Below are 61,518 nucleotides of genomic sequence, written 5' to 3' on the forward strand. Positions count from 1 at the left end.
TAATTTACTCTAGAGGGAGATGAAAATGGCCATCAGAGTTCCTGTCTAATTTATTTCAGAGTGGCAACTTAGTGACTTCTATTGCTCCTTTTTGTCTGTGCTTTTATTTATTTATTTATCCAGAAATGTCCTTGCTTTGGAAATTTCACATTGGAACATTGGGTGGAGAAGTCAGACTTCAGCTGTTCCAATCATTGGCTGCATATAGACTCCAAGCTTGGCAATCTCCTGGTTCCATCTCCAGTCTGCTTCATAATTTTCCTTGTGGTCATGGGTTGATCGTGTCATTCTTCTGGTTCCATTGCTTTCTTATTCAACTACAGAACTCAGTATCCCATTTAAACAGACCAGTCAGGCGACACAGATGGAGGTCATGAGAGAGCTAAGGTTTTGTTGTGGCACTGTTCAGGTTCACCAGGGAGGACTGGAAGTTTTAGGGGTTTGGTTTGGTTGTTGTGAAGTGTTTAAAGCACACAGAGAAGTTTATATGAAAGCAAAAAAGAAAACATTGAATAAGACTTCTTCAGCAGGGGACAGGTGGCTCACACCTGTAATCTTAGCTACACAGGAGGCTGAGATCTGAAGATCGTGGCTCAAAGCCAGCCCAGGCATGGATGTCTGTTAAACTTTTATCTCTAAGGGACTACCAAAAAGCTGGGAGTGGAGGTGTGGTTCATATGGTAGAGCACTAGTCTTGAACAATCAAAAGACTAAGGGACAGCCAAAGGACACGGACACAAATTTGGGAGGAAAAGGTTAGTATTCATCCTAATAAACTGTCCCCATAGCTTTTTGCTATTTTTTTTAAGAATGGTGCTTAACTATCAAATACATTTTTCCACATCAACTATAGTTCTACCTCATTTTAAAATACACCATGCACAACATGGCAAGCCAAAAAAAAAAATTGGTTGTTCCCACAAGGCGTTTCAAAACACTGAATTCATACTATTTAATTTACTTATTATCTTAATGGTTTGATCTCCTCATACACAAGTCAATGTATTTTCAGATGAGTGAATTAAATCTAGAATAAGGCTCATTTTGCTTCTTCATAGTATTGGGCAGTGGTATATTGTCTATAAGTGAATCTTGGGCATTTTTAGACAAACAAAAATACTGTAATGTTTTCAATCTCTTTTTCTTTAAATAGCTTGTGTTCCAGTGTGAAAAAAATAGCCAGGTTCCATTGGTTCATACCTATAATCCTAGCTACTCAGGAGGCTAAGATCTGAGGAGCATGGTTTAAAGCCTGCCCAGGCAGATAAATCTTATCTCCAATGAACCAGCAAAAAAGCCACAAGCAGATCTATGTTTCAAGTTGTACAGCCTTGAGGGGAAAAAAAAAAGTAGTCTAGTACTGAGTGCCAGCTTCAGTACCAGTACCACAAACAAAATTAAAAATTAAATATAGGGGCCAGGAGTTTAGCCTAGTGGTAGACTGCCTGCCTATGATGCATGAAGGTTCGATTCCTCGGTACCACATACATAGAAAAAGCTGGAAGTGGTGCTGTGGCTCAAGTGGCACAGCTCTAAGCTTGAGGAAAACCCAAGGACAGAGCTCAGGCCCCGAGTTCACGCCCCAGGACTGGCAAAAATAAATAAATAAATGAATAAATAAATAAATATATAGCAGCAGCCTCAGGAGGCTTCCAAATTTGGAAAATAATTTTAATAAAAAAACTAGACAAAAATGTTTGTCTCCAGTTGGCCATGCATTTAGGCTTACAAAATAACCAAGATTAAAAAGCCCTTAATACTTTATAAGCCCTCTTGGTACAAATCACAAATTCTATTGAAGTGATTTAAAATATTATAGAAGAAATACTCAAAGTAAGCCACTGAGGTCAAGGATTGTTTTATTTGCATCTTCTTCTTTTTTAATCTCAGACATGGTAACATTTCAGTTCTTATTCTGACTGGGGATGCATTCACTCACATAGGAAAAGTTTGGAAACTGTCCAAATATGTAATACCTTCTCTTACCTTGCCAAAGCAAATTATTTCACACTGGAAGTCACTTCCAACCTCCATTTCACCTGTCTAGGTACTTGCCCAAATTACCCTTTGTCTTTATAAAAATTATTATTATTATTATTATTATTATTATTATTATTTTGGCCAGGTGCTGGTGGCTGGTGGCTCATGCCTATAATCCTAGTTTCTCAGGAGACTGAGATCTGAGGATTGTGTTTCCAAGCCAGCCCATGAGACTCTTTTCTCCAATTAACCACGAGAAAAGTGGGTCTGGAGCTGTGGCTCAAAGCAATAAAGCATTAGTCTTGAGTACCAAAGCTCAGGGCCTGAGTTCAAGTAGAAGTTCAAAAGAAGTTCTCTGGTTTACAATTTAAGCAGAAGACCAAATCTTAAGTGATTTTTTTCCCTCCAAGTAATGCTTACATTCTGTTAATTTCCCCCCAGAAAATTATCTGCCCAGATTATCATGATAGAAAATTCTCTCCCTTTTTCTTTCTTTTTAAAAAAAAGAAAAAAACAAAACTATGAAAAGCTAGATATTTCCTAAAAGCAAACTACTAGGTTCATCAGCACACAATTCAGTTTTCTAACTCCCCCAAAACAGTGGGCCCTGAATAATTCCTCAACACTTAAAGATATATATAATTTTAGGGGCCTGGGAGCTTGGCCTAGTGGTAAAGTGCTTGCATAGCATTCACAAAGACCTGGGTTCGATTCCTCAGTACCACATACATAGAAAAAAGCCAGAAGTGGTGCTGTGACTCAAGTGGTAGAACTCTAGCCTTGGGAAAGCCCAAGGACAGTGCTCAGTCTCCAAGTTCAATCACCAGGACTGGCAAAATAAAATAAATATATATATATGTAATTTTGAGTCTACGTTACTGCTACAAGGAGCTATAACAGATATGCTTAGCTTGACCCAGTTAAGTTTAAAGTTATAAAAACATCCATAATAAAAGAGGCTCAAGACTGAAACAACTCGAGAAATATCCCAAATTAAGGCTGGAAGCATGGCTCCATTGGTAGAGCACCTAATTAATGAGTGAAAGTATCAGGTACCAAGTGTAAGTACAGGTCTTGAACCGAGAGAAAGAGAGAGAGAGAGAGAGAGAGAGAGAGAGAGAGAGAGAGAGAGAGAGAGAGAGAGAGAGAGAGAGAGAGAGAGAGGGAGAGAGAGAGAGAGAGAGAAGCACCAAAAGTTGATTTCAGAGTAGTAATCTGGCAAATCATCTTTATGGGCCCGAAAAAATTGGGTTGAACTGTTCACACACATACACAAAAAGCTCCTCATCTTTTCCCACACACACAAAAAATGTGACAGTATGTCTTTTTATATGGAGATTTCTATGTATATATGTATAAACTTGGTTATGGCCTTAATGCTGCAGACTTAAGAATTTGTCTGGCTAATCACCTTAAGTAGCGTGTTAAGCGATCGCTTCTTTAATGCAATCTTTTTACTTCTTACCAGACAACGAAAACAGGCAATTCCCTCCAGACCCGCCCTCATCCCCCCCCCTTCCCTTTTGTGCATGAAGTCATAAAACTTATGGCATTTATTTTTTTGGCTTGTAAAAAAAATCTATTTCTGCAGTTAAAAAGATGGAATGTACAAATTTCTGTGATACCTGTATATAAGAATATATTTATGAACCATCCATAAACACATCCATGCTGATTAAACAAAAATTAAAAGTTTTCTGAAATTTTCTGTGGTGAACTCGTGTCATTGTTACAACTGAGACAATGTGTTGGGTATGACAAAACTTTCGGAATTCTTGCCAAGATCCACAGAAGAGAAAAGTACATGTATAAGCCCTGGGATATGATGTTTCACATAAGGCTTTGATGTTGAGAAATGAGAATTCAGGTGGCGCTGTGGTTCAATGTGGTAAAGCACTAGGCTTGAGCAAAAGAGGGCAGGGACAGCACTCAGACCCTGGGTTCAAGCCCCACTGCTGCCAAAAATAAAAAAAATAAAAATAATCTTAGGGACCCGGAGGCATGGCTCAGTTGACAGAGCACCAACCAATGTGAAAAGTAGAGGCAGGTACTGAGTTCTGAGTTCAAGGCCCTGTCAGACCAAAGGGGGGTCAGATTAAAAAAAAAGAAATGAGAATTCATTTGTTCAATCAAGAAATATTTATTGGTAGATGCTGGGGGGAGGAGGGCGTTAACAGAGGACTCTGATATAGACCCTGCACCAAAGGAGCTTACAGTCTAATAGGAAAAAGAATTACATACATGGGGGTACACGTCAGAGCTATAGCAGCTGAGTCTAATATTGTGTCTAAAATAAGCCTAGAGTAAGAAGAGGAAAATGTGAAGCTTCAAGGCTAAATTATGGCGATATAGAGAAAAAGCGGATAAGACTGAGGTAGAACAAGAGGACTTGGCCAGAAATTGGATATGGAGTCACAAAGCAGAGAAACAGCTCTCCCATGTCTAGCTAGCAGGGATCTCATTGGAGTTCAAGGAAGGAGTACATGTAAAGAAAATTATTCTGCCAGGCACTGGTGGCTCATGTCCATAATACTTAGCTACTCAGGTTGAGATCTGAGGATCACGGTTCAAAGTTAGCCCACGGAGGAAACTGTGTGAGCCTGTACCTCAAAAAAAAAAAAAAAAAGCCAGAAGTGTGGCTCAAGTATGGTACAGGGGTAGACTTGAGCACAAAAGCTCAGGGATAGCACCTTGGCCTTGAGTTCAAACCCCAGGGTCTGCACATAAAGAGGGAATGGGGAGATGGAATTAACTGAGAAAATTCCCCACTTTAAAAGTCAACAGCTCAGTCTCCAGAGAAGACACCCCACTCCTGGTACAGAAAGTTTCTACAGGAAAGGACAGCTGTGAACTGGAAGTTGAAAATGGCAAGTTGGATGGCAGAGATGGGACTGGAGTGTATCTTTTGGGGAAGAGAAGGCACTTAAAACTATGGAACTGGCAGCGTAGGCTTTCAAGGGGGACTACAGTTCCCTTAATTATTCTCCATACACAATTCTCCATGAAAAATGAGATACAGGCTGTGATGACTTCATACATTCAAGGCCCTGCCAGACACATGCAAATTTACAGGCCTAAGAGCCAACTGCGGTCCCTTAAGAGCTTAAGGTCAATAGAAGGTGGGAGAGGGCAACCAGAAGTACAGAATACAAACTGTCCCAGGACTGAGGAATAAATTACATCCAAGGCTCAGCTATTAAACACTTTAGGATAGGTGGCTGCTGGTGGCTCATGCCTGCCATTCTAGCTACTCAAGAGGCTGAGATCTGAGGAGAATGGTTCAAAGCCAGCACAGGCAGAAAAGGATGTGATATTCTTTTTCCAGTGAACCACTTGGAAACCAGAAGTGGAGCTATAGCTCAAAGCAGTTGAGAGCTAGCATAGAGCACAAAGAGCTGAGGGACAATGCCCAGGCTCAAACCCCAGTAAATGTGCGCACGCGCACGCGCGCACACACACACACACACACACACACACGTACACACAGAATTGGACAACCTAAGTATCTTGGTGTCTACCTTTCCTCTCCCCATCCTTTAGCAGCTCTGGCAGAAAACTTACATACTGCCTCTGAAAGGTCTTTATTCCACAGGCACACTGTGACCCACTCATATATCCTCTGAGCCATGTGTATTTTTGTAAAATTAAATAGTTACAGAAAAACCTTAATCCTTTCCAGCATAAACAAAAATCTAGGTTTCTTTCCTGTTGGTGCCATCACAAATGGGAAGAAAAACCTTTAATAATAGATTCTTCTCACTTAAAAATATTTTGGTGGCTCATGCCTGTAAGACTAGCTACTCGAGAGAGGCTGAGATCTGAGGGTCAGTTTCTTGAGACTCTTTATCTCCAATTAAAAACCAGAAAACTGGAAGTGGAGTCGTGGCCCAAGTCTTAGCATGTGCTAGCTTTGAGTAAAAAAAGCTCAGGGAAAGCACCCAGGATCTGAGTTCAAGTCCCAGGATAAGCACCAAAATTTATCCCACCCCCCTCCACTGGAGTCACAATGCCTCTCTCATCTACTAAATTCTACTTCATTCCATCTTTCAAATCCTAACCTCTACCTATTACATCCTGCTACAAATTAAATGTGTCACTACCAAATGTTGGGGGGTAGAGTGGGGGGGGAATCACGTGTTTCACTAGCTTACAGTAAGAACTCCTTATGTCTTCAGGGGAAAGGACTGAATCAATGGATATAGAATCTTCATTCACAAAATCTTTAAATCTAACATCCGACGGCAAACAGGTTAATTTAACACTAAAGCTTGGAGAACTCAGTAACAAAAGTGATTTGAATTACAGCAAGAGTTAAGAACAGGCCGTGTTAACTGTCCCCTGTAATTTCAGCCCAAAATAACGGCAAGCAGTCCCTAAACAGAGTACCTGGATATATAAACTCTTGTGAAAGGATTAACAGAGAACTTTTGGGGGTAGATATTTTTAATTTGCTTTGTTATAAACAAAATCCTAAGACACACTATACACATAACTTTTGTTATCAGCAGGGAAACACGGCGTATTTCACAGCAGTAAACAGGAATTTGCTCCATGCTGTAATTAACCAGGTCATGTGACATGTAGGAAGAACCATGAAACTATTTCCCAATACACTTTACTAAATTCAAATCAGAAACAGGGGAGGGCCCAGAAGTCTGTGCAAAGTTCTCGAGTCTAGCCTAAACATAATTGAACCATCTTGATTCTAAGGGGAATCAGTCGGAAGCTGGTTAAGGGTTTCTGTTTGTCTTTAAACCCATTCAGGCCATCCATACTTTGAAGGCAGTCTACTTCCAACTTGAACAAATCACTACGAAGATTGTGTAAATGGGAAATGTTTTCTCACAGGCTACCATGTTTCCTTGAGGCAAGTGTTCATAAGCAAGCATGCCTGTGGGGCTCAGATTCTTCACCACAAAGGGATTCTTCCCCCTCACCCCCTCCACCCGTGCCCCAGTTGGTGCCATTGCTAGAGCTTGAATTCAAGGCCTAAGACCATGGCTTAACTTTTAAGGCTGCTGTTCTACCACTTGAGCCACAGCTCCACTTTTTTTGGGGGGGAGGAGGGGCTGGCTAATGGGAGAGGAGTCTCAACAACTTTTCTGTCTATCCTCAGATGTTTCCTCAACAGGGCAGAAGCCATCCATCACCAGCAGTGCTTATCTACAATCATAATATAGGTGCCACAGGGATTCATGGGACCAACTCCCACAATGCACTGCCTTTCTGAAGCATTGTGAAAGGTTCTCATCCTAACTATACACTGACTACTTTTACTTTATTGGACAGGTTTGCTAAAATCCTATGCTCAAACAAATGCTAAGTAAGGTTCCTTCTTTTACAAGGTCAAATACTGTTCAAGTTAAAAGCCAACCAGTTTTTATCTTGTCTGAAAAGTAGTTCTCAAGGTTCTTTCAACACAAACCAGTCTACACACCTCAGCTTCCTAGAAGAGATTTCCATACAGATTCAAAGTGCAACGTTTTCAACTAAATGACTAAACCCTTATAAAGGTTTTCCTATTGGAAAAGTGAACAAAGCATAAAACAGAATTTTCTAAACCCACCTGAACCATGCTATCATAAACTTACTGTCCACTTCAACTTCAAGAATATACTGAGTACCTACCAAACTAAACAAGAAACAATTCAAAAACAAAGTACTATTGTGAGATCACATTTGCAAATATCAAAAGGAAACCCACACAATCCATTTTTTGAGGGGGGGGTAGGGTCAGTCCGGAGCTTGAACTCAGGGCCTGGGCACTGTCCCTGAGTTCTTAGCTCAAGGTTGCTGCCACAGCTCCACTTCCAGTTTTCCAGTGGTTAATTGAAAGACAAAATTCTCAGCCTTTCCAATCCAGGCTGGCTTCCCACTGTGATCTTCAGATCCCAGCCTCTTGAGTGGCTAGGATTACAGGTGTAAGCCACTAGTACCTGGCTCAAGTTCAACTATCTCAATTGTTTTAAGGATGAAAGACGCTAATTCTCCCACCAATCTCCCAGATTTAATTTTGTAACAGGAATAATCTAATGAGGACATATGTCAAACGGATGCAGGAGACATACAGAAAAAGCAGCTATTTCTAAGGTTGATCTGTTCCTATAACCAAGGAGATATAATCAAAAGCCAACTCCTTTGGGGATGAGTATTTACACACACACACACACACACACACACACACACACACACCCCTCTAAGTGGATATATATATATGTATATACATATATATATTTCCTGCCCCCCTAATGTGAGCTTCAGCCAAGGGACTTAAATTTACTTGATCATTTGAACCATACCTCCAGCCTAGTATTTTTGCTAGCTACTTTTGAAGATGGAATCTAACTAAATTTTCTACCTATGCCAACTTCAAAATTGTTTGGACCTCGACTTCCTGAGTAGCTAGGGTTACAGATGTGAACCACTGGAACCTGTTTTCTTTCCTATGTAGGCCCTGAACTCCCTATCCTCTTGATTCAGCCTCCTAGAATTAACAAGTTTGGGCCAGGTGAGAATTAAGTGTTCTAACATAAGACAGCAATAGAAAACTTATTCTCCAAAGCCAACTTATTTCTTATCATACTTTCCACTATTCCCTGACTAACAGCTGAATTAGAACACAAGAAAAGAATCTAAGATCTTAAGACACCCATAAAACCAAACTCACCTTAGCAAATGACACGGATCAAGGGACTTAAGCTGGTTAGTAAAGACCACTTGACCATTCGAACACGATAACTGGCTGTAGTTAGAATAGGAAATCTGACTAACATTACTTCCTAGCTCTGGGAATGCATGACCTCTCAACTCTCACATTTATTCTATATGTAGTAATACAAAGGATACTGTGATTTTTAGCACTGTTGACCATAACACACTGATTTTAATTGTGCAGGTTCAATGTTAATCAAACTCAGCAGCCACCCAATTCTGATCACTCATTCATCATCTTTTGTTTTCTGAAATTATACACCATAAATCCCTAGCATCAGCATCAGCTTCTGGTATAACACTACTTCACTTCTGTGTATGTGTCTGTGCTAGTCCTGGGACTTGAACTCAGGGCCTGGAAGGTGTCCCCTAAGTCTTTTTTTGTTGTTCAAGGCTAGTGTTCTACCACTTGAGCCACAGCTGCACTTTCAGCTTTTTTCCTGCATAACTGGAGATACGTCTCATGGCTTTGAACCACAATCTCAGATCTCAGCCTCCTGCGTAGCTAGGATTATAGGCGTGAGCACCAGGGTTTGACTAAACTCTCCACACGCATGTGCACAAGCACACTTAATAATAAGGAAATTCGTTACTGAGAGTGTTACTGTATACAGCTGCTATTTATCTGAGATAGAATTTCAAGAATAAAAGAAACCACACGCCACTATCCCTGTCCCACTCAGCACAGGACAATGACACCAATGGCTGATTTCACTTTTACACCCAGTAAATGTTGGAGACGTGTCACCTTCTGAAGTCTGACATTGCCCGATGCCCTCAAAGACATGACAGACAACAATTTGAAAATCACTACATCTAGTTAGTGACCTTAACTTTCCATTTTCATATGGAGAAAAGTTCATTCCTAGGTTATCCTGTGTGTGTGTGTGTGTGTGTGTGTGTGTCCATACTGGACCTTGTGATTTCAAGGTCTCATAGTTTCACTTGACTTTTTCCCCTGGGGGTGCCCTGCACTTGAGCCACATTTTCACTGTTGGCTAAGAGTCTCTGGGATTCATCTGCCCAGACTGGCTTTGAATCTCGACTCTCAGATCTTAGCCTCCTGAGTAGCTATGATTACGCAAGGGGGTGAGTCTCACCAGATTCTAACGTTATCTACAGCTTACAACCTGAAATTACAACTTTAAAAAAAAGGCAGGAGGGGAGCTGGGAGCATGGCCTATTGGTAGATTGCTTGCCTAGCATGCACAAAGCATGCACATACACAGAAAAGGCTGGGACTGGTGCTGTGGCTCAAGTAGTAGAGTGCCAGCCTTGAGAAAGCCCAAGGACCTGAGTTCAAGCCCCAAAACTGGAAAAAAAGAAGAAAAAGAAAAAAAAATACTTTTTTTAGACAGGCCTCACTCTGTGGCCTGGGCTATCACTTGATCCTTAGGCCTTCCCAGACAAATAGCTGGTATTCAAAGTGTGTTTTCAGAATTCAGGCTATCTTATCTCTCCTCTTCACCACAAGCTTAATATAAGCTACCAAAGCCCAAGTTGAATTCCTTCCAACTATAACTGGCAGACCCAATGACGTTCAATAACCCAAGTGAAAAAGACAATTATTTACACTGAATCCAAAACAGCAGCTAGGAGACTCGGGAGTGCAGAGTTCTTCATGTGGATGTGAACTCTTTCACAGCAAACCTACAGTTAAGCTTCCCATTAACAGCAAAATGAAACCTTGCTATTCCTATGTACAGTACTTGCAAATGACATCCTAAAACACAAGCAGTCAAGCAAAGTTCAATTTGACAAGCTGCTCTGTTCCCTGGCTTAGACAGGAAAAGTGATTGCACACGGGCGGGTTTCACACATGTGCAAACAGAACCTGCAACCCACCTCACACACCGCACGCATCAGAGGGCAAGTCTCTGGAAAAATGAAGATTACATTATTGCTATAGTGCCAGATTTGATTTTTTTTTCTTCCAGAAATACTTTAATAAAAATTGGCCATTTCCAAGAAACACCCACTGCATGCCCAGAGAGAGAACCATAACAAAATAGGAAATTTGCCATATGGCTACGATTTCAAAGGAAAACATTGCAGACACTCTAGAATATTGGGTACGTCCAAGATTAAAGTCACAGTCTTTCTTTGGGGCTATGATTAGGAATCCGATACCAAAATAAAACAATACAAATGCTGGGCTATGTAAGTCAAAGACCTTCCCCCCCTCCGCCCCCCAACAGAAACATCTGTTCTCAAGGCATTCCAGTTTGAGACTCGGTTTGAGAATAAGGCATGACAAAGGTTTAAGTAAGAGAAGACATACAAAGGGGTGTGTTTCTGCCATTCCCCACATCCTCTGAATCCGATAAAAGCAAATCTAGAATTTGTTATTCTTTTTCTTGAAAACAATCGCCCAGATGAAATCGAAGATAAATAGAAGGCACAACAGTTTTTGCTCTGGTTTTCAGATTTGGGGGATTTTGTTTGTTTTCTCTTTTGGTTTTTTTTTTTTTCTTTTTCTTTTTTGTCTTTTTTCGTTTCGTTTTGTTTTTTTTACAAATACAAACTAAACATGAAAAACGCTACCTGAAAAATCTAGTTCAAGAAAAATCTCAGTTGCATTCTAGACATTGAAAACCTATCTCAAATTTTACATTTCAATGGTCAAAACAGTAGGTTTTAGGCTTGTTTGATGATCACATATCCAAAGAAAAAAGTTCTATTAACACCTTTTATTCAACCATATCAGTGAGAATCAAACTTGTCAAATTTTCCAAATGGCAATTTTTCCACATCAGAAGGTAGTCAGGACTCAAGGAACAATTTGGATTTTTTTTCCTGCCTCCAAAATGTTTATCAAATCCTGCATTTGCCACAGGCCTTGGAAATAGGTAGAAAATAAGAAATATTTCAATGAATGAAACATACCAAATGTCAGTAATAAGCAAGACACATTCCTTTGGGGAAATGGCTGTTTAAAAAAAAAAAAATCCAGTCCGCATATGCAAAGTAAGCAAGGAAAACCAGTCTGTTTTTTCTTCTTCCTCTTCTTCTTCCTCTTCTTCTTCGTTAAAAATCCGTCACTCCTAGAATCTCATTCCGCAAAATTGGAAGTGAAGGACTAAAAGGTCAGGAAAGGGAAGGGAAGGGAAGGGGGCAGATACCCTAACACAAAAAAAGAAATAAAATAGTACAAACTTAGCAGTTTATAACAGACTAGGGTCATCAAACTCCAGGATACCAGAGGCTGGCTGAAGAAATTCACCCTTCTGCAGGCGCTGGGGTCGGTGTGCTGTGGGGCCCGGGGAGGAGCCTTCACTGTCTGGGAGCAATGCCCCTGCCCACTCCAAATCCTGGCTTGGGCACCAGGCCTCCGCGGGGCGGACCTCTCATGCCGCCCCCCAGCCCACCTCGAGGGCCTCCAGGCCCCCGCAGGCGGCTGTCCCGGCGGTCGCCTTCTCTGGCCGCCCGTGTCTTCTTCTCCTCCACATTCAGACGGACTTCGCCTCGGAACATGATGGGCTGCAAGAATCAAGGACCGGACTGACTCACTCAGAGGGCTGACAGATTGTATGACTGTTATATAACTGTATACTGTTATTAGACACAATATGCAGACATAGCAGTAACTTAGACATACAGATAAGTATATTTGTAAGTGTGAGTATTTAAATATGTATGTACACATATAAAAATATCTATGTGTGTATATTTACATATTTCAGTAAATATATATTTATAAATCACTCACATATATTTCTATAAATTATACATAGAAATATATAGAATACCTAAAAATTTATCTATATTTACGTATACTAATTAGATTTACTAGACATGTTAAATAGCAGTACTATTTCTATGTATGATATTTAATAAATAATATATAATACATATTGATAGGACAGGTATGCAATGATATTTACATGATATCAATATATACGGCTGAATATATAGATGTGGCTATGAATGAATCCATACATAGATATATATCAAAAAGAACCAGCAATTCTCAAAGCAAATAAGTGCTTACTTTCCAGTTTTTTTGTTTTGAACTCAGAAAGCCTGTCTTCTCATTAATTAATGCATAAAGAAGCAGTTAGGTATTCAGGATGGATCAAGTCATGGGAAGGGCGAAATTGATTGGAATGTAGCAAGAACACATTTATATAACTTGTATAACTGATATAAGCCAACTTTTTTTTAAAAAACCCATTTAATAGTCCCACAATCCAAGTGATTCTCATTGTACTTCATTAAATCCTACGTAAAAGAAATTAACTATGAACTGTCACCTTTCTCTGTGGGTCCGGAGGCTTACTTGGGATAAAAATCTCATATATTCAAAAGAAGGTGCTGGGGCCGGGAGTTTGGCCTACTGATAAGAGTGCTTGCCTAGCATGCACAAAAACCAGGATTCGATTCTTTGGTACCACAAACCTAGAAAAAAGCCAGAAGTGCTGTAGCTCAAGTGGTAGAGCTCTAGCCTTAAGAAAACCCAAGGAGGGCCTGGAGTTTGGCCTAGTGGTTAAAGTGCTTGCCTAGCATGCATGAAGACCCGGGTTTGATTCCGCAGTACCACATACATAGAGAAAAAAAAAAAGCCAGAAGTGGTGCTGAGGCTCAAGTGGTAGAGCTCTAGCCTAAAGAAAGTCCAAGGACAGTGCTCAGGCCCTGAGCCCAAGCCCAAGACTGGCCCAAAAAAAAAAAAAAAAAGAAGGTGCTATATCATTAAAAGTACATATATACCCCAAATATGTTAATGACCAACAAAACCTCTAGAGGATTGCATTGAGGACAGAAGGTAAAGACAGAGGCTCAGAAGGGCTATGCTACCCCCAGCGGCTACTTCTGTGCTGGCTGGCTGGCAGGAGACCTCCATCAGTACAATAAAGACTAATGAATGAACTGGAGAACAACTCCTAGGCAGGGAGGGAGGCCTTTTAGTAATGGTTGAATGCACTACACTACATTAATGCCTAAGACATGGTTGAAAGATGAATGAACCAATGTAGAGCCAGGACGGTGGCTCACGCCTGTAATCCTGGCCACCTGGGGGGGCAGGACCGGGAGGATCTCGGTTTGAGGTGAACCCAGGAAGATTCCATCTCAATGGCACCTGTCACCCAAGCGGTGATGACATCAATGGTGTGTCGTGGCTCAGGCGTACACACAGGCAGGAAATGAGACTCAAAAATATCTAAGGACAAACCAGGCCCGGGGCATGACTTAAGTAGTAGAGTACCAGCTTGGCATGCATGAGGTCCTGAATTCAAACTCCAGTACAGCCTGGAACCAGTGACTCAGGCCTGAACTCCAAGCTACTTAGGAGGTAGAGATATCAGCCACAACAGAAGTCTGTAAGACTCCACCTGCAATCAACTAGCAAAATGCCAGACCAGAGGCATGGCTCAAGTGGGGAGAGTGCCAGCTGAGAAGAAAGTAGAGTGAGAGCTGCAGGTCCAGCACCCACAAAACCTGTTTCTCCTCCCCTTCCCCCTGTATACAGATGAATCAAACCCAGGGCCTTCAGCAGGCTAGTCAAGCATTCAGCTATGCAGGGGGTAAGAGCAAATCAACAAGCACCACTTACCCGGTTGCTGAGGACCTTATGCACGGGCTCAGAGTCATCGAACACAACAAAACCGAAGTTGGGCAGCTTTCCACCACTGTTAATGCGCAGCTCCACCACGTTGCCGTAGTCTGCAGGTAAAGGGGGCTTGCAGTTAGTAGCAGAACGTTCCAGGCCCCACAGGCAGAGAACAACACGGCTGCTGAGCATACTGAGATGTACCCAGAGCAGAAAAAAAACACATGGGGTCCCAAAGACATATGCTGTTTTAAAAAGGAAAAAGATGCAGAAGCAGTGGCTCACATCTGTAGTCCCCGCTACTCAGAAGGCTGAGAGCTGAAGGGCACCGCTCAAAGCCAGCCAGTCAAGCTATGAGTTTCTTATCTCCAATCAACCATCACAAAGCCAGAAAGTGGAGCTACGGCTCAAATGGAAAAGCATTAGCCTGGAGGTACAGGGCTGAGGCTCTGAGTTCAAGCTCTGGGACCAGCCTCCCATTTCCCCCCCACACCCCCCCAAAAAAGATGCAAAGAACAGGTGGGAATATTCCTCATCTGAACTGCTAGGGCCAGAACTATTTGAGTCCTTCAAGGTTTCCTCTATTTCCTAACACTGGCCCGGGTCAACACAGGCACTTTAGGAATGGAGTTCCTTTCTTTCTTTGCTTTTATTTATTTTTGCAGTGCTGGGAATCAACCCCAGGCCTGTGTGCATGCTAGACATGCAAATCTGGAGAGATGCCTCCCTACCCCCACCAAAAAAAAAAAAAAAAACCTACTTGGGGCCAGGAGTTTGGCCTAGTGGTAGAGTGCTTGCCTAGCATGCACGAAGACCCAGGTTTGATTCCTCGGTACCACATACTTAGAAAAAGCCGGAAGTGGTGCTGAGGCTCAAGTGGTAGAGCTCTAGCCTTGAGAAAAATCCAAGGACAGTGCTCAGGCCCTGAGCTCAAGCCCAGGACTGGCCAAAAAAAAAAAAAAATACTTTCAGGTTTATTTGGTGATGCTGGGGCTGGAACTCGGGGTTCTTATTTGCTAAGTAGGAGCTCTACCCCATAAGCCACACACTGCCGACTCTCTCTGCAATGTTAGAAAACTTCCCATCATCCTTCTGTCCTGTGGGGGCTGCACAGAAGAAGTCAACATACTTTGAAAGAAATCCTTCAGCTCCGACTTGTCCACCTCGTGAGGCAGATTGCCAATGAAGAGCTGGTGACTGTCGGGGTGTCGCACGATCCTTCGGGGCTCCACGTCGCCTTGCTCGCCTGCCTCACGGACTAAAGGAGGGAAGAGACAAAAGAGGAAGGGGATGAGAGCGCACCCCTTTTCAGGGACGAGTCTCCCTCTGTCCCGACACATACACCAGGCAGCTACCCTAAAAACAAGTGCTAGCTCTTACTGGGCCGGGGACCCCTGTGGGGAGGGATGTTTATCCGTTGCTCTCGAATTCTCTGGTCCCTCTGAGGTCTCTGCGGTGGGATTTGAGATTCGGGCTTAGACTCTGGACGGGGCTAAAAAGAAAAAAAAGTCAGAAGATTAACTTTTGGGGTAACTTTATTCTGAATAATAAATTTGTAAGTAAAAAGGACCACATTAATCACAAAAATAATCATTTAAAATATACTCTGGCCCGCTTTCCCCCCTGCCCTGTAATCCATTACACTCCCTGACCTCGGGCCCTGCGCCCCTCCTGACCCAGCGCCTTACCTGTGAGGCTGGGACTTTGACGACGTGGGGTGGAATGCCAGTCACGGGAACAGCTCCGCTGGGAGGGAGGTTCTTACTGGTCACAGAAGCCCAAGAAAATGTCTAAGGGGAAGCAGCACATGCGTACAGCGCATAGATCAGAGCAGTGTAGAAGCTGTCACTCAGTTCTTCGCTGCGCACAATGACAGTACAATGGGAGGGGAGGGGGTGTGCCACTGTGCCACGGCCACGCATGCGCATGACCACCTCCATCCTTTTCCCTTTTCTCACTCTCCTTTCTGAAAATAACTAGTAGGTTAGAGGTGTGGCTCCAGCTTTCTTTTTTCTTGGTGGTGTTGGTCAGAGCATTTACTCCAGATTTGGTCAACGTCCCTGAGCTCTTTCACTCAAGGCTAGTGTTCTACCACTTGTGGGCCACAGCTCCACTTCTGGTTTTTGAGTGGTTAACTGGAGATAAAGAGTCTTGAGGACTTTCCAGCCTTGGCTGGCTACGAACCATGATCCTCAGATCTCCCCTTGCTGTGTAGCTTGAGCCACTGGTTGAATTTTGAGCCTCGTTATATTTTCATACATGCAAACAAACTACTTTGATCATATTCCCTCACTCACTCTCTTTAACCACCCTTCCACCTGCACCTCACACCCACGGGCCTCATTTATTTTCTTAACATGTTTCCTTTGTAGTGTGCTATTAACTGCCCCCAGGGGTTCTGTCATGGCATTTTATGGAATGGAATTTTATTTATAGAAATTATAAACACCGTGAAATCCTCTTTCCTACCTATTCACAAATACGACTAAAATTCTTCGGGTCTAGCCACAGCTGGGGCACACAAACAGGACAGTCACTGTTCAAGGACAGCCCAGACTAAAAACAAGAAGTAGAGGTTGCCACGTAAGTGGCAGAGCACTGGGCTTGAGGAAGAAAGCTGAGAACAGCACACCCAGGCCTTGAGATCAAGCCCCAGGGCTGGCACACACAAAAGGTAAATAAATCCTTGAGAAAAACATCTATTACCTGTCAAATAAAGAAGGCTCAGGGCCACTGCAGTAGCTTACAGCCAATTTCAGGTTTATGAATCAAAATTACCTGTCAGCTCTTCTTCCTGAAGTTTACCTACTCTGGCAGAAGTATGTATACAATTGCTTCCGTATTATCATGAATACTTTTCAATCTATGTAAAAATCACAGAACTCACTATTCCACCAAGGAATCTTCTCTTTCCAACTCCACTGCTAAGACTCTAATTCAAGTGACCACCATCTCCCTCGGGCTAAGCTCCATCAGCTAAGACCCATCCCTTCCTCACCCAGCCACATATTTCCCCCAAAGCCACCATTTCTTTCTTACCTGTTTAACTGCTATACAGCAAGAACACACACATATACCTAGCACATTAACAAACGTCACTGAAGAGAATCTAAATGTCAGTGATTGTATATAGATTACTTTCTTGAATACTTGTTAAACATGTCATTTGAAATGATATAAAAGTCAATGTTAATAAATTATCTAATAAAAAAAAGATCACTGAAGAAATGACATTAAAAAAAAAAAAAAGCAAAAAAGAAAAAAACAAGCCTGACTCTACAGCCAAGCCTATTATCCCAGCTCCTCAGGAGAATCCAAGGATGTTGGACCGAAGCCAGCCTCAGGAGCAAAGTTCATGAAACTCTTACCTCCAATTAAGCACAGAAAAAAAAGCTAGAAGTGAAGCTGTAGCTCTAGCCTAGAGTAAAAAAGGCTCAAGGATGGTGCCCAGGCCTTGAGTTCAAGCCTCAGGACTGGCACAAAAGGCGGGGGTGGGGGGGGGGACGGGGGGGGGGACTGGGGGGGGACCCGACCCTATAAACAAAGCACTAAAAATACTGTTCATAGAACACCATCTTACTAAGTTCTGACCTCAGGTAGAATGCCACAGGATGTACACATTAAACTTCTGAAAACAAGTTTCCTAATTAGAAAAATAATTACGTTTGAGCCATTGTTTCTTTTTTCTTCTGCAAAGATATCCTCAATTGGCTTTTACCATATTCACTTACAACTTACAAAATTAACAATTTACAAGGTGAGAAATAAAAATGGGAACCGTGGCCTAGTGGTAGAGCTTGCCTAGCATGCATGAAGCCCTGGGTTCAATTCCTCAGTACCACATAAACAGAAAAAGCTAGAAATGCTGTGGCTCAAGTGGTAGAGTGCTAGCCTTAAGAGCAAAAGAAGCTCAGACAGTGCCCAGGCCCTGAGCTCAAGTCCCAGGACTGGGAGAGGGGAATGCCATGTGGACTGGGAATAAAAATGGCACTTGGAATGTCTTAAGTATTTAAATTTCCCTAGAGGAAGGGATCACAGGACATTGCTTTGGATGCTACGAACATCAGATCTCTTGTGATCTGAGACATGGCTCCCTGTGGAAGACAACTTCTAGAATGATCAATTATATCTACGTACCCTCAGGTCCTCCTGGGCCGTCTGCGCAGTGTCCGCAGGGGCGGGGGAGGAGCTCTGCCTCGCAGCCTCAGAAGTGGTTTCTTCCAAAACTGGCTCAGACTTTTCCTCTGGGATTTCAGGCACCGGCTCTTGCTCTGGTTCTGGCTCCGGGTCAGGCTCGGGCTCAGCAACAGGCTCCTCTATATGTTCCTCCAAGTCATTGCTTTCATGGAAAAAAACAAACAAGGAGAAATACCATCCTGTCTCCACTGACTCCGTACACTTGAAATTCCCCATCACGTATTCACTCTAGAAACATCCCCAGGAATAGCGTAGATCAGAGGGGGAGTATGAGCCTGGCTGCACTAAGAAAAAATAATCGCCTTTTAAAAAGAAGAGATCTAAGAAGAAAATTACATGAGCTTAAGGGATACTATTGAAATTAAACACAATTTTACCAAGTCTTAAAGGCAGTAAGTTAATGAGCTTGAGCTATGTGCTGATAAGCAAATGAGTCAAAATCTACACTGTGTCTCATTCAGCTTCATTACAACTTACTACTGTAGCACAGCCCAGATCTATAATAGCTAGTATACTGGGAGTGGGCATTGAAATTGCTATTCAACAGGCATCGTTCTTTTTGTAAGATACACAAAAAACTCTATTGTATACCACTGAATATTATTTATAGTTAATACTACGGTACTACCACACTATATACTACAATATGGGTTCTAACATGAAAAAGCCTCTATGACAAGACAAAGATCACAAAGGATTTTGATAGAATAATTGAGCTGAACTGCTAAAGTCAGTGGGCTAATAGTCCGCACTACTCTGGAAGCCAGCCCAGAGCAGTAAAGAATGCAAGACAGTCTCTAATTACCTAGCAAAAAGCTGGGCTGGAGGTATGGCTCAAGAGGTAGAGACACCCTAGCAAACACGACCACCAGCCCTCCTCCAAAAGTTAAATGTCCACGTAAGTCACGAAGACCGCACTTCAACTGCAGGTGGGTTTCCTCCTAAAATTCCAACTCTTTATGCTTGTTTAGGCAATGAATGCTCATAGTTAACCAGGGACACAAGTGCACTGGGATAAGCATGCACTGTCACACCTGTGCGAGTTCCCAGTACTGAAGTGCAGGGGTTCACAGGACAGCAAGGACATAAAAAAAAGCCTCAACTACAACGCCGCACTCACTGAATGGGGCCGTGTGGGCTTTGGTTTGGTTTTCTAAAGAGAGTCCTCAGGAGCCCGGCCTCCTCGCCTCTGGATTACATGTGAACAGCATTAGGTGCTGTCAGCCAGTGAAGCTCTCTACTACTCAGCTCACAGGTTTGAGGGCCTCCGATTAGTTTGCTCTTTCATCACTAAGGGAACAGACACTGGCTTCTTTGTTGCAGGTGGAAGCAAGACCATGCAGTGTGAGGCCAGCCTTGGCTGGTAGCAATAGAGCTCAAAGAACAAAAAGAATCACAAGGCAAATGCTACTTTTTCAAGTTTTCAGAATACACTGCTAGCTAATAAACAAGCTATACATTTCAATTTAGTCAGAAATATCAACAATGAAACCTTTCTCCTACAAAGTTTTCAAACATTCTTTCTGCTGTCTGTTCTCTGGTGGAGAACAAAATATAAATAAAGAAAAAAAAAAAACAAAACAAAACTAGGCAACACAGCACTACTGGACAGATACACAAAAACTGATCCTCACTTGACTGCCTGTTCGTAGAAAGCTCCAGAATCATCAGGTACAACTTCCGGTGTCTGCTGTCTTTCTTCAGGTTCTTCAACTTCTTCTTCAGATTCTAAGTGAGGAAAAGATTCAAAGCAACATTTGCCTACTGAATTCACAAATACACTTCTTTTAGATTGTCTACTATGGTCAAAAGATAATGAAACACACACTTGTGTGTACACACACACACACCTGGAAGAAACTGGTAATACCATGGCATTGACTTAATGGAGAGTTCATGTTTTAGTTAGAACCTGCAATCAAGATTATATTCTCGGAAAGGAATGTAGTAGAGTGCTTGCCTAGCATGCACAAAGACCCAGTTTGATTCCTTAGTAACACATACGCTAAAAAGCCAGAAGTGGTACTGTGGCTCAAGTGGTAGTGCTCAGGCCCTGAGTTCAAGGCCCAAGACTGGCAAAAAAAAAAAAAAAAAAAAAGGTTATATTCTTCAGCCAGGTGCCAGTGGCTCACACCTGTAATCTCAGGAGGCTGAGATCAGAGGATCACATTCAAAGCCAGCCGGGGCAGGAAAGTCCATGAGACTCTTATCTCCAATGAACCACCAGGAAACTAGAAGTAGAGCTGGGGCTTAAGTGGTAGAACATGGCTAGAAGTTTGGCCAAGCACCTGAACTCAAGCCCTAGGACGAGCAAAAAAAAAAAAAAGCTCAAGTGGTCAAGCCTTGAGAAAGCCCAAGGACAGCGCTCAGGTGCTGAGTTCAAACACCAGGACTGGCAAAAACAGAAAGATGACCTATGAACAGTAACTAAGGCAACATTCAAACATCCTCATGTCCTGAACAAACATTAGCTATCAATAAAGAACAGAGTATAATAAAAAATGGGGCAGACAGGCTGGGGGGCGTGGCTCCAACAGTGAGAAAGCCTCACTCTCCAAGTCTCCCCTGCACGCTGAGGAAGAATCTAAATAAATAATGTAGAGCGTTATCATACTCACCTTCCTGGGGCTCAGTAACGAAGCCACCGAAGACTTCATCTTGGTATCTGAAGATGTCATTGTGAACATAAAATTTATTTGCAACAGAGCCCTGTAATGCCAACAAGAAGTTCTGTTACTTATTGGATGGGGCTTGTATGAAGGTAATGGTTCTACACCAGTGGTTCCACTGTTGCCAGCTGGCCCTTGCCGCAGACGGGAGACAAGTGACAACATGCCAGGACACAGGGGCCAGGACAGCTACTGACTGAGTGGAGACCAGGAGATGCTGCCACGGCCCCTAATGAGGCCCCTAAACAAAATAGTTACTCCATTCACAAAATCAGTGTAGTCACAAACCACACACAACTCCGTGCCAAACACTGACATTACAGACATCCTACGACTGATAAAACTCCAACGTGTGGCAAATACTGGAGGTTACCCTCTCAAATCATTAGGCAATCACACCCGAGTTCCACCCAGAACTACAGTGCCCAGGGGCTGCCCTGAGAAGATCTGCAAGGACTCTGCCAGCGTGACTGAGAGCCCCAGCTCACTCACGTCCAACCCAGTGATTCCACCTACTAGTGACTCAGTTTCCCCCCCTTTCTTTTTTGTTGGTTGTAGGGCCTGGGTACTATCCTCCACAAGGCTAATTCTTTACTACTTTAAGCCATGGCACAATTTCCAGTTTCTTAGAGGCTAATTGGAGACAAAAAGTCTCATGGACTTTCCTACCTGGACTGGCTATGAACCTGGATCCTTAGATCTCAGTCTCCTGAGTAGCTACAATTACAGGCGTGAGCCACCAGCACCCAGCTTCAGTGACTTAGCTTCTTTTTTTTATTTTTGCCGCTCCTGAGGCTTAAACTCAGGGCCTGGCACTGTTCTCGAGTTTCTTTTGTTCAAGGCGAGCATTCTACCACTTAAGTCACAGCAGCACTTCCAGCTTTTTCTGTGTATGTGGTACCAAGGAATCAGCTTTGTGCATCCTACCTAGGCAAGCACTCTACTACTACCTGGGTTCAAGTCCCAGTACACAGAAAAAGCTGGAAGTGGTGCTGCGGCTCAAGTGGTAGAATGCTAGCCTTGAGAAAGCCTAAGGACAGTGCCCAGGCCCTGACTTCAAGCCCCAAGACTGGAAAATAAGCAAACAAATAAAATAAAGAATCACTTGTGAACTGGGCCTTGTTGGCTACTCAGTCAGGAGACTGAGAACACAGGATCATGGGTTGAAGTCCACCCAAACTGGAATGTCTGTGAAATACTTGTTTCCAAATTAACTACCAAAAAGCCAGAAATGAAGGTTTGGCTCAAGTAGCAGAAGTCCAGCCTTGAAAAATATCCAAAGGACAAAGGCCAGAAGGGCAGACCTTGTTTTTTTTTTAAGAAAAAAAAAAATCACTTGCTAGGTACACAAAAGGAACAGTGCCTAAGGCCCTGAGTTCAAGCTCCTGAACCAGCACACCCACACCCATGCCCATACATGCACATGAGCGCCCACACACACACAAAGAATCATCAATGAACGCTTATGTCAGTGCACAAAACTTTCATGAAGAGGCCAGGTGCAGTTTCAAAGACTCGGTCCCAATGTGCTAGATGGATTAGGAAAACATCGACTACACTGTTGACAGTGGGACAAGGCCTAGCGGAAGTTAACATGACCAATATGACACGGACGACTGCACAAAGTCACATGACTGTGCCCAGACAGTGCCAGGCCCCGGGTTCCAGCCTCTGTGCCCGACAAATGTGAAATACAGAGAGAAACATGCGGCCAAGGGCTGACAACGGACACTCCCAAGTAAGAAAAGTCCACAGGAGCCAGCTTTGCCCGGAGGACCCCGGGGGCTCGGGCTGCACGCACCTCAGGCGCCAGGACGAAGGTCTGCATGAATCTCCGCAGGGCCTGGTTGTTGTTGGACAGCAGCCCCATCACCTGGACCACCACCCCATCATTCAGAGTGGCGTGAGCGTCCACATGGCGAATCTTCGTGTGGCAGTTGGTGAAGTTTTGCGACATCACTTTCCTATGAATTTCCTAAGGAAGCCAGGCAAAAGTCAGTGACAAAGCTCCCGGTGAGCAATCCCGGGCTACATTTGCCAGGGTAAGGCCCATTATAATAGGCAATAAATACATGAATGACAGGCTAGAAATCTGTAAATTACAGCCCAAGACTTCCTTCATAAAATAGTGCAATTACTACTCCAATAAAAGGTCGTGCCTAGGCCACGAGTGGGGACTAGCACGCACAAAGTCCTGGGTTCAATTCCTCAGTACCACATGCACACAAAAAGCTGGAAGTGGCGCTGTGGCTCAAGTGGCAGAGCACTAGCCTTGAAGGAAAAGTGGCCAAGGACAGTGCCCAGGCTCTGAGTTCAAGCCCCAGGACTGGCCAGGTGATGGTGGCTCACACACAGAGTCCTAGCTACTCAGGAAGCTGAGATCTAAGGACCGAGGTTTGAAGCCAGCTTATCTCCACACACACATACACACTATTCCTCAGCAGCATAAATGAGCCCTTTAGAGTAAAGACCCTTCTGAAAAGTTGAGACAAGATCCACATGCTACAAAACCAACTTCAGACACACAAAGTTCCAGATTATATCACACAAATAAACAAATGTGACATTCCATAAGCATTTCAATAGTTAATCATGAAGGGTAACTTACTAAGCATGTAGTAACTAACTCCCTAAACTGCCAGCTGAAAATTCCATTATTTGAGCATTAGCCAGTTTAGAAGTATATAAATGGCTCCGTTTGACTAACAGGTTTTTGCTGGTGGTGGGGTTTTTGCTTAGGCCTGAGCACTGTAGCTGAGTCTTTATGCTCAAGGCTCTATCAATCTGAGTCACAGCACCATTTTCAGCTAGAGACAGGAATTTCACCAACTTTCCTGCCCAGGCTGGCTTTGAACTGCCATCCTCGTATCTCAGCCTCCTGAGAGGTTGGGAAGGCAGGTGTGAGCCACTGGTGCCCGGCTTCTTCTGCCAGCAGAAGGGGTCACATTAGAACTTGGCGTGCTTACTTTCTGTCCGTAGACGGCGTCTGCTGGCTTGCCATTTGAATCCAGCCCCCCGTGGACATAGGACGAGTTCTTGCCATAGAACCTGCACAACAAGAAGATCATGTAGTTGGCATCTGAAAGTCATCCAAGGTCGAGAAATCTGTCTCCCGTCCTGGGAGCTACCCACACCATGGGCCCTCAGGAGGACATCCCTGTGTTAAACCTACCCCTCTGCCACTTGCACAAACCACGCTAAAAGGAAAGGAGGTTGGTCCAGGATTCAGGGAGAGATAGTTATGATCTTGCATTATGCAGAGTTCCTATTAAACTACTAAACTCAGGCAAGCAGGTAATGTCAGGTGGGGGAGTGGGGAGGGCAGGAGTTTGGCCTAGTGGTAGAGTGCTTGCTAGCATGCATGAAGACCCAGGGTCCATTCCTCAGAACCATATACCAGAAGTGGTGATGTGGGGGCCAGGAGTTTGGCCTAGTGGTTAGAGTGCTTGCCTAGCATGCATGAAGACCCGGGTTCGATTCCTCGGTACCACATATAGAAAAAAAGCCGGAAGTGGTGCTGAGGCTCAAGTGGTAGAGCTCTAGCCTTAAGAAAGTCCAAGGACAGTGCTCAGGCCCTGAGCTCAAGCCCAGGACTGGCAAAAAAAAAAAAAAGAAGAAGTGGTGATGTGGCTCAAGTAGTAGAGCATTAGCCTTGGACAGGGCTTAGGCCCTGAGTTCAAGCCCAGGACTGGCAAAAAAAAAAAAAGCCCACACCACAAGACTTTAACTTAGTCAGGTCTTTGTGTTCTCACTCAGCTATTTTGCTCACAGATGATGCTCTACCATAGAAGCCATGTCCCCAGTTCAACATTTTGCTGGTTAAATGAAGATGGGAGTCCCTGGGATTTCTGTGCGTCAGGATCCCAAGCTTGAGATTACCAATGTGAGCTGCTAGCGCCTGGCTTGACAGTTGCCTTTAACAATTTCTGCTAACAGAGTAAGCACTTAAGAGTATGATTTCCTATGACTTTCCTTCAAATACTCGTCTTTCATTAAAAATGACAGTATGTTTCAAAAGCACAACAGGTAAGTCAAAAGTCCTAACCTATGAGTAACTACAAATAGGATTTCTTGGTATCTACCTTCTAATAAATAATCTATCTTTCTAATAAATGATCTCACGTGTGACTTTATATATTGACTTCATTCCCTTTATCCCCAGAAATGTCCACAAGAAGCCAAGTGTGCCTTGCTACTTTTAAATATATTCCAGTCTGTTCAGCAGTAATGAACCCAATTCCCATGGCATCTAAGCTGTACCGATACACCTTAGAGGTAAAGATGAGCGAAGGCATAGAGTACACACATTACAAGAACGTAACAGGCGTCCCCTTAGTTCCCTCTAAATGTAACTTTTTAAAGAACAAACAATAACACTTGACATAAGCCACAACAAAAGGGCAAAACAATCAAGATTCTGGACTTCTCCTATCACTTAATAGAAATAGGAATGCCAGCAGATTCCAGAGGCATGTAATATCCAAAATGTAAGCAAATTAAAATATGAAGTAGGTTCTGGTGGTTCACACCTGTAATCCAAGCGATTCAAAGCTAGCCTGGACATGAAAGCCCATGATACTCTATCTTCAATTAACCAGCAAAAAGCTGAAACTGGAACTGTGGCTCAAGTGGTAGAGCTCTTTCCTTGAGCAAAACTGCTATGAAACAGCACCCAGGCTCTGAGTTCAAGACCTAGCATCAGCACACATATATAAAAAGACAGTATATTAAAATGTGTGCTCTCACATTAAGAAAGTATTATGAAAAAAAAAGTATTATGGCCAGGTATGGTGACTCATGCCTGTATACCTAGCTACTCAGGAAGCTAAGATCTGAGGATCAAGGTTCAAAGCCAGCCTAGGCACAAAAAGACCTGAGACTTATCTCCAGTTAATCTTGAAAATGAGAAATGGGGCTTGGCTCAAGGGTGGGGTGGTAGCCTTGAGCTGAAGAGCTCAGGGACAGCACCCAGGCTGAGTTCAAGCCCCATAATCCACAAAAAAAAAAAAAAACAACTATTATGGTATGACCAGATTTTTCCTTGGCAGTGAAAGACAGTAATCCCAGGGTATCTTAGGCTAGGCAAACATTCTCACTGTTCCTTTCCCCATCTTCCAGAATTTGTCTGATACCAATTTTTGTTTGTTTTCTGGTAGAGCTAGGGATTGAACTTCATGCCTCACAACTGGCAATGTTGTATCCTTTGTGCCATACCCCTGGCCATGGTTTATACTCTTTCTGCTTTTTTTTACTTTGGTTGGTCATGAGTCAGCTCAAGGCTAATGCTCTACCACTTTGAGCCACAGTGCCACTACTGGTTTTCTGATAGTTCACTGGAGATAAGAGTCTCGCGGACTTTTGCGCCCAGGCTGGCTTTTGAACTGTGATCGTCAGATCTCAACCTCTACACAGCTAGGATTATAGGCGTGCACCACTGGCACCTGGTAAGTTTTAACTTTTTCAAAAGTACACATCTTTTCTGCTAAGCTATTCCAATTTTATTTATTTATTTATTTATGTTTCTTTGCTTGTTTTTCCAGTCTTGGAGTTTAGGATCAGGACCTGGGCATTGTCCCTGAGCTTCTTTTGCTCTAGGGTAGCCCCTACCACTTGAGCCACAGAACCACGTCCAACCTTTTCTATGTATGTAGGTAGTACTGAGGAATGGAGCCCAGGGTGGCTTCATGTCTGCTAGGCAAGCTCTCCACCACTAAGCCACATTCCCAACTCCAATATTCTATTTTTTTTTTCTTTTTGCCATTCCTAGGGTTTGAACTAGGGCCTGAGCACTGTCCTTAGGATTCTTCCTCAAGGCTAGGACTCTGCCACTTGAGCCACAGCACCACTTCCGGTTTTTCTATGTATGTGGTATCAAGGAATGAGCACTCCACCACTACACCAAACTCCCGGCCCAATATTCCAATATTTTCCCCCAGTCCTGAGGCTTGAACTCAGGACCTGGATACTGTCCTGGAGCTTTCTCCAAGGTTAGTGCATTTTTCTAATTTTACTTTTTATTTATGTGCTACTGAGGAATCGAACTCAGAGCTTCATGCATGCTAGGCAAGCACTCTATGCCCCATTCCTAGCTCCCTAAAAAATGTATATGTAATTCCAACATATTATTTATAAGTACATATTCTATGGGCAATGCACTATTTAGTGATGCCCTCTGTAGGCATAAGTTAGATCGAAGAATCTGGAAGCTAAGCACACACATACATACCTATGCAGCATGTCCGGGGCCTGGTTCAGCAGTGTGTAATACTGTCTCACAAATTCCCGCCCGACCAGCAGGGGACTAGGCTTCTCCATAACCATTGCTTTGGTCAATTCAACCTGGTCGAAAAAAAAAAAGAAAAAGAAAAAGAAAAATATCTATCAAATCGATCAAATGATCGTGAGAGGAAAACTAGAACTTTTTTTTTTTTGCTAAAGCCCACTCAGACATCACTTAAGCAATTTTCCATTTTATAAAGGGATAAAGATTCTAAGAATCAACCAAGCCAACGTGGATTATGGGAGATTCTGTCCATTCATTCAAATTTTTTACAGTCAGCCCTACAAGGATACGGAATGGTTCTCCCATCACACTGTGGAAAGTTTGCCCTCAGGCATCGTTATAAAGACAGAATTAAGTCTAGATGCTAATTTTAAAGAAGCATAAAGACAGGTGCCAGTGGCTCACACCTGTAATCCTAGCTATAGGCTGAGATCTGAGGATCCCATTCCAAACCAACTCAGGCAGGAAAATCCATGAGACATTTTTCTCTAAACACCACAAAACTGGAAGTGGCACTGTGGCTCAAAGCGGCAGACCACTAACTAGCCTTAAGCAAATTAGCTCAGGGAAAGTTCCCAGGCCCCAAGTTCAAACCCCAACACACACACACACACACACACACACACACACACACACACACACACACACACAAGCAATTGCAAGATTCAAACATTTTTGAAAATTGCAGCATTTTTTTCTACTGGCTCTAGATTCTTAAATTAAAAGTTAACAAGTTGGCATGAGACACGTTTAGCCTGAGGTTCCTAGATTCTGAAACTCCCCATTTCTTCACTTAAACCAGTGCAATCACATATATTTTAGAGGTCACAGAGTATTTCCTTTCTTAACAGGCTTTGGGCACTGGGTGCCAGTGGTTTGTGCTTGTAACCCTAGCTACCCTGGAGGCGGAGATCTGAGGATCCAAGTTTGAAGTAGAATCGTGGCTCCAGGGATAGAGCACCTACCCCATCAGGAGCCAAAAAGCCAAGTGAAAAGTGAGAACTCCAGGCTAAGTTCAAGACCTCTACTGGCACCAAAAAAAAAAAGTAATTAACTGAGAGTCAACAAAAGGAAACATTTTCTTGAATCAATTCTCTCTGGCCATTCACTAGCTGTCTCCTCAGACACATTTCAGTCTAGAATCCAACCATAACTGGAACCGAAGGGGTCAAGTGCATGATTGCCTAACCCTGACCTAGGTCCACGGCCAGAACCAAAATTAGCATTAACTGCAAGACTGAGGCATCTAATAACAGAACACATGTTAGTATAAAAGTATTTAGAAAGGTGAGTATCTCCTGAATAATTTTCCTTGTTAAGAAGCATGGAGAACCACTTCCAGTGAGGAAGATAAGTTGCCAAAACCCCACTCAGGCTGCAGCAGCTAGCTGGGCACTTTGGGAACAGGACAGAGCGACCCACACATGCTGATGATGGGCTTTCACCAGAAGCACTTCATCTACAAAAGGTAACGCAACTTGTGCAAAACCAACTCACATTTCTGCTTGCTTCAGTTTTGGTGGTACAGAGATTTGAACTCGGGGCTTCATAGCCCTTACTCTCTACCATTGTATTGGTGATGTTCAAGATAGGGCCTTTATATGTCCAGGCTGGCCTGGACTTAGATACTCCTATTTGTGCTTCCCTTTGTCCAAACAAACCCAGGACACTACACCCAGGCACTGACTGAAGGTGAGTCACAACTTTTCTGCCTGGGTTGACCTCAAAACATCCCCCAAATAGGATTACAAACTTAGGTCCTTGCACTTGCTAAAGTTTTTACACTCAAGGTTGGAGCTCTACCACTTGAGTCACACCTCCACTTGGGACTTTTTGATGGTTAATTGGAGTATTTAGGGTTTGTCTATGGACTAGCTCTGTACCAGTGTCCTGTGGTCTCAGCCTGAGTAGCTAAGATTACAGGCATGAGTTAACCCCTTCATGCCTGGAATCCACCATTCTGGGATGGGCAGAGAAATTTAATGTCAAGATGTAAACTAATAATGTCACACTTGCCAGGCACAATGGCTCACGCCTGTAATCCTAACTACTCAGGAGGCTGAGATCTGAAGATCAAGGTTCATAGCCAGCCAGGGTACAAAAGGACCTGAGACTCTCACCTCCAATTAACCTCTAGAAAAAATGGAAATTAGGGCTTGGCTCCAGGTAGCCTTGAGCTGAAGGGCTCAGGGACAGCGCCCAGGCTGAGTTCAAGTCCCATGACCCACCAAAGAAACACTTGATGTTTTTCTCAAGCAATCTGAAAAGCATCTAATGCGTTCAACAAGCACTACTTTTAAAATATATGCAAGGGCTGGTGTGGCAGTGGACTAGCATTCATCCGTGTGCTCCCAGCCCTGGGTGTGAGCCTCAGCACCAGGAAAAAAGACACGGAAAGATCACTGGCACCTCAAGAACTAGCACTAACAATCACCCACTTCGTTTTGGCTGTTCTGACCCCAGCTTGTGAAATACTACAACCCAGTACTTTCTCATGTGTCATTTGATCCCAAGTTTCTACTAGCACAGCATTTCTTTAAGGTTTTTCACCAGTTGTAAAATGCTAAGGGTATTTCCCTCCTTCAGCTAAAACTAGGATCATTTTTGTCTCAATCTGTGTGACAGCAGCCCTGGCAGCAAGCAGAATTTAGGAGTGAAGCTCCTTTCTAGCCAAATGCAGCAGAAAGCCTGGAGGACTCACTCAGTGGGAATGCCAGTTTTAGCCTTTTTCCCCCTGCTGACCCTGGGCTTGAACTGAGGGCCTGGATGCTGTCCCTGAGCTTGTTTGTTCAGCTCAAGGCCAGTGCCTTGAGCCACAGCACCACCTCCTACTTTGCAGTGGTTAATTAGATAATAGTCCCACAGACTTTGTTGCACCAGCAGGCTTTGAACCACAATCTCAGCTTCCTGAGTAGCTAGGATTACAAGAGTGAGCCACTGATACCCAGATAATTTTCTTAATACACCAAGTAATAAATATAAATATCTAGAATACAAACCTCTATACTAGTGCACGTGTTCCTCCCCCCCCCCCCCCAAAGTGAAATTACAAAGGTTGCCAGGGGCTGGGAGCTTGGCCTAAGGGTAGAGTGCCTGGCCTAGCATGCATGAAGCCCTGGATTCAATCCCCTCAGTACCACATACACAGAAGAAGCCAAAAGTGGTGCTGTGGCTCAAGTAGTAGCACTCTAGCCTTGAGAGGGGGAAAACAAAGCCCAAGGGCAGTGCCCAGGCCCCAGGACTGGCCCCAAAACAAAAATGTAGTAAGAGCATAAGATCCTGAGTTCAAGTCCCAACACCAGCACATGGGAAAACCTATTAAAATTTATTAAAAAAAAAAAAACAACCCAACTGCCAAATATACTGTGTAATAGCCTGAAATGTGGCCAAGTGTTTTAATATTCGCAAAACAATGCCAGGTACTACCCAGACATGTATAGAAATGTTTGACAAGGCAGGACATAAAAACAGACAAATGGCTAGGTGGAATTTCTTACAGTTTACAAACATACCCACACGTATATGGACAACTAGACAAAATACCATGGAGTTAGTTCAATGGTACACAAATCCTCAACTCCTAATAGAAAAATTGCATATTTATATATACACACCAAAAAAAAGCCATCTCACAAGATGGAGGGAGAGGGAAATGGAGACAAAAACATGAGAAGGGGTATCAATGTATGTGAAGTAATGCACTTTCTATCTGGCAAATATAATGTAACCCCCTCTATTAATTACAATAAAATTAAATTAAAAAAGCCATCTCAGGAGCCAGGAGTTTGGCCTAGTGGTAGAGTGCTTGCCTAGCATGCACTTGAAAAAAAAAAAAAAAGCCACCTCAATTGCCACCTCATTCCATCTCTGTGACAATAGAGGGTGACCCACTTCAACTATAATTGCACAGAAGGACGGAGGTTAAACCCAGCTTGTGTCTTGTGTCTTGTTTTGAGCATGTCTCAAAACACATGTGTAGCATACACGAAGCCCTGGGTTCGATCCCTCCATTCCACAGAAACAGAAACAGCTGGACCTGACACTGTGGCTCAAGTGGTAGAGTGCTAGAGAGTGCTAGCCTTGAGCAAAAGAAGATCAGGGATAGAATCCAAATCTGAATTCAAGCTCCCCACCCCTCTCCACAAAATCTGTTTTAAATGGGCTGGGAGTGTGGCCTAGCGGTAGAGTGCCTGCCTAGCATGCACAAAGCCCTGGGTTCGATTCCTCAGTACCACATACACACAAAAAGCCAAAAGTGGCACTGTGGCGCTCGCCTTGAGCAAAAAAAAGTGTCCAAGGACAGTGTTTTAAGTGTGCTATCATTGAGTATCTATTAAGCAGTCATATTTTATTTCAAGGTAATATATATCCAAATATCTGAAATCCTAATTCTTTACATTGTGTGTATTCAGAACAAAGGGAATAGCAGCAACACAAGGCTCAGTGTCAATCTAGTTCCCAAACTTCATATGTGCCACCTGTCACCCTCCCTTCAAAATACTCCTGACTGCTCCTTGGAGAATGCTGATTCTAGGCCTGGGTCAGGCCAAATGGAAGATGAACATAAAAAGTAGCTAATAATTGATAAAAGAAAAATGCACCAAGGAAACACAAAAGCCAGAGCTTGAATAACCTGAGCCACAAATAAATTAAAAATTGGTTAGGACAATATTTGATGCAACTCAAACAATAAAAATTAATAAAAATTACTGTTAAGTGCTACAATGGCTCATACCCATAATCATAGCTTCTTAGAGGCTTGAGTTCTGAAAATGAAGGTTTGAAGCCACTCCAGACAGGAGGGAGATTCTTATCTCCAATTAACCAACGAAAGGCAGAAGTGGGGCTGTGAGCTCGAGTGGCCTTGCATGAAAAAGCTGAGAGGCCCTGAGTTCAGGTCCCAATACACACACACCTCTTTAATATCCTCGAGCTTACACTGACAGAAATAAAATGGCTAGTTAAAAAGTTGAAGAGCCACTTGCCTGTGACTCCAGCTACTCACAAATCTAACATCTGGAAGACTACAGTTTGAAGCTAGCCCAAGCCCTATCCATTTGTAAATTAACCAGCAGAAAGACAGGTGAAGGCAGCTGAAGGACCAGCCTACACAGCATTGAAACCCCAGCACTACATTTAAAAAGGGAGGAGGAAGGGGATAAGTACTCCTTCTATTTAAATAATGTAGAGGGAATGAGAGAAACAGTGCACCACTCAGCTGGGTCCATGCCTGTAGTCCAGCACTTGAGGAGATGAGACAGGAGGGTCTCAAGTTGGAGCCAGTCTGGAAGACTCTACCCAAAAATAAGTAAGATTAAAAAAAAACAACAACAACAACTAAATTTCAGGGGAAACCTGTAAGGAAGAAATAGGTTATCTGCATAATTTCAAAGTTATCTCCTCTGAAATATTATCAGTAGCCTTACCATATGCCCACACAGCCAGCATCTCCTCCCTAGAGAGAACACTCATTTTCTCATTCCCACTATGCACAGGACCTAATGACTATGCTCTAATGAACACAAAACACTAGTCAACATGCTATGCTGGCCACATGATCTAATATGTACAGCTCATGATATGATGATGGTTTGTGGTTATTGTCTACTAAAGCCACAGACTCACTAATCATAGGGACAAGCTTAACTGACAACCACATACCAAAGTCATAAAAGAATTCACACATGAGCAGGCTATGTACCTCTGATACAGGAACAGATCCTGGAACAGAAGAGAAGGAACATTCATAGGAAAACCTATAGCCAACTGGGCGCGGTAGCTCATGCCTGTAATCCTAGCTACTCAGGAGGCTAAGATCTGAGGATCGCTGTTCAAAGCCAGCCCTGGCACTAAAGACCTAAAGACCTAAAGACTGTGAGATTCTTAGCTCCAATTAACCACCAGAAAACTGGAAGTGGCGCTGTGGCTCAAGGGGTAGGGTGGTAACCTTGAGCTGTCTAAGCACCACAACTGACCAAAAAAATAAAATAAAATCTATAGCCAGATGCTGGTAGCTCACACCTGTAATCCTAGCTACTCAGGAGGCTGAGATTTGAGAATCACAGTTTGAAGCCAGCCTGGGTGGGAAAAATCCAATGAGTCATTTTTCTACTCAGAAAATGCCAGAAGTGGCCCTATGGCTCAAGCACTAGCCTTGAGAAAAGAACCTCAGAAATAGTGCCCAGGCTCTGAGTTCAAACTCCAGCCAGGATCAGCACTAAAAAGCAAACAAACAAAAAAAAACTTAAAGTGCATGGTTAATGAGATTTTGCAAATGCTAATCTCAATCAAACATGATTATCTAAGATATTAATATTAGCAAAACTGGGTAATTTTTACCTGAGATCTCGGCTGTATTAGAACCCTTCTACAAGCCTAAAATGTTTCAAGAATATTGTTACTTCCGGGGGGAAGGGGAACTATCACAATTCACTCATTCTTCTTCAAGTATCCCTTCCCCACTCCAATGTCAGTTAAGGCAGGCAGGGTGGCACAGACCTGTAATCCCAGGATTACAGTGGCCTGGAACAAGGGTAGTGCTTGTTTGCCTGGCATGAGCAAGGCCCAGGACCAGCAGGTAGGCACCAAACCTAGTTAGGTTCAGAATTCAGGAAAAATACTTGTTTTTTCTGTAGAAGAAAAAGACAAGCTAGGCGAGGGGGGTTTGCCGAGGAGGCAGGGCAAGTTTTGCGTTTAGGGTTCAATCGTGCAAAAAAAAAAAAGAACTGACCCGTTTCAGTTAATACAACTGCTGCTCTATAAAATCCCTATACTTATCATTTCTGTCCTTTAAATCCTAGAAACGAACTTAAAGCAGTTTTAGGCTTTCATAAAGGAAGGGGGAGCCTGAACCTACAAGACCTTTCAGATTCTTTTTTCTTAGGTCAGTCCTGAGGCCTGGCACTCTGGGCCTGGGCACTGTCCCTGAGCTCTTCAGCTCAAGGCTGGCCCTTCTACTTCCAGCATTTGGTAGCTAACTGGGAAATAGTCTCACAGAGACTTTACTGCCTGGGCTGGCTTCAAACCTTAATCCTCAAATCACAGCCTCCTGAATAGCTAGGATTTCAGGCAGGAGCTACTAGTGCCACCCTCTGAAGTTTTTTTTCAATCATGAAATAAAAAGCTGGTCTCAGTATTGCATTCAATCATACATGCTTTATTAAAAAAAAAAGTATAGACAACTACTCAAGTTTTATAGCTTCAGCTTTCTTTTAATAAAAATACAAGAATGACTAAGATTTGTGAAACATTTCCAAAATATACAAACTGGCTGAGATTGCTTTAATAGTAAAGCAAGTTCTTAGATGCTGAGAAAAATCCCTAGTTCTTCACAAATTTTACTATGATACAGGCTATCATGTAGTCACTTGAACTAAGAGCCATGAGAAATGGATTCCTGGGGATGGGAGTGTGGCCTAATGGTAGAATGCTTGTCTAGCACACACGAAGACCAGGGTTCCATTTCTTGGTACCACATACACAGAAAAAGCCAGAACTGGTGCTGTGGCTCAAGTGGTAGAGTGCTAGCCTTGAGAAAGCGCAAGGACAGTGGTCAGGCCAAGTTCAAGCCCCGGACTGGCAAAAAAAAAAAAAAAAAGCAAAGTCTAGTCCATCTCCAAAAAGCCAGATTTCTGACTCTCCTTTAGTCTTTACTTCTTATTCAATTTTTAAAACACAGCGCAGGGCTGGGAATGTGGCTTAATGGTAGAGTGCTTGTGTAGCATGTATCAGGCCCTAGGTTCGATTCCTCAGTACCACATAAACAAAAATTAAAATAAAAAACATTTTTTGTTTAAAAAAAAAAAAACAAAGTACAGACTAGGCTTGATGACTCACGCTATAATCCTAGCTACTCAGGAAACTGAGATCTGAGAATCAAGGTTCAAAGCCAGCCCAGGCACTAAAGACCCTGAGATTTATCTCCAATTAACCACTAGAAAACTAGAAGTGGCACTGTGGCACAAGAGAGCTGAAGAGCCTAGGGACAAGACCCAGGCTCAGGGGTAGGGAAGTATCCTTGAGCTCAAGAGAGTTCAGGGACAGTGCCCAGGCCCACAGTCCAAGCCCCATGACCGACCAAAAAATACAAACAAGCAAACAAACAGCACAGTAGTAGCATATTTGCCTGGCATGCACGAAGACCTGGGTTTGATTCCTCAACACCACATACACAGAAAAAGCCTAAGTGGTGCTGGGGCTCAAATGGCACTGGCCTTGAGAAAGCCCCAGGACAGTGCTTATTAGGCACTGAGTTCAAGCCCCAGGACTGTCAAAAATAAATAAAATACTTTAAAAATTAAGTAAGACTGGAGGAGACATGATTCAAAAGGTCCAACATTTGCCTAGCAGGTAGAAGCTCTGAGTTCAAATCTTAAAACCACAAAAATAACTAAAAACTCTTAACCTTTTCTGAGATATAAAAATACAAACCTAGTTAGCTGCCAGTGTGAGCACTACCAGTGGGATTACAGTAGCTGAGTCTAAATTTAACTGCAGAGCTTGGAAGGGCAGTACAGGACTTTCCCTCTCCTGGGGACTGGTGGGGGAAGGGAGACGCTCTGATACTGCCCTGTCTACTCTCAGCCTTTGTAAAGTCTGCAATAGCTTTGTCCAAGGCAATCAAACAGCACCATGCAATTATAGGAAGGACATACATAAAATCCCTATTTGAACTTGGTAATCAATCCATTTACAAAATGTTAAGACAGAGGCCGGGAGTTTGGCCTAGTGGTTAAAGTGCTTGCCTAGCATGCATGAAGACCCAGGTTCGATTCCTCAGTACCACATACATAGAAAAAAGCCGGAAGTGGTGCTGAGGCTCAAGTGGTAGAGCTCTAGCCTTGAGAAAGTCCAAGGACAGTGCTCAGGCCCTGAGCTCAAGCCCAGGACTGGCAAAAAAAAAAAAATGTTAAGACAGAGGTAGTTTTTTTTTTTTTTTATTAAGCTGACAAAAAGAGTGCAAAGGCTCACACCTCTAATCCTAGCTACTCAGGAAGCTGAGATGGGAGAATAGCAGTTACAAACCACCCCAGGCTAATTAACACACAAGAAGGCAGGAGAGCTGTGGCTCAGATGGTACAGCATCAGCTTTAGGGGGGAAAAAAAAAGCAGCTAAGGGCCAGTACCAAGGCTCAAGATCAAGCCCCAAAAAAATAAGCTGGCAAAAGATATAAAAGTAAATTTAGTTCCAAATTCAGACCTTCTACTCCTGTGCCCCTGTTGCTGTTGTTGTTTGGAGGGAGGTTTCTGGTGGTTGACATGGAGACTTTTTGCCAGGGTTGCCTTCCATAGCTATGCCTGAGCTGCAGCACCCAGCCAGACCTTGACTAAGTGCTAAAAGGTGCACAAAAATGCATGATGTAAATGACAAAGTTATTAAAGCACAGCTTTGAAGTAAGAACATCCATCACCAAAATCTCACATTCCTGGGAACAGTAAGCTGAATGAGTTCCAGAACAAAGAGGCAGCCTCCCTCTTATCCTACCTGTTCAACTCGAGGCCACCAAGTCACCTACAGCTGACTCGCCAAGAAGGAAGACCCAAGCCTTCTCTTACCCCAGTTTGCTTCCAAGTTCACTCTCTTGTAACAAATGAGTGCACCTGTTCTCAGCTGAGGTGCCACCCTGTGAAATCACCACCCTAATACGCCTGCCCTGAGGACAACCTTTTTCTTCAGGCCAGAAACAGCACACAACTTTCCCATAGCTGAAGGTGACGTCGACGTTTATTAAAAATCCCCCTCTGTGAATTCTAATGTACTTTACCCCATCAGGAATAAAAGTTAGCTGGATCTAACAGTTTCAAGTAGGTCATTGTAACCTAGTTCTAAATACAGGTTAGACACAACAGCAACACAGGATCAGTTTCTTGCAAAACAATGCTACATTCTAAAGCAGACTATTAATTTATGGCAAGAACTTGTCCTCACAATATTTTGATCCTTTACCTATTGCTACTTTCTAGCCATAAGGGAAGAAAATACTTGGTACATAGAAACAGAAAACACTAAATTTCCTCAGTTTTTAAGGACGTTATGTATTGTTTCCTCTGGGAAGAAAAGGCCTAAAAAGCATTTGTACAAAACAATAGATTAAAATCTTACTAAAGGAGGGAAGGAGGGAAGGAAGGAAAGGAGAGGAAAGGAAAGAAAAAGAGACAAAGGGAAAGAGAAGCTGGGTGTGGTATCACATGCCTATCATCCCAGCCTGGGCTACACAGTGAGACCTTGTGTCCTAAAAAGAAAACACAGATTGAAAACACTCATTACAGGAAAGTCAGTCAAAGCCAGTCTCAAAACTTTTTCTAGTCTTGTCTGAAGCAGACACATTTGTGCTGTCATGACCACAAATGTAACTGGATGTTCAAAAATACAGCACTTATTTTACAAAGCTAAGAAGTGCGCTTGGGTGGTTTTCAAATACTCTAAAGTATGTTAAGCTTCTGCTGGGGGGGGAAGAAAAAAAAAAGCACACACACAAAAACAAACACCCCAAAGACAAGTGGGCAAGGCAACTGTCTACAGACGGACACGCATCACCTGGGAGAGTAAATAAAATTCACGACCTGGGCGGGTGCCGGGAGCAGCCTGCCATTCATCCTTCCACCCGGCACGGCCTGGAATCAGCGCCGCAGCCCGAGCGCTCATTTTCTCCCCACAACGCTGCTCGACTTAGGAGGAAAAGGAGAACCGCCGTGTGTGTGTGTGTTTGGGGGGTGGCGATTGGAAACGGGCCTCGGGGGACCCCGGCGAGCCGGCCGCCCGCCTTCCTGCTGGCGGGAACTTTCCCCACCGGGGCCCGTGCGCTCCCGCTGGCTCATTTTCCTCCTCCACGTGGTTCTTCCTCCCTGCCACCCCCAGGCCGGGTGTGGGTGGGTGGAGGGGGGGTAGGGGAGCCCCGAAACCCTTCTCTCTTCTCAACACCCAACCCCGTGGGCCTCTCCTGCAGCCCCTGACCAGGCGCCTGCACGGAGGGGGTGGGGAGGGGGGGAAGAGACGTCCTGGAGCCCCACGGGGGGCGCGTGGCGCACGGGATCCCACACGATCGGGGGGGTCGGGGAGCTCCAGACCCCGGCGCCGGGCCTCGTGCGCGCCGCCCGCCACCCCTCCGCCGGCCGGACGGTCCCGGTCACCGGTTCCCCGGGGGGGGGGGCGGGCGTGGGGGGGCGGGCACGCTCGCGGGGCTGCAGGCTTCCCTTCCTCGACTTCCTTTAATCCCCGGGCCCGAAGGCGCTTCTGCTTTGCACGATCCCCCCCTCCCCCAAACACACCCGGGGAGGGGGGAACCCCACCCCCCACCCCCGGCTCCCATCGGATCCGGACCGCCCGCCCTCCCCCACACCCCCCCCATCCCTCCCCTCCCGTCCAGGGCCCCAAAGACAGGAACGTTGCCACCAACCCACCCCACCCCCGGCGCGCGGCGAGGGGAAGCCCGGGAGGGAGGGGAGACACAGTGGGCAGAGGCCCAGGCTCGCGCCCGCTCCGCGTGGCGGTTGGACGCGGCTCGCGCGCCGCCCCCCACCCCCACCAACCCCGTCCCCGCCGTGCACGCGGACACGGGAGCGCGCGCCCGCCCCGGGTGGCGGAGCGGGACGCGGGGTGGAGGGGGGGCGGGGATGGAGGCCCGCGTGCGTGCGCGCGCGTGTGTGTGTGTGTGTGTGTGTGTGTGTGTGTGTGCGCGCGCCCCGGAGGCCGTTGAGTGTGGGGTGGGGAGAGGCATGGAGGGAGGGGGAGGAGGGGACGCGACTCGCGTGGCCACTCCTCGGACGGACTCGAGTGTCCCAACTCCTCGTCGCCGCCGCCGCCGCCGTCGCGGTCGCCCTCCCCCGGGGCCCACCCACCCCCCCCGCCACGCCCCGCCACGCCCCGCCCGCCCGTGCCTCCACCCACGGCGTACCTGCGCGGCTGAGTGGGAGAGGAACAAGCTTTTGCTCCACAGCAGCGGCGGAAGGCGGCAAGGAATCCCTCACGCAAGTGCGTCCGCACACACGCGTGCTCCGCCACCGGTCTATATAGCCGCGGCTCAACCGAACTTGCTGCGGCCAGGTCGAGCGAGGCCGGGACCAATCCCGACTGCGTCCTTGGAGCTCTTCGAACAGCCATTGGATGAGGGCGCAAGATAAAAGGTGTGGCTCTTGATTGGCTTCCACGACCGCCTATGAGAACGTAAAGCTCGCGCTTCCCTATAGAAGACTGGCATTCCCCTCGACCAATAGCTTGGAGGGATACTGAAAAAGAGGGTGGGACCTTCTTCGACCGATACCTCTAACGACCAATAATGACAAAGCGCCGCTCCCATTGGTTCAGATCTCTTCCTCTGGGCGGGGACCCATTGCCCATACAGGAGCGGTTGCTCCACAAGGTGGGGCCCGTGTACTTTGGGGAAGTAAACCCCAAGCAACTAGAAGGCGGGCGTGGGGGCGGGGAGGGAAATTGAAAAAAAAAAAAAAACACCCTTAGGAAGTCCCCGGACCAATCGCAACGCTGGAAGGCGCTGATTGACGTGAGGCCGGGGAGGCGGGGTCGCCGTGCTCCAAAGACAGAGCCCCGGGGCTGCGGTGCCCTCCGGGGGCGGTTGGGAAGCTGTCGGGGCTCGGTTTGCCCCCCCTCCTCGGCCTTCCTCGGTTCTTGAGCTCAGTTGTTGAATTCCGGGGCCCCTGAGCATCCCCCACCCCCCACACACACCCTCCCCCTCACTCACCGTGCCTGATCTTCCTTGCATACTTCTTTGGCAGACCCGAGTGGCCAAGTTTCCCCAGTTCCGTTGGGTTTCCTAAATCCTCCCCTGCTAAACAACTGTTTTTTGTTTTGTTTGTTTTCACGTCCCGGGATCGAGCCCTCGGCGGGCGCGCTCGGCGTTCGTCAGCACCCATGTGGAAGGAAAAGCTCTAGAAGCCCAGAGCATCTGGGGCCTTGGGGGTGGGGGGTGCCGAGCCCTGCGGAAGGTTGGTCTGCGTGGAAGTCCTCCTTTCCTTCCCCACCCCCATCCCACCCGATTATTTAACGACAGTTCTCATCAGGAAATTGGAAATCCCACTGACGGTTCCCCTACCCCCCGAACCCCGCGAGTGCGCATGCGCGACGCCCTGGCCAAAGCTAGGGTCGGTCCTTCCTTGGGTTTCACCTGTAAAAGGTAACTTCATCTCTACTTCCAGCTGGACATCCCCAAGATCCATCCCTCCCCTCCACCCACCCCCCACACACACACCCAGGACCCAGACTTGGGTGGGCCCTCTATTGGTCATGGTGGGTGGGCATTTTTCTGACGGGATGGCTTTGGTTCTTAGGTTAGGCCTCAGTTGATTCTGTGTCTTGCCAAAAAAAAAAGAGAGACAGAGAGTCCTGAGGCTTGAATTCAAGGGCCTGGGCACTGTCTTAAGCTTTCTTTTTATTATTATTATTACTCAAGGCTAGCTCTATCACTTGAGCCACAGAGCTCCCCCACCCCCTTTCTTGGTGGTCCATTGAAGATTAAGAGTTTTGGGGGGGGGGGTTGGTTTTTTTTCCAGACGTGGGGCTTGAACTCTGGGCCTGGGTGCTGTTCCTGAGCTTTTCAGCTCAAGGCCACCACTCTACCCCTTGAGCCACAGCCCCACTTTCCACTTTCTAGTGATTAATGGGAAATAAAAGGCTCAAGGTCTTTCTGTACCCAGGCTGGTTTTGAACCTGGATCCTCCGATCTCAGTCTCTTGAGTATCTGGGATGGCAGGTGTGAAGGCCCTGAACTCCCCTGGTGCTTACAGGATCAGGCATCATCCAGAGTTTGCTGACTTGAGGGAACCTGCAAAGATCCATCTTAGCCTCACCAAGGAACCTGGACTTTAGTCAGAGGCTGGTGGGAGAATTCCTGGGCAGGTTTTTGCTGTGGTTTTTAAAGGCAGAGCAAGACATTTGCCATTTGTTTTCTAACAGAAAAATGTAAAGCTAATTTTTTTTTTTTTTTTGCCAGTCCTGGGCTTGAGCTCAGGGCCTGAGCACTGTCCTTGGACTTTCTCAAGGCTAGAGCTCTACCACTTGAGCCTCAGCACCACTTCTAGCTTTTTTTTGCTATGTATGTGGTACCGAGGAATCAAACCCGGGTCTTCATGCATGCTAGGCAAGCACTTTAACCACTAGGCCAAACTCCCAGCCCTATTCCTCAACTCTTGCTCAAGGCTACCCACTCTACTCTGAGCCATGCACCATTTCCTGTAAAGCTTTCTTTTTTTACTTTTTTGAAAAACATACAGAACTGGGCCCCAGTGACTCCCAGCACACACACACACACACTCTCACACAAATTACCTAAGTTAATTGTACTAAGGAATTTCAATGTGATCTTTACAAACATTTGTATAATATACTTTTATTAAATTCACAGGTCTATATTACTATTAGTCTCCTTGTAACAGATATCAAACAGGGTTTGTTTATTTATTTATTTGCCAGTTCTGGGCTTGGGCTCAGGTCTTGAGCACTGTCCTTGGACTTTGTCAAGGCTAGAGCTCTTCCACCTGAGCCTCAGCACCACTTCTGGCTTTTTTCTATGTATGTGGTACCAAGGAATTGAACCTGGGTCTTCGTGCATGCAAGGCAAGCACTCTACCACTAGGCCAAACTCCTAGCCCTTGTTTATATTTTTTAAATGTGTGTGTATGTGTGCTGGTACTGGGTTTGAACTCAGAGCCTCCAGCTCTTAATCTGTTTTCCTCTTCAGAGCTAGTTCTCTACCACTTGAGCCATGCCTCTAGTCTGGCATTTTGCTGGTTATAGACAAGTTGGGGAGAGGTGCTTTTCTGCCTGGGCTGTTTTGCTGTATGTGTGTTTGTTTGTGCACCCATGCATGTACAATACTGGGACTTGAACTCAGCCTAGGCTCGCACTCTCTCTCTCTCTCTCTTTCCTTCTCTCCCCTCCTTTCTCTTTTGCCAGTCCTGGAGCTTGAAGTCATGGCCTGGGCACTGTCCCTGAGCTCTTCAGCTCAAGGCTAGCACTCTACCACTTGAGCCACAGCATCACTTCGGGCTTTTTCTGTGTATGTGGTACTGTGGAATTCATCCCAGGGCTTCATGTAGGCTAGGCAAGCACTCTACCACTAAGCCACATTCCCATCCCTAGGTGTTCTCTTAGCTCAAAGGCTGGCCACAGCCCTATTTCTGGCTATTTGCTGATTACTTGGAGATAAGAGTTTCACAACGTTTCCTACCCAAGTTGGATTCACACCACATTCCTAACATCTCAGCCTCCTAAGTATCTGAGATTACAGATGTGGGCCACTGGTGCCTGGCTTCCTGTATGTTCTTGTTTCTGCATGCTCAGGTTACTGTGGAGAAAGGGTTACATCCTGTTAATGATGACTAACAGAGAAACAAACTTTGGCCAGCATAGAAGAATGGCTTGCTTTTCTTTCCACACCCATTAGTATTATATGATTTGTTTTTAATGATCCTGTTATTGGTTTGAATTTGTGTGTGTGTGCTAGTCCTGGGGCTTGAATTCAAGCCTGAACATTGACCCTGAGCTCTTGTGCTCAAGGCTAACACTCACCCACTTAAGCCACAGCACCACTTCCAGCTTTTAAAGGGTAACTGGAAATAAGAATCTCACAGACTCTACTGCGCAGGCTGGCTTTGAACCATGCTCTTCTGATCTCAGCTTCTTAAATAGCCAAGATGATAAGCATGAATCATCAGTGCCTGGTTGGTATTTTTTAACTGTTAATTATACGTATTAAGGGGTAATAAGAGGAAGTGCAATATAAAACAAACAGGAAGCTGGCCCTTGTGGCTCATACCTGTAGTCTTACCTACTCAGGAGGCTGAGATCTGAGGACTGAGATTCAAAGCCAGTTGGGGCAGCAAAGTCTGGAACTTCCAGATTAACTTCAGTTAGCCCACACAAAAAAGCCAGAAGTAGAGCTGTAGCTCAAATAGTAGAACACCCCCTTGGGTGGGGGGGTGGAGAATCTAGGACTGAGATGAAACCCTAGAATTGGCAGAATACAGGAGAAGAGAGGGAGGGAGGGAAGAGAGGGAAGGAGGGAGAGAGGGAAGGAGGGAAGGAGGGAAGGAAAGCAGACAAGACAAATCCTCTTCCTTCTGCTTTAGTGAATACTTACCTAGTTTGGAACAAAGTATCAATCCATTCTGGAGTTGAAAAGGTCATCAAGTAAAATTGTTGCAAGCTTATCCTTTGCTAGAAAAATATGGATACAAAGCTGTCTGCTTCGTCCTTCATTCTCACTATCCACTTGAGGGAAAGAGGCATGGAAAGGGCTTCAAAGAATTTTTCACTTTAGGTGTATTGTTTGCAGGGGGTTTGTTTTCCTACAGTAAGAGGCTTTTCACATTCTCTGTAATTTAAAAAGTAAAAGTCAACCAAGTACTGATGTAATCCCAGCTACTCTGGAGGCTAAAATATGAGGATCACAGTTCCAAGCCAGCCCAGGCAGGAAAGCCCATGAGACTTTTATCTTCCATCAACCATCAGAAAACCAGAAGTGGTGCTATGGGTCAAAGTGGTAGAGCACTAGCCTTGAGCAAAAGAACTCAGGGACAGCACCCAGGTCCTGAGTTCATGTCCCAGGACCAGAACAAACCCTGAGCACTTTCTGAGCATTTTAGAGGACACGAAGTACTAAACTATTTGATGAGGGTCACTAGCAGTCTAGATCTGATAATTATCTTTCTTTGTAGAGGAGAAAGGAGGTTCAGGAAGGCAAACTGCCTCAAATAGCCAGGAATTGAACATGGCTTAATCTAGCTTTTCTTACTAAGCAAAACTTTGAAACCCTGGAGCCCTGGAATGCTCTGATGAGAATGAAGGGACAAGAGGACTGGGCAATTATCTGTGCTGGAATGTCTAGAGTCCACTAAATAATGCTAGGGGCTATAGTGGCCCCAAAAGCACACGGTATGTCTGAAAAAAAGTTCCAGAAAAGGGTGAACAGAGATAACACAGGTCTCTGTCTCTAAGCTTCTTTTGCTCAAGGCTAGCACTCTACCTCTTGAGCCACAGTGCCACTTTTGGCTTTTTCTCTGTATATGGTACTGAGGAATCAACCTCATGAATCAACACATGAACCCAGGTCTTCATGCATGCTAGGCAAGCACCCTACCACTAAGCCACATTCCCAACCCAGTACACAGGTCTCTTCTAAGCACATTTTTTTTTTGAAGCAATGATAGATCTGTTGTGGTCTGCCTGCCCCTTAATCTTGTGCAGTGTCTAAATCCATGTCCGCTGCCACAAGCTGGATAATTTATAAATTATACAAATTATGCAAATTTGTTTCTCCCAGTTCCAGAGACTTGCAAGTTCCAGATCAATTGTACTAGCAGGTAATGATGTCAAATTAAAGGGTAGGCCTGTAATCTAGCCACTCTCAAGGCTGAGATCTGAGGATTGCAGTTTGAAGTCACCTCAGACAGGAAAGAATGTAAGACTCTTATCTCTGGCTGCGAATGGGCACAGAGAGGCTCAGGGACAATGCCCACACTCTGAATTTAGTCACCAGGACTGGCACAGGAAAAAAAAGACATTTCCAATTAACTACCAAAAGCTGGAAGTGGAGCTGTGACTCAAGTGGTAGAACACCACCTAGGTGAAAAAGCTAAGGGACAGCCCCCAGGTCCTGAGTTCAGACTTTAGTGGTAGCATACATCACTCTCTCTCTCTCTCTCTCTCTCTCTCTCTCTCTCTCTCTCTCTCTCTCTCTCTCTCTCTCTCTCTCTCTCTCTCTTCTATTTGGATTGAGCATCCTGGCACAATTATGGCAGGAAATATCCAAGGACAGAATCACTCTGTGCTGTGCATGCGTGAGTTTGGAGCTTTGAATCTTCACCTGTCTGTTTACAAATGTCTTGAAGAAATCCTGCGTCCATCTAGTTTGTTTTTTTTTTCTTTTGCCAGGCAGATATCATATGCTGTCATATTCCAGCATCTATCAAGTGCATTCGTTGAAACTCAAATCTGAATTTCCCTCTGTCTCTCAGTGCATACTGACTCTTGTCTCCCAGTTTTTATACATGCTGCCCAGGGCTCTTTTCCCTGCTTCTCTCTCCCAATTCGTCAGACTTCATTCATAACACACACACACACACACACACACACACACACACACACACACACACACACATCCCTATGGATAAAGGCTACTCCCTCTTCTGTCCCAAGAGCTGTCCTCCAGTCGCTCCAGTGGGAGTTAGGGTGTCCCTGTGCCCTTAGGACCCAGCTTCTTCGTTGACACTGTATTATTCTCTTTAAATAGTTGTACAAAAGGGTTGCAGTGCACCTGGATGGATGTCACTCACGCCTTTCATCATTCAAGAACCCAGCTCGTTTGGCAACCCTGTTTCCTTGAAGCCCACCATTACCATTACCTGCACCTTGCCCAAGCCTGACAAGGTCCCGTTATGGGAAGGCTGGGCTCTGGTCTTTGCCCGGCGCCTGGGCCTCCTGGTCCCTAACACAAAGGCCTGACACAGAGGGAGGGATCCTCAAAACTGGTCTGCAGTGGAGGGCACTGAGCCAGCAGACGTGGCCGGAAGGGGGCGGAGCCCGCCCGAGGGGGCGGGGCCCAAGCCACTGGCCGACCCCGGAAAGGGCGTGGCTTTCATCAAACCCTAGTGCTGGGGGCGGAACCTAACGCGCCGCACAGGCCGAGGGGGCGTGGCTTGGAACCAAAAGCCAGCCCACGGGGACGTGGCCTGATCCGCCGCGCGGGCGGAATGGGCGTGGCTTCGTCTTAGGCCAGTGCAGGGAGGGGGCGTGGCCTGGCCGAATGTTAGCGGAGGGGGCGGGGCCTCCCAGCGCGCATTCCCGGAAGCGCAGCTCCGGTCCCGGGAAGGCGTCGCCTTTGTCGCGGTCTCGGCCACTGCCATTACCACCGTCTCAGTCATGCCGGTAAGTGGCCCGCTGCCCGGCGCACGGCTGCCCAGCCCCAGGCTGCCCTCACGGGGGGCTGCGGACACTCCCCGGGGCCTTCCCTGAGAGGGGGGTGGGAGACCCCCAGGCCTTCCCTGAGAAAGAGGGGGGTGCGGAGATCCCCAGGCCTTCCCTGAGAAAGAGGGGGGTGCGGAGATCCCCAGGCCTTCCCTGAGAAAGAGGGGAGTGCGCAGATCCCCAGGCCTTCCCTGAGAAATAGGGGGGTGCGGAGATCCCCAGGCCTTCCCTGAGAAAGAGGGGGGTGGGAGACCCCAGGCCTTCCCTGAGAAATAGGGGGGTGCGGAGATCCCCAGGCCTTCCCTGAGAAAGAGGGGGGTGGGAGACCCCAGGCCTTCCCTGAGAGGGGGGTGGGAGACCCCCAGGCCTTCCCTGAGAAAGAGGGGAGTGCGGAGACCCCAGGCCTTCCCTGAGAAATAGGGGGGTGCGGAGATCCCCAGGCCTTCCCTGAGAAAGAGGGGGGTGGGAGACCCCAGGCCTTCCCTGAGAAAGAGGGGGGTGCGGAGACCCCCAGGCCTTCCCTGAGAAAGAGGGGGGGTGGGAGACCTCAGGCCTTCCCTGAGAGGGGGGTGCGGAGACCCCCAGGCCTTCCCTGAGAAAGAGGGGGGTGGGAGACCCCAGGCCTTCCCTGAGAAAGAGGGGGGTGCGGAGACCCCCAGGCCTTCCCTGAGAAAGAGGGGGGGTGGGAGACCTCAGGCCTTCCCTGAGAAAGAGGGGGGTGCGGAGACCCCCAGGCCTTCCCTGAGAAAGAGGGGGGTGGGAGACCCCAGGCCTTCCCTGAGAAAAAGGGGGGTGCGGAGACCCCCAGGCCTTCCCTGAGAAAGAGGGGGGGTGGGAGACCTCAGGCCTTCCCTAAGAAAGAGGGGGGTGCGGAGATCCCCAGGCCTTCCCTGAGAAAGAGGGGGGTGGGAGACCTCAGGCCTTCCCTGAGAAAGAGGGGGGTGCGGAGACCCCCAGGCCTTCCCTGAGAAAGAGGGGGGTGCGGAGACCCCCAGGCCTTCCCTGAGAAAGAGGGAGGTGGGAGACCCCAGGCCTTCCCTGAGAGGGGGGTGCGGAGACCCCCAGGCCTTCCCTGAGAAAGAGGGGGGTGGGAGACCCCCAGGCCTTCCCTGAGAAAGAGGGGGGTGGGAGACCCCCAGGCCTTCCCTGAGAAAGAGGGGGGTGCGGAGACCCCCAGGCCTTCCCTGAGAAAGAGGGGGATGGGAGACCCCAGGCCTTCCCTGAGAAAAAGGGGGGTGCGGAGACCCCCAGGCCTTCCCTGAGAAAGAGGGGGGTGCAGAGATCCCCAGGCCTTCCCTGAGAAAGAGGGGGGTGGGAGACTCCAGGCCTTCCCTGAGAAAGAGGGGGGTGCGGAGATCCCCAGGCCTTCCCTGAGAAAGAGGGGGGTGGGAGACTCCAGGCCTTCCCTGAGAAAGAAGGGGGTGCGGAGATCCCCAGGCCTTCCCTGAGAAAGAGGGGGGTGGGAGATCCCCAGGCCTTCCCTGAGAAAGAGGGGAGTGGGAGATCCCCAGGCCTTCCCTGAGAAAGAGGGGAGTGGGAGACCCCAGGCCTTCCCTGAGAAAGAGGGGGGTGGGAGACCCCAGGCCTTCCCTGAGAAAGAGGGGGGTGCAGAGATCCCCAGGCCTTCCCTGAGAAAGAGGGGGGTGGGAGACTCCAGGCCTTCCCTGAGAAAGAGGGGGGTGCGGAGATCCCCAGGCCTTCCCTGAGAAAGAGGGGGGTGGGAGACCCCAGGCCTTCCCTGAGAGGGGGGTGCGGAGACCCCCAGGCCTTCCCTGAGAAAGAGGGGGGTGGGAGACCCCCAGGCCTTCCCTGAGAAAGAGGGGGGTGCGGAGACCCCCAGGCCTTCCCTGAGAAAGAGGGGGATGGGAGACCCCAGGCCTTCCCTGAGAAAAAGGGGGGTGTGGAGACCCCCAGGCCTTCCCTGAGAAAGAGGGGGGTGCAGAGATCCCCAGGCCTTCCCTGAGAAAGAGGGGGGTGCGGAGATCCCCAGGCCTTCCCTGAGAAAGAGGGGAGTGGGAGATCCCCAGGCCTTCCCTGAGAAAGAGGGGAGTGGGAGACCCCAGGCCTTCCCTGAGAAAGAGGGGGGTGGGAGACCCCAGGCCTTCCCTGAGAAAGAGGGGAGTGGGAGACCCCCAGGCCTTCCCTGAGAAAGAGGGGGGGTGAGAGACCCCAGGCCTTCCCTGAAGAAAGAGGGGGGTGGGAGATCCCCAGGCCTTCCCTGAGAAAGAGGGGGGTGGGAGATCCCAGGCCTTCCCTGAGAAAGAGGGGGGTGGGAGATCCCCAGGCCTTCCCTGAGAAAGAGGGGGGTGGGAGATCCCCAGGCCTTCCCTGAGAAAGAGGGGGGTGCGGAGATCCCCAGGCCTTCCCTGAGAAAGAGGGGGGGTGGGAGACCCCAGGCCTTCCCTGAGAAAGAGGGGGGTTGGAGATCCCAGGCCTTCCCTGAGAAAAAGGGGGGTGCGGAGACCCTGAGGCCTTCCCTGAGAAAGAGGGGGGTTGGAGATCCCAGGCCTTCCCTGAGAAAAAGGGGGGTGCGGAGACCCTGAGGCCTTCCCTGAGAAAGAGGGGGAGTGGGAGATCCCCCAGCCTTCCCTGAGAAAGAGGGGAGTGCGGAGACCCCAGGCCTTCCCTGAGAAATAGGGGGGTGCGGAGATCCCCAGGCCTTCCCTGAGAAAGAGGGGGGGTGGGAGACCCCCAGGCCTTCCCTGAGAAAGAGGAGGGTGCGGAGACCCCCAGGCCTTCCCTGAGAAAGAGGGGGGGGGCGGGAGGCTGACCTAGAAGAGTGATGGAACCCTCCCTGAACAGGTGAAGAATGTCGCAGAGGTTTTTGGTTTCTCCCCTACCCCCTATTTTTCACTTTTCCTGCCCACTCTGGCCTCCCTCCAAGTCATTGCCTGGAAACAGACTGGAGACAGTTTCCTTTTCAGCCAGAACTTTCTCCATCTGAAGCCCAGGGAGACTTGGGGCCTAGGAACCGTGCTCCAAGTCACCAAAGCTAACCCAGCAGAATTTGTAGGAACAAGGTTTTATCTAGTCCTCTGTGCTTGCTTAATTGCTTGCTTGCTTTCTCTTTCTTTTTTTGTCTGTCCTGGGGCTTGAACTCTGGGTCTGGGTGTTGTCCCTGTGCTCTTCAGCTCAAAGCTAGCTCTCTACCACTGAGCCATAGCACCACTTGGATTTTTCTGGTGGTCCATTGGATATAAGAGTCTCACAGACTTTTGTGCCCCAGGCTAGCATTCAAATGTGATCCTCAGATCTCAGCCTCCTGAGTAGCTAGGATTACAGGCTTGAGCCACCACTGTCTGGCTTATGCCATATTTCTAATGAAACAAATGTATTGGTAGTTTTTTTTTTTTTTTTTTTTTTTTTTTTTTTTTATTGTGGGGAATGGGATACAAGTTCAGCTCATTATCTTCCAGGCTGAGCCTCTATCTTGACTGCCTGCAAGATAAGCAGGAGGAAAGAAAAAACCTGTCCTACTAGTTGAAGAAGGAGCCCAGATCCCATTTGCATTCCTGAGATACTGGTTGGGATCCTGAAGTGTTCACTTTTACTTCCTGGGTACTTAGTTAATGACTAATGTGTCATGGTGTGACCCCAAAAGTGTGCCCCAGGTACCTTGTGTCTTAGCAGCCTGTCTTTGGAGGATCTGATAGTTTAAAACTGATCAGGTGTCATTTCTTGTGGGTCTTGCGCCTACCTTAGGGAAAAGTCCTTAGAGAATCCCTGGACAAAGAATCTATGGACTTAGCCCTACCAGTTGAGCCGGTTCACTAGTGGTAATGTGTAATCACCCCGTGACTGGGCTTGGGACAGTCAAGGCCATCAGGTTTGGGGTGGGGGGTAGTGAAGGAAAGGCAGCTTGGGGACCAACCCACTTTTGGGGGTGGGTTCATAGATGGTGGGAATGGGGTCCACATACAATCATTAAAGCAAAGAGAGGATTTGTCAGGAAACAGCCTCAAAGCCAGATAGGGAGGAGTTAGGTTTGTTAACTGGGAAGAATATATATATATATATATATATATATATGCAGATAAAAGCTTTAACAGCACAGGTTTAGAAAACTCTGAAAAGTCTGTAGCCTAGCTTGCCAACTGGATGCCATCAGGTGAGTTACCTCATCTCTCTTTGCATTCATTTGTTCACCTGTAAGGACAAGACCGTCATAGATGGGGTTGGAGGCATGGTTCAGTTGGTGGAACGCTAGTCAATGAGCAAAGAATCAGTTGCTGAGTTTGAGTGCTGATCTTGGACCTTAAAACAACAACAACAAAAAAACCCAGAAAAAGAGGGCTAGGAGTGTGGCCTAGTGGTAGAGTGCTTGCCTAGCATGCACAAAGCCCCTGGTTTGATTCCTCAGTATCATATACACAGAAAGAGCTGGAAGTGGTGCTGTGGTTCAAGTGGCAGAGCACTGGGCTTGAGCGAAAGTGCTCAAGAACAGTGGCTAGGACCTGAGTTTAAGCTCCAGGAATAGCAAAAAAAAAAAAGATTTGGATCACTCTACCTCTAAGGCAAACTTTTAATCACCCTTGAGGTTATTCTGCTGTTTATTTGCTGTGAACAGTGGAGGAGGAGCTCTGTGTTATAATGTTGGCCTTTTTGTGTCAGCCTCTTGTCTTTTGACCCCTGTTACTTGCCATGTGAGAGAGAGCCAGCCCTCTGCTCAGTGATATCTGTTGACTTTGGATCCTTGCACTGCCAAAACTAGGTTCATTCACCATGGGTTCCTCTGAGGGTTAGGGATGTAGGAGCTGTGGACTTTGCTGTTTCAGAGCCAGGAAGATTTCCCTCCATTCATATCCCTTTCTCAGCCCTATTCACAGACTGCAGGCAAGTTCTTCCAAGGAAAATAAAATAGCTGGGTGCTGGTAGCTCACTCCTGTAATCCTAGCTACTCAGGTGGCTGAGATCTGAGGATCAAGGCAGGATCTGGGCATTGTCCTTGAGCTTCTTTTTTGCTCAAGGCTAGTGCTCTAGCACTTGAACCACAGCACCACTTCCAGCTTTTTCTGTATATGTGGTACTGAGGAATCGAACCCAGGACTTCATGCATGTTAAGCAAGCACTCTACCATAAGCCACATTCCCAACCCCATAATAATTCTTTAAAAAATGAAGCAAATGCATTTTTTTTGTTTGTTTTGCCAGCCCTGGGCTTGAACTTAGCCTGGGCACTATCCTTGGACACTTTTTGCTCAAGGCTAACACCTTGCCACTTGAGCCATAGCATCACTTTCAGCTTTTTCTATGTATGTGGTACCAAGGAATCAAACCCAGCGTTTTGTGCATGCTAGGCAAGCAGTCTACCACTAGGCAAAACTCTGGGCCCAGCCAATGCTTTTTTTTTTTTTGCCAGTCCTGGGCTTGAGCTCAGGTCCTGAGCACTGTCCTTGGACTTTCTCAAGGCTAGAGCTCTACCACTTGAGCCTCAGCACCATTTCTGGCTTTTTTCTATGTATGTGGTACCGAGGAATTGAACCCGGGTCTTCGTGCATGCTAGGCAAGCACTCTACCGCTAGGCCAAACTCCCGGCCCTAGCCAATGCATTTTTAAAAGCAGAATTCTACTGCTACAATTCTATTCCTCAAAACAATATCTATCAAATATGCAGAAATATATTTTTCAGGCCAGGAGCGTGGCCTAGTGGTAGAGTGCTTGCCTAGCATGCATGAAACCCTGGGTTCAATTCCTTGGTACCACATACAGAGGAGGGCAAAAAAGCCAGAAGCAGTGCTGTGGCGCAAGTGGTAGAGCACTAGCCTTGAGGAAAGCCCAAGGACAGTGCTCAGGCCTTGGGACTGGCAAAAAAAAAAAAAGGGGGGGGGGAAGAAAAGAAAAGAAATACATTTCTCCAAGTAAGTGAATGAATGAATGGGCTCACAAGATAAGTCCTGCTGAGCCTGGGGGCCATGGGCAGAGTTCTTGCCAGTACAGACATAAAGCCCACAGATAAAAAATCAGTCATTTAAAAGCAGGACTGGGGACTGATTTGTGTGTGTGCATGTGTGTGTGTTTGTGCCTAAGTGTGCCAATACTAGAGTTTGAAGTCAGAGCCTAGGCACATTCCCCGAGTTGGTTTTTTGTTTGTTTTTTTTTTTTTGCTCAAGGCTAGTGTTCTACCATTTGAACTACAGTTCCACTTCCAGTTTTCTGATGGTTAACTGGAGATAAGAGCCATAGGTTTTCCGGCCGGGAGTTTGGCCTAATGGTTAAAGTGCTTGCCTAGCATGCATGAAGACCCGGGTTCGATTCCTGGTTACCACATACATAGGAAAAAAAAAAAAAAAAAAAGCTGGAAGTGGCGCTAAGGCTCAAATGGTAGAGCTCTAGCCTTGAGAAAGTCCAAGGACAGTGCTCAGGACCTGAGCTCAAGCCCAGGACTGGCAAAAAAAAAAAGAGCCATAGGTTTTCCTGCCAAGGCTGGCTTTGAACCTCAATCCTCAGATCTCAGCCTTCTGAGTAGCTAGGATAACAGGCATGAGCTACTGGCATCCAGCTTGGAAAAATAATAATAATAAAATGCAACTGTTAAGCTAGCTTTGCAGGTGTCACCCCCCTGACTAAAGTTTTCTGGAGATCCCCTCTCCATATCACCATGGGGATATGGAAGTCTTGAGATAAGGAGACTGGGGTTCAGAAACAGGCTCCCCCTGAAATAATCTTACTCCATCTCCACCCAGGAGTGGCCCTGTCCTAGCATGTGGATCACCACAGGGCTTTACTCATGGTGTCTTTCAGAAACACGAATTCTCCGTTGACATGACCTGCGAAGGCTGTGCCGAGGCTGTCTCTAGAGTTCTCAACAAGCTGGGAGGTAATCGGGGTACGGGGGAGGGGGAAGTGTAGTGGTGGCATATTCAAATGCACAAGGCAGAGCAGGGGACAGTTTTGTTTGTTTGTTTATTATGTGGTGCCAATACTGGGGCTTGAACTCAGGGACTGGGCACTAACTATCCTTTACCTTTTTTCGCTCTAAGCTAGTGCTCTACCATTTGAGCCATAGCTCCACTTCCAGCTTTTTAGCTGGTTCATTGCAGCTGAGTCTCATGGAGGGGCTGGGAGTTTAGCCTGATCGTAGAGTGCTTGTCTCGGCATTCACGAAGACCCAGGTTCAATTCCTCAGTACCACAGACATAGAAAAAGTCAGAAAGGATGCTCTGGTTCAAGTGGTAGAGCTCTAGTCTTGAGAAAGCCCAAGGACAGTGCTCAAGGCCCTGAGTTCAAGCCCGAAGACTGGCAAAAAAAAAAAAAAAAAAGTCTCATGGACTTTCCCATTCAGGCTGGCTTCAAACTGAGTTTCTCAGATCTCAGCTTCCTGAATAGCTAGAATGACAGGCGTGAGCCACTGGTGCCCACCAAAAATCTTCCAACTCCTCTTTTGGACATACTCAGGGAATTATTATTCACCCAGCCAGCTCCCAAGTCCCAACAGGGACACTGAGAACCAAAGAAGATTGAGATCTGACCCTAGAGCTCAATGATGTCGCAACTAAATTGTGATCAGAGCTTTGGGAGTTCCAGGTCTCAGTCAATCTTTATATTTTTTCATTTATTTATTTTAAGGCAGGTGCTGGTACTCACACCTGTCATCCTAGCTACTCAGGAGGCTGAGATCTGAGGATCTTGGTTCAAAGCCAGCCCCAGGTATGAAAGTCTGTGAGACTCTCAGCTCCAATGAACCACCAGAAAACTGGTAGTGGTGCCGTGGCTCAAAGTGTTAGAACACTGGCCTTGAGCTGAAGAGCTCAGAGACAGCATCCAGGTCTAGAGTTCAAGCCCCACAACTGATCCCCCTCCCCCAAAAAAGAGAATAAATGGACAAAATAAAACAATCAAAAAAGAATACATACACAGAAATCTGTATACTCACTGACAGGTCTTGCCTGGTATATGTGATGCCCTAGGTTCAATCCCCAGAGTCACACACACACTATACATAGACTCTGAAACAGAGTCTATGTGATCCCAAAGTCCTTGATCTTAAGGAATAGAGTGGGATGATTATGACTTGATATTTTAAGAGCTTCTTCCTGTAAGTGGGAAGGTCTCTTTTTCCTCCACCCTTCCCTTTGCCCCTCCACATATCCTATTTTCTTTTCCTGCAGGAGTGGAGTTTAACATTGATTTACCCAACAAGAAGGTTAGCATCGAATCTGAACACAGCACAGACATGCTGCTGGCGACCCTGAACAAAACAGGAAAGACTGTGTCCTACCTTGGCCCCAAGTAGCTCAGGCCCCATTCCTGGCCTGCAGGATGGGCTGGGACCTGCAGGTATGTGATGTTCTGGCTATAATTGGGCAAAGAACCAAATGTGGCATGCGTGGAATGTCTCTTCCCCTAGTTCTTGGGCCCAGAAGCCTTTCAGGGTTTTAGTCTTTCTAGATTTTGGAATATTCACATAGACTTTTCAGTTGGGCATCTCTAATTAAAATGGATAGATGCAATTTGTCTGGGTGCTTGCTGGTAGCTCTCACCTGTAATTCTAGCTATCCAGAAGGCCAACAACTGAGGTGTATAGCCAACCCAAGTAGGAAAGTCTTTGACATTCTATCTGTCATTAACTAGCAAAAACTTGGAAGTCGAGTTGTAGCTCAAGTGGGATAGTGCCAGCAAAAAAAAAAGAAAAGAAAAAACAAAACAGGCAAGGGCCAGGAGCTTGGCCCAGTGGTAGAGCTAGCACAAATGCATGAAGCCCTGGGTTCAATTCCTCGGTATCACATACACAGAAAAAGCTGGAAGTTGTGCTGTGGCTCAAGTGGCAGACCATTAGCTTCCAGCAACAAAAGTGTCCAAAGACAGTGCCCAGGCCTTGAGTTCAAGCCCCAGGATTGGCAGCAAAAAAAAAAAAAAAACGAGCTAAGCAAGAGTTTGAGACTCTAGGCTGGGAGTGTGGCCTAGTGGTAGAGTGCTTGCCTAGCATGCACGAAGCCCTGAGGTTGATTCCTTGGTACCACATACATAGAAAAGCCAGAAGTGGTGCTGTGGCTCAAATGGTAGAGCACTAGCCTTGAGAAAACCCAAGGACAGTGCTCAGGCCCTGAGTTCAAGTCCCAGGACTGGTGGGAAAAAAAATTGAGGTTCTGAGTAAAAGCCTCAGGACTAGCCAGAAAGAAAGGAGAGAGTCAGAGAGAGGATAAAGAGAGGGAGGGAGAGGGAGGTTGAAGGAGGAAAGAAGAAAGAGAAGGCCAGGCACTAGTGTCTCATAACCTGTCATCCTAACTACTTAAAAGACTGATACCTGGACTGGGAGTTTGGCCTAGTGGTAGAGTGCTTGCCTAGCATGCACAAAGACCCGGGTTCGATTCCTCGGTACCACATACTTAGAAAAAAGCCAGAAGTTGTGCTGAGGCTCAAGTGCTAGTGCCTTGAGAAAAATCCAAGAACAGTGCTCAGGCCCTGAGCTCAAGCCCAGGACTGGCAGGAAAAAAAAAAAAAAGACTGAGACCTGAGAATCACAGACTAGTTTTTCAAGTCATCTTGGTCACTCAGCAAATTATTTGCTTGTGATCCTTTTCAGTACCCTTCTGTCATGCACTGGAAGTTTCTAGCCAGCTACCCAGTAGGCTTGGGTGGCCCAGAGGTGGGCCTGGGCTGTGATTGGCTGTACTAAAGGTCTTTCAAGATGGAGGCGGAGCTTTCCCACTTTGCTCTCCCTGTAGCCTTGACTCTGGCTGCAGCGCTACCGTGTTCACAACAGGGGGCGACATTGTTCCACCGAACTTCTCATCTCTCCTAGGCTACTTGATGGAGCAACAAGGAAGATCCTACCATCCCTGTGCCCAATAAAGTCCAACTGTATTTGTTGAAGACATTGTGTTGGCTGCTTGCTCACTTGCAGGCCTTGGGAGTTTCCAGAACTTCCTACCAAGAGTCCAGCATCCTGTGGCTTCTGAGAATTGTTTGCTGTGTGATCTTTAGCAGGTCACTTCCTCTCTCTGGATCTCATTGTTCTTCATCCATAAAGGAAAGCATGGGGCCAGTGATTTTCTTAGACTCAAGAAAAAAAGAAAAATAATGGCAAGAGCCGTGTGCAGGAGGGCCTAGCCACTCAGGAAGCTGAGATCTGAGGGTCGTGGTTCAAAGTAACAGCTCTTAATTGTTTGCATCTCATATGCTTATGTCTTATTTTTTGTATTTCAGGTACTAGGGCTTGTACTCAGGGCCTGGGTTCTGATCCCCCCCCCATCCCCCAGGCTGGCACTCGGCCAGTTGAGCCACAGCCCCACTCTGGTTTTTTTGAGAGTTCATTGCAGTGTCATAGGTTTTCATTCTTTCTTTTTTTCTGCTTTTGGTCAGTCATGGGGCTTGAACTCTGGGCCTGGGTTCAAGGCTACACTCTAATCCTTGAGCAACGGCACCACTTCTGGTTTTCTGGTGGTTAATTGGAAATAAGATTCATGGACTTTCATGCCCGGGGCTGGCTTTGAACCATGATCCTCAGATCTGAGTAACTAAGATTACATGAGAGAGCCACTGATGTCCAGCTATAGATTTTCCTTTCTAGGCTGGCTTTGAACCATAATCCTCAGATCCTAGCCTCCTGAGTAGCTAGGATTACAGGTGTGAACCACTCTAGCCTCTAAAAATCACTGAAAGTAGGGTCATTGAAATGTGGCTTAGTGGGAGAGTGCTTGCAGAGCAGCCATGAAGCCCTGGGTTCGATTCCTCAGTACCACATACATAGAAAAAGCCAAAAGAGACACTGTGGCTCAAGTGGCAGAGCGCTAGCCTTGAGCACAAAAGATTTAAGAACAAACATCCAGGCCCTGAGTTCAAGTCCCAGGACTGACATTAAAAAAATAACTACTCACTTGTGTGGCATTTACTGATGACCCAACACTGCTGGGACCTAGAATGAGATCCAGCTTTACACTTGGCCAGCTATGATGATCGTGTGGCTTATAGTAAGCTCAGGAAACAGAGGCAGAAGACCACATTCTCCTTTCTTGGCTGGTGTGCTGGCATCTCTAAAGAAAGACAGCGTAAAGGCTTGCACCCATTTCTGCCTTCTGTGGTCCCTTAGGCTCCCAAGGACTGCTTTCTCCAGCCGGCACAGGAGCCGAAGCCTTCTGGCCACCAGGGGGCCGTGTGGGTTCGTGTGGATCATTCCATGGTGAATTCTGACATCTGGCTAGCTTTTATGACATGGATGTCTCTCAGGACAGTGGTCGCCCGGGGTTCATTCCTCTGCCCCCCTTTCTCCCGACCCCCAGGCTAGAATCTGAGTTCCCAATGGAAGCTCTCTGCTTTCTGCTGGAGAAGTTTCTTGTACCCACCAGGAGTCCTGTGGCTGGCTGGGGGTGATCACAGAGCAGGGGCTGGGTGTATCATGTCCAGTGAACCACCAAAAAGCCAAAGGTGGAACTGTGGCTCAAGTGATAGTGTTAGCCTTAAGTACAAAAGCTCAGAGACAGTGCTCAGGCCCTGAGTTCAAGCCCCAGTACTCACACACACACACACACACACACACACACACACACACACTCCTCTTTCTCCCTTGCACACCACACCCTTCTAGAACCTCCACATCAGCAAGTAATCCCTTCCTCTTGGCTTGGATTTGATCCTACAGGGTTGGAAGAGTTGTCGGCCACACCTTGTCCACTCACCCCCTTTCTCTGCCTGGGGAATCAACACTCAGCAGATGAGTGATTTCTTCCATGGCTGTCAGGGTGCTCTGTTACCAGGACTTACCCTTGAACTTGGATTCCAGGCTCACCTGCTCTCTGGAAGGGCATAGACCCTGCCTGTCTCTTGGATTTGTCTCTGCCTGTCATCATCCTCCCCGCCTCAGCCTCCTGAGTATCTAGGATGAAGACACGAGCTGCTGAGGCAGCGAAGGCTTCAACATGGCCAGTAGAGGATTGTGCTATGGGATGAGACCCGTGGTTCGGGTCACCACCCACTCTGAGCCCTTCTTTAATTCCAGTTTCCTCAAATCCCAAACCTGTCATTTCTTGGGCAGTGTCCACTGGAACCCTTTTTTTTTTTTTTAGTGTTCCCATGGCTTTGGAGACGTGGCTACTGAGTTTAGGGAACAAAAGCAAGACAACATATCCCTGTGTAAATCAACATATCCCTGGAATAAAATATCAGTTCTGTGGTGTGTGAGCTCTTCCCCACCCCCCAGTTAGATCAGAGCAGGCCCAGTCTTTTTTTTTTTTTTGCCAGTCCTGGGGCTTGAACTCAGGTCCTGGGCCCTGTTCCCAAGCTTCTCTTGCCCAGGGTTAGCCCTCTACTACATGAACCACAGTGCTGCTTCTGGCTTTTTCTAGTTCATTGCAGATAAGAGTCTCACTGATTTTCCTTCCTGGGTTGGCTTTGAACCATGATCCTCAGATCTCAGCCTCCTGAGTTGCTAGGATTGATGCTGGGCTGCATTTCCACATTGGGAGAATGTCTCTCTGAATCTTTCCACTGGGGAGACAAAAGAAATCAACCTTTCTGCCCAACCATCCCAGTTTAAACCGGCCTCTGCCTCTTCCTGCATTCAGGGACCAATTTGGAAACCATTTTCACAAAGCATCTGTTTGTGGGATACACAACTCCTTTTTTAAAAATACCTAAACAGAAGCTGTGGTTTTTCATATGTTCTTAGTAATTAAAGAGGCTGGAAAAACCATTGACAAGACTTTGAAGCCTAACCAGGGGGTAGAGGCTAAAGATAGCCCTGCAACCTGGAGCCCAGAAAGATCCTATACTTCCTCCCTTTCAGGTCTGAGACTCTTAGAGCAGTACTTGAGTTTCAGCCCCTCACAGACCAAACCTCCCAAGATGACAGGTGCCTCTGGAATTCTAGATTGTTCTAACTAGTCAGAGCTAATCCAAGGTCGTCATTTTTTTTTTTTTATTCCATCACTGCTTCCTTTTTTGTCCTTGGATCCAATCCCAGTGACCTTGTTAAAAAAGATCAGCCCGTCTGATCTTTGACAGCTTAGCAATCATTTGTAAGTTTTCATGTTCTGATGTTGAAGAATCCCCGTCTACCCATTTATTGATTTATTGTTTGGGTTTTTTTTGGGGGGGGGTCATCCAGGGACTTGAACTCAGGGCTTGGGCATTGTCTCTGAGCTTCTTTGGCTCAAGGCTAGTGCCCTATCTCTTGAGCCACAACTCCCCTTCTAGCATTTTCATGGTTAGTTGGAGATAAGAGGCTCACAAAATTTTCTACCCTGGCTAGCTTCAAACTGTGATCCTCAGATCTCAGCCTCCTGAGTAGCTAGGGTTACAGCCATGAGCCACCAGCACCCAGCTTCCCTTTACTTTTTCTACGCAAAAGACTGGTACTCTACCATTTGAGACACAGCTCCACTTTGTGTGTGTGTGTGTGTGTGTGTGTGTGTGTGTGTGTATAGGGGACTAGCTTCAAACTATGATCCCCAAATCTCAACCTCCTGGATAGCTAGGATGACACATATAAACCATTAGTACCTAGCTATAGGATACATAAATAGAAAAGATTTTCAAACCTTATTATCAATAAATCATCCACGCCTCCCTGATCTGAAGTGAAGAGGGGAGAGAAGAAGAGAGAGAAACAGACAGAGAGGAAAAGGGGAGAGAGAAAGAGAATACTCATTGAGGGCTTCTCTGTACCTAATCTTTCCTCTTTCAAGTTTGTAGCAGACCATATAATTTTGCTCTGTTATTTAAACTATAAATACTGGCTTACGTAGATTATGATCATGGAAATCCTAGGTACTCAGGCTGAAATCTAAAGGACTGAGGTTCAAAGTCTGCCCAGGCAAAAAATTCTGTGAAGTCTTATCTCCACCTAACCAGCAAAACGTTGGACTGGAATCATGGTCCAAGTAGTAGAGCACCCACCATGAAGCCAAACAAGAGCGAGGTACCAAAAAAAGGTATGCATATAGATAGATAGATAGATAGATAGATAGATAGATAGATAGATAGATAGAAATACATACAGATATATATAGAAAGAGCATATATATTAAACACTAAACATTAAACATATGTACATTAACTGTATATTAATTTCATTTGTGGCCAGACTGGCTTGTTAACATGAGCTGAAATCAGTAATCGCACTATTTCCAAAAGAAAATTTCCATTCCTTTAAAAAGTGTAGCCTGATCAACTCACCTAAATTTCACCTCAAATTCTCTATTGGAGCCCTGAAAGTCATAAGCTCAAGAAGCCCTTTCGTTCAGGGTAAAGCAGGATGTTCTGATTACTCTATTAAATACCAAGTAAATATTAGACAAGTTTAAATAGGACTAGGAAAGTTTCAAACACCATGTGATCATGGTGTTTGCTTGAAAATGGAACCATGAACCAAATATTGTCCATAGAAAAATAAGGATTTTTGTTTTCCCTCTAGCACTTTTGCTATTCTTGGGTTCTGTCTCCTGCTTTTAGATGGCTGGATAGTATTCCACTGTATAGCCTCACTGACTTTTTATTTATTCTGGTCTCTCCCAATGGACATTTCCATTTCTTTCCAGTGTTTTCCTCTCATAAACAAGCCTGCCGGCAAAGAGATCTATTGATCTATTTTATAAATGGAGAAATTCTATGTAATAATTTGTTTGGAAAAATAAGAGGAGGTTGGCAGGGAACATTTTTTTTTTTTTTTGGCTAATAACAAAACTTCCAAAGCCACAGGATTAAATGCTCTTTCATCCTGAGTCTCTTTTCCTTTGGGTGGTCAGGCTGAGGCTAAATTGGCAGTTATGTTCCTGGGGGGAAAGACCAAAATTTCCTGGGGTACAGGAGAGGGGCCGGGAGGGGAATAAATAAATAACAGCTTGTGGTTCTCGGGAACCAAGAGAGTTGTTGATCAGGGCATGTGGGAAAGTAGATGGCCTGAGATATAGAGCTCCAGTGATGGCTGAAAACTGGACCAGAGTGAGTGGACCATTCTGTGCTCTGAAGGCAGCAGCAGGAAAATAAGTTCCAGACGCACGCTGGGTGGTTGCTGACTAGCCAGAGTCTTTGGTACCTGGTGCCAGGCCATAGGGCACAGCCAGCTCCCCCTCTACCCACTCTTCAAACCCATCCACCCCACATGGGGCCGGCCTGGTTCACTAACTCCCCTCCCCCCTGGGGCTCATGGGGAATGGATTTTTACAGGGGGTGGGGAATAGTCAGTATTTTTCCAGACATGGGCTTTTCTGGTCCAGAAAGGTGATTTTTTTTCTTTTAAATTAATGTTTCCAGCCATGTTTATAAATGAAACTGGA

At 46.1% G+C, this 61,518-nt stretch overlaps 2 protein-coding genes across 2 annotated transcripts; one reads left to right on the plus strand and one right to left on the minus strand.

The window, feature by feature from the left end:
• Nucleotides 1-11,876: 11,876 nt before the first annotated feature.
• On the minus strand, nt 11,877-39,393 carry G3bp1 (G3BP stress granule assembly factor 1). Its single transcript, XM_090320818.1, has 12 exons — nt 39,283-39,393; nt 27,332-27,444; nt 24,072-24,153; nt 22,907-23,080; nt 21,055-21,145; nt 20,071-20,164; nt 18,377-18,578; nt 15,928-16,029; nt 15,620-15,731; nt 15,369-15,497; nt 14,243-14,352; nt 11,877-12,171 (listed from the first exon to the last, which is right to left on the minus strand). The coding sequence occupies exons 2-12, from the start codon at nt 27,424-27,426 to the stop codon at nt 11,965-11,967; spliced, it is 1,398 nt and encodes a 465-aa protein (XP_090176944.1). The 5' UTR covers nt 27,427-27,444; nt 39,283-39,393; the 3' UTR covers nt 11,877-11,964.
• Nucleotides 39,394-46,167: 6,774 nt separating this feature from the next.
• Nucleotides 46,168-56,119, plus strand: Atox1 (antioxidant 1 copper chaperone). Its single transcript, XM_090320820.1, has 4 exons — nt 46,168-46,268; nt 53,048-53,123; nt 54,415-54,583; nt 56,049-56,119. Exons 1-3 carry the CDS (start codon nt 46,263-46,265, stop codon nt 54,537-54,539), a joined length of 207 nt encoding a protein of 68 aa, XP_090176946.1. The 5' UTR covers nt 46,168-46,262; the 3' UTR covers nt 54,540-54,583; nt 56,049-56,119.
• The last annotated feature ends 5,399 nt before the right edge of the window (nt 56,120-61,518 follow it).

The sequence above is a fragment of the Megascapheus bottae genome, chromosome 29 (assembly GCF_031878675.1).
Source record: "Megascapheus bottae isolate mThoBot1 chromosome 29, mThoBot2.hap1, whole genome shotgun sequence".
Classification (NCBI taxonomy): domain Eukaryota; kingdom Metazoa; phylum Chordata; class Mammalia; order Rodentia; family Geomyidae; genus Megascapheus; species Megascapheus bottae.

Coding starts and splice junctions, on each gene's coding strand:
- G3bp1 (XM_090320818.1), bottom strand. CDS start 27,426: ATGGTTATGGAGAAGCCTAGTCCCCTGCTGGTCGGGCGGGAATTTGTG. Junction 21,146..22,906: donor CCTTCGTCCTGGCGCCTGAG/GTGCGTGCAGCC, acceptor TTGGCATTACAG/GGCTCTGTTGCAAATAAATT. Junction 18,579..20,070: donor TTCTACGAACAGGCAGTCAA/GTGAGGATCAGT, acceptor TTTCCATGAAAG/CAATGACTTGGAGGAACATA.
- Atox1 (XM_090320820.1), top strand. Junction 53,124..54,414: donor AGTTCTCAACAAGCTGGGAG/GTAATCGGGGTA, acceptor CTTTTCCTGCAG/GAGTGGAGTTTAACATTGAT.